Source organism: Protomyctophum bolini (genome assembly GCF_963924005.1).
Source record: "Protomyctophum bolini genome assembly, chromosome: 20".
NCBI lineage: Eukaryota > Metazoa > Chordata > Actinopteri > Myctophiformes > Myctophidae > Protomyctophum > Protomyctophum bolini.
The window spans coordinates 25,799,844-25,871,932 of NC_137881.1; the positions used below are offsets into that span (position 1 = coordinate 25,799,844).

General features: G+C 43.6%; 2 protein-coding genes across 2 annotated transcripts; one reads left to right on the forward strand and one right to left on the reverse strand.

The window, feature by feature from the left end:
* Window positions 1–24,175: 24,175 nt before the first annotated feature.
* Window positions 24,176–42,002, reverse strand: dok1b (docking protein 1b). Its single transcript, XM_080791864.1, has 5 exons — window positions 41,573–42,002; window positions 31,985–32,311; window positions 28,339–28,429; window positions 27,677–27,849; window positions 24,176–27,307 (listed from the first exon to the last, which is right to left on the reverse strand). The coding sequence occupies exons 1-5, from the start codon at window positions 41,627–41,629 to the stop codon at window positions 25,901–25,903; spliced, it is 2,055 nt and encodes a 684-aa protein (XP_080647990.1). The 5' UTR covers window positions 41,630–42,002; the 3' UTR covers window positions 24,176–25,900.
* A 1,685-nt stretch (window positions 42,003–43,687) lies between these two features.
* cnpy3 (canopy FGF signaling regulator 3) lies at window positions 43,688–52,194 on the forward strand. The gene is made up of 6 exons (XM_080792119.1): window positions 43,688–43,970; window positions 45,504–45,633; window positions 46,674–46,770; window positions 47,166–47,288; window positions 47,811–47,928; window positions 49,117–52,194. The coding sequence occupies exons 1-6, from the start codon at window positions 43,844–43,846 to the stop codon at window positions 49,386–49,388; spliced, it is 867 nt and encodes a 288-aa protein (XP_080648245.1). The 5' UTR covers window positions 43,688–43,843; the 3' UTR covers window positions 49,389–52,194.
* The last annotated feature ends 19,895 nt before the right edge of the window (window positions 52,195–72,089 follow it).

A 72,089-nucleotide genomic window follows, 5' to 3' on the forward strand; every position in this document is an offset into this window, starting at 1 on the left:
GTAATTGCCCGATCTCAAGTGTTGCTGACACGGTGGTCTGTCATCCATCAGATGGACTGCCTCCACCCACCCCGCCCTTAATGTCCTTCCTTTCATCTCCCTGGTCCCTGCGTCCCACTCCATTCCCATCATCACCCCTTCCTCGTCCCCTTGTCTGTCTGTCTGTCTGTCTGTGTCTCTCTTTGTCCTCTTCTCCCCTTCTCTCTCGCCCTGTCTCTATTCCCCAGACACAGATAGAGGCAGATACATTATCTGAAGGAATTATGATCGATCTGCTGTGTCCTCCCTTTCCTTCCCTGTCTCCTTCATTTGCTGTTTCTCTCGTTTTCTTTCTCTCTCTTGTCTCTCTCTTATACTCACTTATTATCTTTCGCTATTCTCTTTTGGGGTTTTCCTGCGCTCTCCTTCCTCAATTCCCTTATTTCTCTCTTTTTTCCCCAACACAGTCGATAATAGGATCGATTGAGCAGCTCTCTCTCTCTCTCTCTCTCTCTCTCTCTCTCTCTTTCTCTCTCTCTCTCTCTCTCTCTCTCTCTCTCTCTCTCTCTCTCTTTCTACTCTCTGTGATTTCCCTCAGGGAGGTGCTGATCCCAGTGAGAGATATCTGCTGTGAGTTGATACTAGGCCAACATGCAGTATAAGCTATCAGGATGAGACAACTGACGGTCACTATTGCAATCTGACACTAATAATGACTGTGAGCAGTTTATCACAAGTTTATTAGGGCTAGCTAACGCCACTCTGATGTTTCTCCACGCCTTTCTCCACGGTAGGAAGTTGTTCGATCTTAAATAATAATGTAGGAAAACAAGTCTAATATGATTATAGCCCGCCTGTTTGATAGTAAGTTACTATGTTTGCAGTCTGTCAACGAAGCCTCACGAATCCAAATCATGGTGGTAAATCTATATTTGTCACTCAAACGAATGGATTGGGGTCGTTTGGGTAATTGCCTGTGGAAAAAGTGATATTGATGAAGCCTTTCTTTCACTCGCTTTCCCCACTTCTCTTAGCCTTGCAGAGCCATGAGGCCCATAGGGCAGGAGCCTATCTCCTGTTTCTGTAGCGTGAGGCAGCTTGATGTACAAGTACACCCCCTGGATATGATGCTAGCATGTCGCAGGGACTTACCCCCCAATCCAACCCTTGATGCTGAGTGTCAAGCAGGGAGGCATTGGGTCCCATTTTTATAGTCTTTGGTATGACCCGGGCCGGGGATCGAACCCCGACCTCCCAGTCTCAGGGCGGACACTCTAACCACAAGGCCACTTCACACACCATGAAACTACACGAAAATACACTATTCCTGTCACTTGCATTGCGACGTGTCATGGCACGTCTCAGACGTGGCGTCTGCCCGGTTCCAGTGCCCACCAAAGAGCAGTGATGCATTTTAACAGGGCGGGAACCCCTTTTGGTGTTTTAAACATTATGTTATAATTTTGCTATTGAAAAATATCGTGAAAATATTTATTTCAGAAAACTGGAGGATTTAGAAGAATCTTTTTTAATGTTGAGGTCAGGCCTAAATGCGTTAATGATGATCAACATGATTCATGATATTTTTTCCTCTTCCATTTGAAGTAACTGAACTCTTTCTGTTCTCCACACTAAGCGTTCTCTTCTTATCTTGTCTCTCTCCCCCCCCCCCTCTTCCCCAGCCACCCACTCTCCTCTCCCTCCTCTCCCATTAGCTATCTACTGAAGGGTCATTAACTATTAACAGATACCGAGAGAAAAGAGAGCAGGGTCCACACAGAGAGCCTGGGTCTGCTCTGAAAAGGATAAATAGACATTAGAGGACACGGGGAGAAGAGCAATCTACACCTCTGTGATACAGCTAATGGATGAAGGGCGACTATGGAAACCACAAGCAGGGTGGATGTTGTGTCGCTGCTGCTTATGATGAATGGAAATGCAGAGGATAGCAGACCACCTCTTCTGTTTGTCTGCTGTGGACATTCTTATGACACACCGATAGCGATAAAATGGACAGCCAGACAGAGAGATAGAGACGTTGTTTACTTTGAAGCTCCGGGAGAGCAAATAAAAGGCTTGGAAGGTAATAAAGTGTGAGAGAGGACACACAGCCTGTCCTGTGTGTCCATCAGTCCAAATTGCTTCTCTGGGCGAGGATTGGAAATGGAACAGAAATAGCCTGTCTCCGGACGGAAGAAAGTGGCTGGTATCTGACTAAGTCCCAGATTGAAAAAGTTAGAAAAAGACTTAAGGTTAGGTGAGGTTAGGAAGTTTGTGGGTGAGCGGCCGACTTTCAGTCAGTGGCAGACTCAGAGTGACTAAAACATTTAACCCCATACCCCCGTATGGGTCCATTTGGTTCCATTTGTACACTCTCAGAGTTACAGTTCCATTTGGAACCCCCTGAAGGAACCCTGAGGACTACTGGGCCCATCTGCGCTACAATGGATCAAATTGATTCACTGATCTTTGCTTCCATCTAGTGGCCAAAGTCAAATCCAGCTCATTTCTTCAGCAAGCTAATGCCTCCTAGTCCTAGTATCTATATACTGTTTTCACTACCTATAACATTAACACTTTCAACCTGGTGTCCATATTTTGGGCATGTCATTACAGGTGAACGTCTTTATTTAAATGGTCACTCTCACACAGACGCTGCACTGTGACTATTTGCACCGTGCAACACCGTCGTATGACGACGGACAAAGTATGAGTCAGGCGTAAGTGGTTAAATATCCGTGTGTGTGTGTGTGTGTGTGTGTGTGTGTGTGTGTGTGTGTGTGTGTGTGTGTGTGTCCGTGTGTCTGTCCAGACAACCTGATGCTGGGCACAGAGGTGGACCTGCAGCAGGTGGACAACACTGTGGTCGCCATGGAGACGATGCTGAAGGCGTGGCTGCATGAGCAGGGCGGAGAGAGAGAGCACCTCCACCTGTTGCTGCCCAGCAGCAACCTGGATGGGACTTCTGCTCCTGGTACCGACTGCACCTCCGCCTCCACCCTTTCTCCATTCACTGCACCTCCGCCTCCACCCTTTCTCCAGTCACTGCACCTCCCCTCCACCCTTTCTCCAGTCACTGCACCTCCCCCTCCACCCTTTCTCCAGTCACTGCACCTCCGCCTCCACCCTTTCTCCAGTCACTGCACCTCCCCTCCACCCTTTCTCCAGTCACTGCACCTCCGCCTCCACCCTTTCTCCAGTCACTGCACCTCCCCCTCCACCCTTTCTCCAGTCACTGCACCTCCCCCTCCACCCTTTCTCCAGTCACTGCACCTCCCCCTCCACCCTTTCTCCAGTCACTGCACCTCCCCCTCCACCCTTTCTCCAGTCACTGCACCTCCCCCTCCACCCTTTCTCCAGTCACTGCACCTCCGCCTCCACCCTTTCTCCAGTCACTGCACCTCCCCCTCCACCCTTTCTCCAGTCACTGCACCTCCCCCTCCACCCTTTCTCCAGTCACTGCACCTCCCCCTCCACCCTTTCTCCAGTCACTGCACCTCCGCCTCCACCCTTTCTCCAGTCACTGCACCTCCCCCTCCACCCTTTCTCCAGTCACTGCACCTCCGCCTCCACCCTTTCTCCAGTCACTGCACCTCCCCTCCACCCTTTCTCCAGTCACTGCACCTCCCCCTCCACCCTTTCTCCAGTCACTGCACCTCCCCTCCACCCTTTCTCCAGTCACTGCACCTCCCCCTCCACCCTTTCTCCAGTCACTGCACCTCCGCCTCCACCCTTTCTCCAGTCTAGAGCTCCCCCATCTGTCTAATGTCTATCACTCTCTTTCCATGTCTCTCCATTGCTTTCTCACTCTCCTTCTGTCTCGCATCTGCCTCTGCCCTCTCTCTCTCTTTATCTCTAGCTCTGTCTCTCTGTCTATGTGTCTCTGTCTCTCTTTTTTTAGAGGCTTTTATCCTTTTCTGGGCTCAGAGAGACGTGCTTTGTGTGGTGCAGGACGGGGAATTGTGCCTTTCCTTTTGAAAAAAAAAAGTGTTATTTATATTTAGTCTTTTCATATGTGCTAACTGCAATTTTGAAGTGACATATTTTATGTACTGCAGAGTTTTAATAAAGGTGCTTTTGAAGGTCAAAGGTTTCTCTATCTCTCTCTCTATCTCTCTCTCCTGTGTCACGTCTGTCCCTCTGTCCTCTCATCGCTCTCTCTTTATCCTTCTGTCTCACATCTGTTTATTTATTCTGTCCTCTTGTTTCTCTCTCTCTCTCTCTCTCTCTCTCTCTCTCTCTCTCTCTCTCTCTCTCTCTCTCTCTCTGTACAGTGTGTGTGAAATGTGACATGCAGGAGTGTCTGCTAAGCCCCGTCCTCTTCCCCGCGACCCCGAACATGGCGGTGAACACTGAGAGCGTCTGTGACTTCCAGCCTGCCACTAAGTCCAATCCTGCACCACAGACACTCCGGGCAATCAAGTGAGGAAAAGTGCTGGTGTGTGTGTGTGTGTGTGTGTGTGTGTGTGTGTGGGTGTGTGTGGGGGGGGGGGTGTATTGTCCATCATTAAAACTGTGTCAGGCAGTGCAGGGCTCCATTCTACATTGAGTCGTGGAAACTTGTTCAATGGAACCTCCCATCACATCAAAGTCTGCTTTGTTCCACTGGAATCATCTTGCTGGAAACTTCTCTGTGATGGAAAGCACAGCCAGAGAGCTCATATATCATGGCTTTGTCATGAAGCCGTAATGTCGAAGTCTCACTGACTATAATGTCCAAGTTGCACATATAATCACATGGCAGTGCAGTGCATCTTTGGCTTTGTGTATTCAGACATTGACGAAGCACTGGTTGCTGTTGTAAATGTAACGACGTAGGCCTGTGTGAAGCCTGGTTTCTACTTCCTACATTGTCATACCAGGTCTGTCGTCTTGCCTGTCATGATGCCATATCACCCTCTAGGACTAGTACTAGTGCAGGCAACTCCTCCGTTGCACCACACATCAGCGGCAGAGGAGGAGGATCTATTTTTATAGGCTACAAACAACAATGTTCCAGGCGACAGGTTGCACATGATATTTGTTCATATCCGTGCACTGTCAGTCCAAGTGCAGAAGGCCAGGTCATTTTGACGTCTAGTTACACGTTGGCAGTGGTGGAAGAAGTACTCACATTTTGGTACTGAAGTAAAATGACCAATACCACACATACTCTGTTACAAATAAACGTCTGGTATTCAAAATGTACTTGAGTAAAAGTACAAAAGTATTGGCATTAAAATATACTCAAGTACTGGATGTAGTATTACTACACTAAAAGTACTAAGTTTCCAAATAATGGAATGAAAATAGCAGACCTACAAGCTCACAACGTGTCGCTTTGCGACGCATTGTGAGCTTGTAGATCGAAAGTGTATAGGGCTAAAATGGTTTTGTAATAATAATCAAAATCTACAAAGTAACTAGTAAAAAGTGCTTGTAGGCCTCTGAGATGTGCGGTGTATTATTGAAATTTGAAAACACTCTAGTTATACTGTACATACCACCGGTTCAGACCAGCCAGCAGAGGCCCAGGGACAGGACAAGTCATCTTTCATACTGTCTTGTCTATGTTTTCACGCACGCACGCACACGCACACATAGAAGCATTAACAGACACAGATGAATGTCTCCTCTCCCCAACTTGCATATGTTTTACATACCGATGACACACTCTTTCTCCTGGGTGTGCGTCTTTTGCATAACAACATGCCCAAGTGTGTGTGTGTGTGTGTGTGTGTGTGTGTGAGGATGATGTAATTCCATCTCTATCTCTTTCTCTCTCTCGCTTTCTCTTCCAGTCTCTTCATCCATCACAGCTCATTATAACTCACAACACTGGTTGTAGCTTGGTCCCAGCCTCCCAGGATCATAAAACAATGTTGTGAAACTTTTCTTTAACACCCTGAGCGGCATAAACGGAGGTCTCCGTCCTATCAAATAGTAACGCTCGACACTAATGGAGATTAATAATAAAAGGACGGAACTATATCAAAACCGAGCGCATCGCTCCACAGGCTGGGAGCGCCTGTTGGGTAACATTCGATGTAATTTCTGGTTGGGACGTCATCCAAAATGTTCCCCCCAATTTTAGTGAACGGGGCACGGTGCCACAGTTGGTAGTGCTGTCGCCTCACAGCTAGAAGGTCCTGGGTTCGATTCCCGCTCGGGACACTGTGGGTTCTGACGGCGTGTTTCCTCCTCCGCGTCATCGGTGCCCATACCCGAAGGCGGGGTTGGCGAAAGGGCCTTTCTGTGTGGAGTTTGCATGTTCTCCCCGTGTCCCCTATAGGGTAGGTACCCTCACAAAAAACATGCAGTAATCCTGGTCACTAAACTGCCTCCCCCTGGCCAGCCGGGGCGCCTGATGGAGGGGAAAGGAACTGGTTGGAATAACGTGTTCCTTCCACGCGCTACGTCCAACCAGGGAAACTCCCCCCTGTCAGGTGTAAAGGAGCAACTTGGACACTCAGGCATGAAGGAAGCATGAGTTCAAGTCCGTTGCTCTCCCCTTGTCCCCCATATATGGGGACTAGGTTGGTGGAGGGTGTGTAGAGCCCAGGATCACATTAGATGATTGACACAGGGGTGAAAAATGGGTTACAAAATTGTGGGATAAAAAAATATATAGAAGAAAATAAATCTTAAAACGTGAATAACTCTTGATCTAAATCAATCCGTCCAATTCTAATCAAAGATTATGTTTTTGATGGGCCATCGCGGTCCCGTCCGCTAGTCACTTTGTGACGTTAGAATGAATCATACCTCCCGTTGTTGTCGATTGCCTAGGGGGTGTTTTGGCTACATCTAGCTACTTCAGCTACATCCAAGATGGCGCCTGGTGCTCTTGAAATGTGCTCCGTTGCTGCAAATCGCTGGGTGCTCTGATTTAATGGTCCTAAATACCCCCGGGCGTTCTGGGTGTTAATAAGTATGCTTGTCTGTGTGCGTGTGTTGCAGGCTCGTGCGTGCCGATGCAGTGTGTGAGAGCGTATTGTACGGCCTTCCCCTGGTCATCAGACCCACCAACTGTTGGCGGCTGGACTGGGACGACATGGAGACGAACCACAACCTGTTCCACGCACTCTGCCACATGCTCAGGGTAACGCTGTCTAATGCACTGTTTCCCAAACAGTAGGTCGGGACCCATCTTTGGGTCCATCCATCCGTCAATCTTCAACCGCTTATCCGCAGTCGGGTCGCGGGGGCAACAGCTCCACCAGAGAGCTCCAGACTTCCCTCTCCAGAGCAACATTAGTAACTTCCTCCTGGGGGATCCCGAGGCGTTTCAAGGCCAGTGAGTCGATGTGATTCCTCCAACTGCGCCTTGGTCTGCCCCGGGGTCTCCTCCCAGTGGGACCAGTGCCTCGAGGACCTCCCTAGGGAGACGCCCGAGAGGCATCCTAACCAGATGCCCGAACCACCTAAGCATTGTATTTGCAACCTTATTCTTTCGGTCATGACCCAGACATGACCATAGATGAGAGTAGGAACGAAGATTTCTCTGTAGACAGAGAGCTTTGCCTTCTTTGGGTCCCATCTTTGGGTCGCGGACCAATTGTCACAGGTCGCGAGTAAATATCTCCATGTTACCGTTTCCTATTATAAAAGTCTGATAAGTAGTGAAAATAGCAGCTCATAACCGTTGCGAGCTTGTAGCTCTGCTGTTTTCACTATTGTGGGTCCCGGGCATAAGGTCTAATTTCTCTTTTGGGTCTTGAGCTAAAAGGTTTGGGAACCACTGGTCTAATGTGTGTGCGTGTGTGCTTTTCAAGAGCCGTGATGTGTACTTTGTGTGTGTACTTTGTGTGTGTACTTTGTGTACTTTGTGTGGGGGGGGGGTCTGTGCATGACGTGGGTGTGCATGTTTTGCAGAAAGAAAGATGGACACCTACATGTAACATAAGTTGTAACAACAACTTGTGTGTGTGTGTGTGTGTGTGTGTGTGTGTGTGTGTGTGCGTGTCTCAGAGTCGTGAAGTGTTCCTGCTGGTCCAAGTGGAGCCTGTCCACACTTCCACAGCTGCAGGGCCAGGTCAGTTTGAGTGTCAAACAAAATACGTACAGTCTGTCTCTGTGTGTGTGTGTGTGTGTGTGTGTGTGTGTGTGTGTGTGTGTATGCTCATTCATAGTGCAGTTAAAACTGCAGACACGCTCCCAATGGGCTCTATACACACAGAACGTGTGTGTGTGTGTGTGTGTGTGTGTGTGTGTGTGCGTGTGCGTGTGCGTGTGTGTGTGTGTGTGTGTGTTGTCGTACCGTAGGTGTGTATTCCTACTACATCCTCCAGTCGTCAGATTCTCTCACTCTCCTGCTGAAGCCTGTGGTGTCCAGAGAGCTGTGGCTGCCCTTCTCAGTGCCCGTCTCTAATGTGGACCCCCAACCTGAGGCGCTACAGCTCATACAGGTTGGTGTTAACCACATGAACCATGGCCTCCGTATTTTGGGCATGTCATAATGCATGAACATTTGGCGAAAATATAATTATTTACAAGCTCACAATGTGTCGTAACACAACTGATTGTAGATTGGCTATTTTTTGCCAGGTGAAGCTATATTACTATTTATTAGTATAATAAGCACGGATCAATATTTCTGGGTCAACGCTGAAAGAGTTTGTGGTCCATAGAAAGCCCTGGTCCATAGAAACGATATTTTTATCAAATCTGAATCCATATTGAGACACTTACTTAGAAAGTGTTGAATGTAAAGGTGCATTCTCTCCCCCCCACCCTCTCTCTCTCTCTCTCTCTCTCTCTGTCAGGGCTGTCTTGGACAACTGGATGAGGAGTTTCTGTTCAACCCTCTCTCTCTGAAATGTAACCTCTACCAGCACCTCAGGAACAGAGCTCTGCTCTCTCGCTCAGTATATCCATACAGGTAGGTGTACGTGTGCACGCACGCACGCACCCTGCATGAGTCTACAACTACATGATTGTGATTTTTCTGTTTCTAGGCTCCAGCAGTCAGCCCCGAGAGATCAGCCCCAGCCACCAGTAGATGGCACTAAAACCAAACAAACCAGACAGCCACGACAGGTACACCACACATACTGTACACCAGTGGTTCTCAAAGTGAATTCCAGGCACCCTCTGGGTTCCTATTCCGCTAATCACCGAAACGAAGCCTGTTTTGTGTTGGTGAAAGTCTATTCTCCAGTCTGTTCCCCATGTTCTCTCTAAAATGCACTATTTTTGTCATGAAATGAAAAGCATCGAAGGGGATTGGCGCAGGCGCAACCCTGAAATGCCATATAGTAGAAGAAGTTAATCTGTCCAGTGCATTACTTTATTAAAATGGCACAAAATGCATTTTATCGAGAAACTGGGGACCTGAGACGCTTCCCAGCCTGGAGAATAGACTTTTTCCTAGGTCTAGCAGGCTTTGTTTCGGTTTTGTTTATTTTCTGGAAAGTATAATCCCTTGACCCCTCGCACGGCAGTGAGATATTTAGCCTGTGAGCAGCGGAGGCATTAGTGAGAGACTCGCACTGGAACCATGCCACCCCACAGTATAGGTCTTCCACCGACATCGGGTGTCCATTTATCTCCAGAAAGAGTTACTTCCACCATAGCTATAAAATCCCAAATGCTCCTCCATGTTGAAGAACTCTGTGTTTACAAACACACAAGCACGCTATTGGGCGGTGCTCAGAGTGACCAATTGAAACCAGTATGCAAATCTCTGGACTGCACCTCTCCGCCCCCAAAACAGAGTTAAAGTAACCGAAAAAACAAGCCCACTTTGACTTTAAATGTATACATTTAATTTCCCCACATCAATAAGAAAACCTTCTTCAACATTCGAACTGTGTTAATATGAAAAAAACGAAAATCACACTCAAAAAGGCCATTTTCTGCCTTTTCATTCTAGGCAAGTTGAGGACCATTCTGCCAGCTCCAGCCACATTTGGTTCCATTTGTATACTGTCAGAGTTAAGGGGAGGCCTTGAAATGTAAAAGTGTGAGAACCATTCATTACTGTACACGCACACACACACACACTTTAGGCTGGTTCTCACTACCTTCCTCTTTATCTATGGTAGCCATTCTTCCACCTTCCATATGCTATATATTATATTACATTAACTGTTTTTAATGGTGTAGCCTTTCCAATTTATACTATTTACTATTTGTATACTTTGTATACCTGCACACCTCCTGAGCACCTGGTTGCTTCCTTGCCTCAGACCTCTGTGTAACTTGACATCACTTCAAGTTCAAGGCTTTCAGAGTTTGTATCTACAGTCAAACGGAATGGGACCTTTATATGATTAAACGTATGTCACATCACATTAAACTAAGGTGTAAACATAGTTTATTGAGGTTATGTTTAGGAATACCAGGCAGAGCAGTTACTATACACCGGCTGTACTCCCGAGGTGACTGTGTTTTGAGGCGAGCGTTCTAGTATTCATTCATTTTACATTTCTATTTCTTTATTGTTCTCCTTACCTACTTGTAGTACTTTCACATCCTTTCTCCTCCTACGTCAGTTCTTCAGGCAAGGGGTTTTATTTCCAGTATTATTTTATTTTCCACATTGTCTTGTTTGTTTGCTCTTTGCACAATGTTCCCTCTCAGTTTTCCTGTTTTTCCCTGTCATTTCCCCTCTTTATATGTTGTCCTGCATCCCTGCATTATTCCCTCCTTCTCTTGGGGCAGATATTTTGTGTTGGACTTGAGCTCTACAGCCTTATGCAACACTTCCTGCTGTCTGAACATATTTTACTAGTCACTCCATTAACAGTTTTATGAGGAAAATTCCAGAACGTGTGTGACATTTAACCTCCAAACAGATTAACCACTTGTCTCCCTATAGCATCGATCTTCTGGGCATGTCATACAGTAATAGACAAAAAATGGGCCAAACATAGCTGACTTACAAGCTCGAGCTTGTAGATCAGCTATGTTCGGCCAGAGCCATCTAATAGAAGAGTTGCGATATTGAGGGGGCAGAAAACAGCCCGGTCATGTCACGGTTTGTGTACTCGCGTGAGCCCATAGACTCCAATGCATTCCGTAAACTTCCGGTTATCCCCATGCTCAATAGAAGTCTATGTAGCCATATTGGACTGGCTCCATAAAGTGAACGGAGTTTGCGTAACTCGGCTAATGGATTTTGTGTATAGGGAGAAAAGCAGGGGACCTATAGCAATAGTCAACAAACTATAGGGATTAAATATAAACAGTGAACGGGAAAATATCAGTCACCTGATAAAAGTATAATAATCATCATTATCATCATCATCATCATCATCATCATGTGACTGAGCTAATCTATAATCAGTTTTATGATGTTGCAAAGCAAAGGTCATGTTTGAACAAGTCAAACACATGATTACATTCACAAATAAAGATGATGTGATAAGAGTTTTGATGATTGAAGGTAGAAGGCTGTTTCTCATGAACACCAGAGAGACCTCATAGGAACCTTTGCCAAAACAATCTCATTCTCCATTCTTTCTGGTCAATGTAATGTCTGCCTTTTCCTCAGTTGTCCACTAGGTGGGGTCATTGACCACACACACAGGGACATCCCCTCACACATATAATTAACCACATTAACCCTGGCATCCCTGTTTTGGACATAGGCAAAATATAAACAAATAAACACATTGCATGTTGTGAGCATGTAGATTGACTAAGTATAATAGTGGTTATTTATAGAGTAGATTTCATAGTTTAGTGAAGTGAAGCAGCAACTCCATTTGGTTCACTGACCCAGGACAGAGACAGACAGACACACACACACACACACACACACACACACACACACACACACACACAGTCACACACACACACACACACACACACACACACACACACACACACACACACACACACACACACACACACACACACACAGTGTCCATGGATACAATAGGCAGCCAAGAACATTTGAATTCCTCTGCTGTTACTCTCAACTATAATTAGATTAGACTTTCCTTTTCATACCAAACATTGGTCCATGTAGAGAAGTTGGAGCAACAGGTGACTTTCTGCCAGACATTCCTGCGTCACAGACACACCTCATTATAACTTCCGTGGGTTATTAACCATACGTCACTCCAAAGTGTAGAACTAGACCGTGAGGATAGCAAGTGGGCCACCAAATTAGGGATGTGCCGATGACACTTTTTGTCCGATATCGATATAATTAATTGCTGTTATGGCCGATGACCGATATTACCGATGTCGATATGATCTCATTCTGTATACTGTATATATATTTTTTTTTCCATTCTGAAAAATACATGTAACAGGGTGTCTGCACTGCAGGCTTAGGCAAGTCAGATTTAACTTTAATACCTTTTATATTTGATATTGTGAGCTTGTAGATCTGTTCAAGCTGTTACTTTGGGCTTGTTTATCTGTAAAGACAGACAGATTAATCGGACCAATTAATTCATCGGTTTGATTGCCGATTAATCTAAAAACAACTAGAATCGGCCGACACTCACCAAATCATTGCATGTTGCAAGTGCAACTACTTACAACTGCAACCACTTGCAAGTTGCAAGTTGCGTTGGTGTGGACTGGGCTTTAGAGGAACAACAACAACATAAATGCACTGATTACATTTATTGGCTTTCTTCCCCTTTCGTCAATAAACAATTCCAGATAAGAACACTGTTACCACTTCACCACCTGCTGTTGTTAATATCAAAGCTGGGACACAGACAATACATTTCCTGAGTCCCAGGACTTAGCCTAGTTTGCCATAAAACATTTTTTAGATTTGGTGATGTTCTAAGGATAATCCATCAAATAATGCAGTTGGACAGTTTTAGTGGCGTATATGGCGTATATACGGCCCATTGCATGATTATTGTCGATCAAGAGAATTATTGAGTCATATAATATTTGCAAACACACACTATGCAGCCCACACACCTACGTCGCACCGCAGAGCCGGCTGATAAACCCATAACAATATCTGTCAGGCCTTGTCCCTTATATTCCCATATCGTAGCCTTTGTTGTACACTGAAAATAACCGTTCTACAAGATCACAATACATCGTGATGCGACACGTTGTGACACTTTCTATGTCGGCTTTGACATTGAAAAAAAATCACACCTGTGTGAACCAAGTGGTGCAACTCCCCTCTCTAAAAGCTGAATAACTCCTAATACGGAGCTCTCCATGGTTTGGTCCATTAGCGCAATTTTCGGAGGTTTTTGCTGATAATCCAGTGGTCTAGATGGAAACATTGGTGCTTTCTAGAGCAAGGATGGCTATATTTTAGCTCGCTAGCATTGAGGCTATTTATGTAGCAACAACATCCACACACGGGTGCGGGTGCGTGCGCACACCAGTGGTGCACGCGCACATGCACGGCACTACACACACGGGTGCGGGTGGCAGGTGCGTGCGCACACCAGTGGTGCACGCGCACGCATGCGCACACCACTCGTGCTCATTGACACGCATGCGCACACCACTCGTGCTCATTGACACGCATGCGCACACCACTCGTGCTCATTGACACGCATGCGCACACCACTCGTGCTCATTGACACGCATGCGCACACCACTCGTGCTCATTGACACGCATGCGCACACCACTCGTGCTCATTGACACGCATGCGCACACCACTCGTGCTCATTGACCTACACAAACAGGTACATGGACATTGCGAGCTGGTTGTAGAAGTGGTTGCACCACTTAAAAAACGGAATGTCAAAATATCCACCACAGGGTCTGAGACCTTGAGACCTTTCACTGCTTCGTCTCAACCATTACTCAATGGCTCTGGTCTCTCTTTTTTGGAATGTTGCCACTACTGTTGGAGCAGCCATAAACTAAACAGGTTCATCTCGATGTTCTGGGCATCTTTGTAATTTTAGTGTTAGTAAAAAGCAGGTAAAAGAGTAACGTTTGACTTGAGGCAGACTAACATCAGTCACTCTACCGTTCACTGTAGTAGAAGAGGTGCGCCTGGTGAGGGTTTAAACCCTGCACCTATGTCGAGTCCGCCTACAGGCAATACGTAAGCTGCGACCATGAGACCCGTTTCTGAATTTGTCTATTCGTCTCTCTTTCTCTTTCTCACTGTCTGTCCTTATGTCTCTCTCTCTCTCTCTGTCTCTCTCTCAGGCACCGAGCCAAGGTCGCCAGCTAGGCGCCAAAAGCAGAGTCAGGGCCACCATTGCTCCCCTCCCCCAGCCCTCCTCCTCCTCCTCGTCCACGGGTCCTCCTCCCAACAAGGCCTCTCGTCCCACCCTGACCTTCCATGGCGGCAGCCATCGGGCCCCCATGTCGTCCTCCTACCCTCCCCTCTGGAACGAGGACGACGACGACGACAACGACGACTCCATGAGGCTGTGAGAGATCTGGCGTCCATCCGGTGGGAAAACACATAACATGCAGGGGTCCGTGCACCTGAAATCATTTCATAGTTAATATCGATATTTGTCATTATATTCTAGAGAGACGGAGAGAGATACACAGTGAAATACTGACAATGCTGAGTTAACACTCAGGATTTGGTTGTGTACAGTGCTATATTGTCATACACTGTTACATGATGGACAGTGTAACAGTTTGAAGGTACACAGTCGCACACACATGCCACACACACACGCGCACGCATGCGCGCCGCACACACACACACACACACACACACACCAGGTAATCGGCTCTGCTACATCATCCTGATCCGCTGTCACTTTCAAATGGCTTGCATAAGGAGCTACGGTACAGTTGACTTAACTTAAAGTGCACGCACACAAACGTGCACGCACACAAACATGCACACACACACGCATGCACATACACATTGACGCATGGTTAGAGCAGTAGGGCGTGTGTGAGTAATCAGTCCTTGTAAAGACTTCCACACGCACATGAGTACACACAGATACAGTATATACACACTTCTTTTGATTTCTTAACAGCCTCTATTAAAGACTGTTCTCACAACATAAAATTACATGGATCCCACTTTAACAAGCATGAGTGTGTGTGTGTGTGTGTGTGTGTGTGTGTGAGTGTGTGTGTGTGTGTGTGGGGGGGGGTGTGTGTGTGTATGTGTACGGTACGCGTACGCGTTAGTTCAAGTTATGCTGAGGCAGCAGCACCGCGGCTCAATAATAAAATGCAGGGTTAGGGTTAGTAGTAATAAAATGCAGAGGGAAAACGACGGAAGGAGCAAACCGAGAGGAATTAAAAGGAGAGTAACAGACTAACAATAGGATCTGAAAAGGGAGCGAGGGAAGGAAAGAGGAAAGGACGGAACAAAGGGGGGGATTAAAGAGGGTTTGGTTGGAGTGCGCAAGAGGGAGGAGAGGTTGGACTGACATGAAGGAGATTTCTGCAAGGAGCAGCCTCATCCGCTTCTTATGACGCACACACACACAGGGTTAAATTGATCTTTGCAATTAACACACACTTCCATATACACACGGTTAACCACTTAAGCCCTATAGACTTTTTCGTGGAAGCTTTTAGATTTGCTGTTTCCGCTATTTGCTATACGAGAATGTACAGTATATAGGGCTGAACAACGTTGAAGCATAGCACATAGTAGTTACACACACACACACACACACACACACACTTTGACTCATCCCCTTTAACCCCTCACCAGAGCGTGCTTGTGAAAGCCTCACTGTTGTGCTGCACGGAAGCTTGCATGAGGCGTAGAATGGAGAGCCAGACAGAGGCCTCTTCTCTCTCCCTCCCTCACCCCCGTAGCAAGGCTCCGTCTCTGGGGGCTGAAACACTGGATGAATGAGGGTCCATGAGAGAGCAGCCATGATGAGATTCGCTGCTGTGTGTGTGTGTGTGTGTGTGTGTGTGTGAATTGTAAGTGGACCATACCTAGCATTCATTGGCATGTTACATAGTCTACCGCAAGTTAGATAATTACACCCTCCTCATGTCAAAAGATTATTCATTTGTTTAGTTTTGGAAGGAAATCGGCTTCCTTAGTTGTTAAAACTGAAAGTTGATACATCCATCCTGCGTGTGCGCGTGTGTGTGTGTGTGTGTGTGTGTGTGTGCGCATGCACGCACGCACGTAAGATAGGGACCAAGGTCGGTATAAGTTCACACATTGGCGTCAGTGGTTGAAATTGAGCACAATATAGGTCTTGAATCGCACACACATTCATAGTTACTGACTCATGCTCATATGCTCACACACGCGCGCACACTCACATCATTGCTTATTAATTTATTTTCTGTTCAGAAACTCTGTCTTTCACACACAGAGACACACATGCAATTCTTGACCAGTGTCGTGTCGTTTGACATCAAATGACATCATAGCACTGTGATGTCACAGGACTTCTATAACAACAATGACGCTTTTGTCTTTGGCAAGAACTCAAACAGAAGCCCAAAAGCACTCACTACATTTTTACACATTCTCTCTCTCTCTCTCTCTCTCTCCCTGCCTCTCTTTACCTTCCTCGTTCTCCCGCTCAGTAGTCTCAGTTCCCATTTCAGTTGTTTAGAAGTACGTAGAAGTCAAGTGAACGCGTGTGCATGTCATTAATTTGTGCATATAGGACAACAGCAGCCTCTCTGTGCCTGTTGTAGGTCAAAGACCCAGGGCTAACGTTCCTCCGTTAGGCCTTGAAAGAGCGAAAGTTGTTAAGCCACGCGCCATTTGAAATGTCAGAACTGTAAAAGATGCATGTGATGTGACTAACGCTTGGGAAGTATTCATGTTTGCACAATGTGTTTGAGGACGTGTATTAAGAGAAGTATCAACCTTCCTGTTAAGTTCAGCTATAACACTACAATGTTACTTGTACACTTTTATTTTGCTTATGATACTGTATATTATTTATTGTTGAGCTATTTATTGTTAGAACTGCATTTTCCATTGAAGTAAACTATCAAATATCTACAGCATGTATTGTCAGTGTTATTATATTATATTATTACTACCTGTCCCTTATTACTAGCTTTCCCTTGTGAATTATATCTGCAGTTTTGAATAGAAACTCAGCCTCACTTCCTCTTTTTATCCAGAACACAAGGCATACATTTCTACTCTGAACATCAGGATTTCTCTCGCCTGGGCCTGGGGCATGGTGGAGTGCAGTTGCAGTTGGTGCAGTTGGTAGCGGAAAGGTTCCAGGTTCGATTCCTGCTGTGTGAGTACCGTCGAGGATTTCAGCTTAGGCACTGGGTGAACAATGGGTTAAAAAAAATATTTATCTTGCCTCATTCAGAGACCTGAAACTGTCCATGGTTTCACATTCGTATATAAACCTCTTTATATCTGTCAACAGACCACCAAATGGTCTAAATTTAGATGGTGTGTGCAGAGCCTGCTGGTCATGTGGATCTGTGGGAAGTTTCACTGTTCACAACTTCATCTCTCTTCGGTTTCAGTTCTCAATACAGGAAGTAACAGGTTCTCATGTAAACACATGAACCCTGGCATTCATACTCTGAGCTTCTCGTTAATGGCACATTTGCAGAAAATGGCAGATCGTCAAGTTCCTAGTTTCTAGACCAAAATGTCTATTGCACTGGAAATGGACCTGGACGTCCAGCTCATCAGTCTGGCACCGTGGCACGTAACAGGCAATGCTGTAGGCTTGTACTTTGTACAGGGGACAGTTTGGAATTGCAGTCACCTACAGCAGTGTAGTTCCCAAATGTTTTCGTATCAAGGACCCCCAAATCAACATTTTGAAAACATTATGCCAGTGACCCCGATAAGGGAGGATTTTTACGGCTCTATAGCAGTGATTCCGAAACATTAATTTCATGGACTCCCAGATTCACACGCATTATGCTACGGACCCCCGATTTAATGGCATTTCTATCCCATTTATATTGTAAAACCACTGTTAATTTAACTCTGAGAGTGTACAAATGGAACGGGTCCATTTGGTTCCATTTGTACACTCTGAGTTACAGACCCATAAGTGTCCATTTGGTTTCTATCTCTAATTGAGTTAGGTACCCTCTGGAACTCCCTCAAGTACCCCCAGGGAACCACTTTGGGAACCCATGACCTACAGTATAAGTGCTCTTTTAGAGCAGTTTTAAAGGAGACTCTGGGCTCTCCTTTGGTTGGCAGAGATTGAGTACCGCCCAGGATTTCAGTTTAGGCACTGAACGGTGAACAATGGGTTGCAAAAATCATGGGGTAAAAAAATGATTACACCTGAAACTGTCCATGGTTTCACCTTCTATATAAAGCCTCTTTATATCTGTCAACAGACAACGAAATGGTCTAAATTTAGATGGTGTGTGCAGAGCCTGCTGGTCATGTGGATCTGTGGGAAGTTTCACTGTTCACAACTTCATCTCTCTTCGGTTTCAGTTCTCAATACTCTTATACTATACTATATATATAAATTATATATACTGTACTATGCAAAAGAATGAAGGCCTATATTTGTTTTACGTCATTGCTCTTGAAGAGGCCTTAATGTATGAATACTGCCAGTAGGCCACAACACACATGTTATAATTTTTTGAAGCATTCATAAGAATCATATTAAATGTCAGTGGGGCTCTAATTCGGCTAAAACCTTGCCCAAATTTGGAGACATACAGTAGCCTACTTTATGCCATAGATAGGCCACAGATACTTCATTAAACAGTATTCTTTCCATGCAAGGAAGACCTTTTGTTTGGTTACTCTGCTGCTAGTTCCTTTGGCCCCTTATCCTTCCACTTCTTTTTAACGTTGTCCTGGACAGGACAACTGTAGAGAGGGACATCAGAATCTAGGGACAGAGAGGAGTACGGTCATGTGACAGACATGATTGATTGATTGATGATTGATTGATTCTTGAAGTGTCGTGCTTCCGAAAAAGCTCAGCCCATAATATGGACTTACAGGACAGTTTTTACAGTTTACATAAACATTGACAATAAATCGACATGACAGCTATACAGCTGGATAAAGCTGTAAAATGGATAGTACAATCTTGGATTTATTTTTGGCATGTCATTACAGTAATGAGTGACCTTCAGTAATGCTTTGCCAGTCCAAGTCCTATGTTCAATCCCAGAAACAACAAATGTACTGTATTCAGAACCCATCAGTTGTCACAAACCAGAATGTGCATGAACAAACATATATTCGGACGCATACTGTACAAAGCTAAATGTATTTATCAAGTTGTCACTCACACAATGCAGCTCAGCAAAGGCATTCACACACCCTGGCCTTGAACAAATACACGTCAAAAGCTGGGCGATCCAGCTACTCACTCACACACCCATGCGGGAGGAATTCTAAGCAGCCAGGCGGAACGTGCACTTACAAACATTCCACATATGTCTCACGTGCATAACACACACACAAACGCACACATCAGTTATCAGACAGTCGGTGAAGCTGTTGAGCAGATGTCTGAAAGGTCAAGAACTTCCTCCTTAAGAAAGAGGTGCTGCCTAGCACAGTGGCTCCCGAACATTTTAGCTCGAGACCCTAAAGAGAAATGTGGTGTCACACCTGGCGCTATAACAAGTCAACGTGAAAAGCATGGGATTTGTTCCTCAGCCTAGTAAGAAAGTGTGTGAAAGATGTCATGTAAAATGCACGTTGCGTTCATGATTTTCTTTTTTTCAAAACGGGAAGCCAATGTTAGCCAATTAGGATGGAATATAAAATATTGGACAGATCCATCTTGAGCACATGGTTTTTGGACCGAATCTGGAAGTGTAATATTAAAAAAAAAAGCTTTTACAAAAGTCTGCCTCCTGGTGGCACTATATAAGGCAGATGTGAAAAATGCAGGTCAAAGGTTTGTCCTTGGCTTGTTCTTGGTCCTTAAACATACTCTCTCCTCATGCCTTCGGCCTGGTGGAGACAATAAGTGAAAGAGAGTTGAGGAAGAGGTGAGTTTTCAGACTGCGGTAGAGGGGTCATTCCACAGCTTGGGACAGGATCCAGGAGTGAAGAGAGTCTGAGATGTATGCAGCGTTGGCCAGGGTGTCATATAGGGTCAGGAGTCAGGACAGAGGTCCCGTGTCAGCTGATCCAAGTGTGGGAATGGGTGTAGGGGTGGATCATGTCCTGGCGTGCAAAATTGTTTGCATAGAGACCCACGTCTCTATGCCATGTACGTGGCCATGTACTGTACTGTATCTCACACATTACCATTTGCAAGCCATGTTACGCTACTTATTTCCTACAATTTACACTTTAGGGATTCAGCAGATGCTCTTAATCCAGAGCGATTCACAGAACTACACAAGGTAATACATCCTCTATAGTGGCCATTTGACAAATTTCTATCACGACAAGAAATGTGGGCCATATTGTTTCACTAAAGCTGTTGTTCTCAAAGTGGGGTCCAGGGAATCTCAGGATCTGTAACTCCATTTGTAGGCTACACTTTCAGAGTTATTGGAGAAAAGGAAAAGTTTTGAGAACCACTGCACTGAAGTTATCAGTGTGGCTGAAGTTGGGTAGATCCAAACTAGCGTTCGGTGTTGTTCATCAGCAGTCATTTACCCAAACGACATTACTAACGACAGCTGGCCAGCTCAAATCAGCCACCACAGACGCATGGTAATGTGATTACTAGTGTGTGAATATGGTTAAGATGCATTTACACAGGGACAAAAGCTCTGTTTTCCCCCAACACACTGCCAGTGGCGTCAAGGGGTATATTGAGGTCAGGCAGGCAGAGAGGCAGTCAGTCATCTGATGCTTTTAGAATAGAGCTTTCAAGTGATAGAGCCACAGAGGGCATCTTTAACAGCAGGCAGATGTTTCAAGGTAACATGAGGCCACATTCTTCCATTAATATACAGTATGGCTAACTTTTAGGTGGAACCTAGCCTCGGAGACTGCAGACATTTTGTGTGGAACCAGGCTTGTGATTTTCTCCTGTGGTGGCCTAAAAAACTATAAAGCTGGTTGTTCCTGTTTTTAGAATTGCCGTGTGTGTGTGTGGGTGGTGGTAGATTAACTCTTTTGTTATAATTTCGTCCTCTGGTTATGTTAGGTTAGATATTTCCTTTATTAGGTAAGAAAGGGGTTGTTCTTGGATTTAAGCTTTTATGATCCCTGAGTTAATGCATAAATGCTTTCATCTTAAGTGTAAAACTAAACCATTGATTATTGGGATTATAAACCTGTGTGGCCTGGCTGTTCGGGGTCTGGGAAGTGGGGATGATGGAGTCCATGTTACACCAAGTGACCCCTATAGCCTGGGTCGTAACAGTCACACAATATGCGTGATGTGATTCACATGACCTTCGCCCGGACACAAGATAACAGTGTATTCTTACCTTTGACACATTTTCATTCAGCAAAAGAAAATAAGGAAGATTTTGTAATAACTCACTCATTGTAAGGTCCGTAAAGGACATTACAGATATTATGAGTGGCATGTTAGTTGTACATAGTATGTATGTTGAGTTTCACCCATAATCATTTGGTCTGTTGATGACAAGCACTTGATATACACCCTCATATCACACACTGTGTGGGTGGCAGGTGATTATGTTCGCATTCTTTGAATTTTTCCAAAGAACAAGTAAGCACAGGCCAATCAGAAAAGAAAACACTGGAGGCAATATACATGTATGAATATATCACTGTGCACACTACTGTATGTGTACAGTAGTTGAGATAGATAGAGAGAGAGCGAGGGAGAGCGAGATGTGCCCCATCCACAAATAAAAAATTCGCCCAGTAAGTTCCAGTGGTGGAAAGTAACTAAGTACATATACTCAAGTGCTGTACTTGAGTAGGATTTCTCCCCCCCCCCCCCCTTTACTTTACTGGAGTATTTCCATTTTTCTATACCTACCACATCAGAGGCAAATATTTAACTTTTTACTTCACTACAATTATATGACAACTTTAGTTACTAGTTACTTTGTAAATTTTGATTATTAGTTCAAAACATGCATTAACCACTCTTGGCTATTTGAAAACAGCCGATCTGCAAGCTCACAGCGTGTCCTAAAGCGACGTGTTGTGAGCTTGCAGATTTCTATTTCCAAAGCATTTTTTTTGAAAATTTGTAGGTAATTCAGTATATTTTAATGTGACTACTTTGGTAGTATACCAGACATTTATTTGTAACAGTGTATTTCTACAGTGGGTTCACTGGTAGGTTGATGCAAAAAACAGACACACACACATTCTCTCACACACACACACAAAACCATCCATCTACAGCGCATTTGAAATCACTCGATCATCCAATCTGGAAGTGACTTTTCTCCCCCAGGGAGGAATCCGAAGAATGAACATCTGTAATGTCATTAAATATTCCTTCCAGGAACGGTTATGAATTTATAGCCAGTGTTTATTGTAATCGGATTACTTACGGCAAATGCGAATGCAATTGTGTACTCCTCAGCCCTGTCGGAGGAACTCTTCCAGGAAAGAACGAGAAAGGGAAGAAGGAACGAGAATCCAGTGGAAAATAGAATGGCTGATATTGAAGCCTCGTTCTCCGTATGAATCATTTCTGCTTTTATGAGACTTTCGAAAGCCGTAGTAGGTTGCTTTATATAGCAACCCTCTGAAATGGTTATGAATCTACTACGTCATTCTGGAAGCATAATATATGGAATCCTATATATGAACTTTTTGCACGATTGCCACTTTTAACCCTATGCTTTTAAACATTTTTCACACTCAATCTCAATTCACTGAAAATAGCGACCAACATGGTGCTATTTTTTTTTAAAACTGTGTTTATGTTTATTGTCCAAAATTGCGATGTGGACTGTATATAATCATTCAGTAAAAGAGAAGTTTCCGTTTTCCCCAAAGCCTTAAAGCCAGAGTGAGTTTCAAACAGTGCTAAACGTAGCAGCAAAAAAAACACGGGTTGGAAATAACTGTGAAGGAGGAGGAGGTGGAAGAAGTCGACATATACAGCAGCCAAACTGTGCCGAGGATGACCGGCGGCGCTGCCGAACCAGAACCAGCCTCCTGATAGTCCTCAAGTCCTGCCACTATGCTGGACCAACCAACCAGAGAGGAGACACCTGATTCCTCCTACTGAACACTGTGAGTTGTTGACTGTTCTCTCCTCTTCTAGCATCCCCTCAGCAGGCTGTGCAGTACTGACGTGTGCCTTTGAACCGAACTGACACTGAAAGAAAGGTACGGGGAGGTCAGAGAGAGAGACAGAGAGAGGGAGAAGGAAAGACATCCTAGAGTGAACAGCATGTACCTGTTCTGTGAGCCAACCAGGCATCAGTTCACCCAGCCAGCATGGTGTCAGCCTCTTTTTCAACTACTCCCCTCTCTTTCTGGTCACATTCACCAATGTCTTCAATGACCTGTCCCCTCACCCCCACTTTTCATACTTCTTTACCTGGCTTACTACTTTTGTTGATGGCAGCATCTCTTTTCTTTTCTTTGTGTAGACAGAATTCTTGTGCATGTTAACGAAGCCCTTTTTCCTGTCGTCTACTATTTCTCTCTCATCTCTCTGCCTCTGTGTGTGTGTGTGTGTGTGTGCGTGTGTCTCAGTGCTATTCAAAGTGCACAGTGAGTCAAACACACGCCAGTCACTGCAGCAACCATACAACCGAATCAAAGACTTGGACAAAACAAAGAAACGGGAGAGAAAGAGAGAGATCCCTTTGTGGCGCCGTGATCAAGTGGTTGGAAGCGGACCGTAAACTACAGTGAAAACACAGTGTTCAGTTGCTGAAAGGCAGGACCGGAGGATAATGTCACAGCGCCTCAGTGTCAACATTCGCTCCAGAACAGGAAGTCTTTTAAATGCTAAACAGACTGGTGGAGAAAACAAGCAAGGCTGCACATCATACAAGTCTCCCCATAATAACCACATGAACCCTATACTGTAGCATCCCTATTCAGGGCATGTCATATTAGGCCAAGCATTCTGCAAAAGTAGACGATCTACAGCTATTTTAGTGTACGCGGAAGGATCCTGGTCAGTATATAATGTTCAACCCATTTTGGGGCGGGAACCCCCTTTGGTGTTTTAAGCATTATGTTATACTTTAGCTATTGAAAAATAGCAGATCTACAAGCTTGCAGCGCGCCACTCGGTGACACGCTACGAGCTTGTAGGTCTGCTATTTTTGAAAAATCGTGAAAATGTGGCACAAATCTTTGAATATATATGAAAAAAACTGGTTTTTCAGAAGAATGTTAGGATTTAGAAGCGTTTTTAACGCTTTTGATATTGGATCATGATTTTCAACTGGGGAAAAAAGAAATACTTCAGCTTTTGTTTTCTTCATTTGAGCCTTTTCTTTCCTTTTCTTTTTTTTATTATATAAAGCTTTTGATATGTTTACAGACAGCACAGCTGCTTTTGACACACATACCAGCATATTACAGGAGGAGATTGATTAGTTAGAAGTTAAAATATTTCTAGACACAGACCATAATACAACATTTTTACTTAATCTGTGTACTACAGTATGCGCAAGAACCTTCATCAGCGGAAACATGGTCACCTCAGAATGGCATGGCCCCATGTGACGGCATTGCACACATGCCATCTCACATGGGGCCTCCCACACTGCGGGTGAAGACAGGACGAGATGAGACTAGAGATTAGAAAACTCTTCAGCTTGATGTACACATAGTTGTGTGCCGGGTGTCGTGCACCGAAAATAGCCAACATACAAGCTGTTGGGCCTGCTATTCAAAGTATAAATTAAGCAATAGGAAACGGCTTTCTTCAAAATACAAAGTCACGGAGCAACTGCTGCAACCCAAAAAAATAATCCGTTTTCCAATTGAACTGGGATTGACGTAATGTCTCAAGTTAGTGTCCAGACGTTCCGTTACAAGAGATGTGTATCAGTCCAGCAAACACAGGAGGGTCCCTTCAGGCCCAAAGGCACGCTCATTATGAATGTCAACACAGTACATAACTTCAAAGATATCTATGGATGTCATCGCCATGTCCCACAGCACAGGCTGGCCGCTGGACTCACCCAGCAGTACAACTCATTGTTGAGGTTCCAGTTAAGTGCCCAGTCACTGAATAAGCATGGCAAGCATTTTAGACGATCCAAGCCAAGCCAAGGCCGTCCTTCTAGCTTGTTAAAGTGCAGCCAGTAAGACTAGTCACTTTTTGGCAAAGCAATTGGTTGTGTGTGTGCGTGTGAGAGTGTGTGTTTGAGTGGCCAGCCAACCACACTGTGGCTTGGTATGGCAATTACGGGTTTGACCATACAAACATTCAAACCCTCTCTCTCTCTCTCTCTTTCTCTCCCTCTCTCTCCTCTCTCTCTCACACACACACACACACACACACACACACACACACACACACACACACACACGCGCGCGTGCACACACGCACACACACACACACACACACACACACACATACACACACAGAGCCGGGTGGTCCTTCCCTCCATATGCTAGCTGTCCTAAAATGCTACACTGCAAGCCAATTATACTATTTTCCTCGCAATTTTCGGGCTAATCCACTCAGGATGGACTTTTCTTCAAGCAATTATTCCATTGTGTGCAGATGAAACGAGTCTGATCCAAAACCCCAGCGGAGAGAGAGTGTAGTCCTGCTGAAGGAGAGAAAACATCGATCACAGGGTTGTTTGTGGCTGAGTGAGTCCTTGAGTCCACCTGACACAGTTCTCCCTTTTGCCTCATGTGGGGGGACTCCCGGAGGTCCTTGAGGGGGTTCCAGGGGGTCCCCAGCTAAATGAGGAACCGATTCTACAAATTCCTTCTAAATCAGTAGTTCTCATACTTTAATGATTTTTCCGAAAATGTTAAAAAATAGCAGATCTACAAGCTTGCAGTGCGGCACAAAATGACGTGCTATGAGCTTGTAGATCATGAAAATGTTTCAGAACCACTGGCTTGATGCATCTGTCCTTCAATCGGCACAGCAGGAGTTATAAATTAACACTCTATACTGTGCAGAGCGACAGCAGCCCAGTGTGCGTCGACAAACAAGGAAGTTGTACATCCCCCGGAACAACTGAGATCTGGCTTACAGTATATGAAAATGAGCGGAGTCAAACGTTCCCCAAGTTGTCGTAGATGATATCTGGCGTTCTCAGCACAGGTTGGTTATTAGTCTGCTGGTTGACCCATTGTTTCGAAGGTGGGACCTTAATCTTGGACACTTTACTGTAGAGATCCCTGCCCGTGTTAGCATTGTTATTGTTCACGTTGCCCCCGGATCCCCCGGGCCTCACGGGCGGCGGTGGCAACAGATCCTTCCGCGGGAGGAGAGCGCCCTTGCCGGGCTTGGGCGCCGTGGTGGGCTTGGCCCACCTCGGCGCCGGCGGCGGGCCGCGGTTCGGGGTGGAGTGTGGGGGGGAGTGCGCCCGGGGTTCAGGGTGCGTGTGAGGCGGCGAGAGCTGCGTGTACGGCTGCGTGTACTGTTTCCCGGCGGAAGGGATGGAGTAGCTGTTCTCCTGGTTGTAGTTCCCTTCCTGTCCGGAGGCCAGCGCCAGCTCTTCCGCTCTCCTCCAGCCTTCGGGGCGGGCCTCGTCGTAGATGCTCATCACCGGCGGGGCGGCTCTCGGTTTGGCGCAGCCCTCCGGCTCGTCGTAAATGTGTTCCACGCCTGATGTGGGCGGCACCGGTGACGAGGCCCCCTCGGCTTGACCCCCCGATCGGCGTCGATTGCCGTTCCCCCCTCGGCTTCCTCCGGTCCCGTCGCCGTCCAGACCCAGGGAACCGGTCATCTGGGTCAGCTCAAAGTTCACCTGGTCGTACAGGTAAGAATACACCTGGTCCGCCGACTGCCTCCGCTGGTTGTTGTTGCCTCCTCCCAGGCCCTCGTCTCCCACGGGCCTGAGGCGGGGAGTCGGTATGGGACCGGACGGGTTGCTGTTGATACTGTCTACAGGGTCCGAATAGAGGCTGTCGGCACTCGGCGGAGGCAAGCGGACCGAGTCGGCCGGTTCCGAATACACACCACATTGTTCTTCCACCGGACATTTCCCCACCCCCACAGCGCCGTGCCTGGGAGACCTAGGGGGCGTGATGACCTCTCCTCCCAAAACTCCCATCATGGGCGGCGGATCCGGTAAGCTCCTCCCTTTGTGTAGTCCTCCCTGCCCCCTCCCCCCTCCACCACCTCCCCCTCCCCCGTCTCCTCCCTCCCTCCTCCCTATCACTCCGTCCGCGGAGCCGGGCTTGCTGCCTCCCGAGTCCCCGTCCGGCTCCCGGCCGATGACGACGTTGTTGCCCTCGAGGACGATCCCCGCCATGCTGCGCAGGTACTGCAGCGACGAGGGGCAGTCGGGGTCGAAGGTGACGGGGCAGCTGAGGTGGCGCTCCTCCGCCAGCGCCTTCTGGGACTTGATGGCCTGCTCCACCAGCTGGAAGACCTCGTTGCCCTGCTTGGTCTCGAAGGTGAAGTTGCCGGGGCCCGAGTCGCAGCGGCGGCCCGCCTCGAAGGAAAACATCACCTGGGGAAGAGACGGACGAGGAGGAGAGGAGAGATACAGAGAGGAGGGTTAGAGTTCCGACTAGAAAACGTTGCCCCTCGGGGCACGGGTCTCCACCAGGAGGGTATGTGAGTGTTTGTGATAGATAGTGTATATCGATTTGTGTGATGAATGGATAAAATGTGTAGAGAAGTAGAGAAGATGTTTTTTGCAAAAATCGGCCTCATGGTGGCGCTGTATCAGGCAGATGCGAAAAATGCAGGGCAAACGTTTTTCCTTGGCCTCTATAGGGAGTGTGTATACAAAGTTGTACACAGATCGCTGCAGTTATGGGAAAGCTAAATATGGGGTGGGTACTGCAGGTGCTGTGTGTGTCTTATGTGCACCCACCCTGTCCCGTCCGTATCTCCGGAGCAGCTTGTAGGGCCAGACCAGAACGTTCCTTTTGGTCTTGGCTTCTTTCAGGACCAGGGAGTCTCTGTCTGCCTTCAGCCAGTAACTACCTGACAGGCTGCAGCGCTCGGACGACTCTGTGCGCTGGACGCTCACCCAGAACTCATTCACTGCAGGAGAGAGGAGGAGTTAGCTAACACCTTCACAAGGAGAAGAAAAACAAATTGATCTGTTTAATTGAATAGAGAATCAGAAAACATAATGCTTTTGAATTCACCGGGAGAGGACAGGAGATTATCTCATGATATGATACAAGGCTAAAATATATAGTAGGTTAGAGTGACTTCTGTTGTTTAAAACAATTTTTTAAAATAAATTGCATCTGAATGGCTGGAAAATGGAAATGAAGAGTTTACATAGTGCATGCATAAACTCTCCTTAATGATTATATCTGGTTTTAGTATTCATTTATGATATATTTTCTCTATTTTTGCGGGGGTCGCGAGACATGGCCAAAGCATTTCCCCAGCCAAAAACATTGGGAACCCCTGGTCTAAAACAAATTAAAGTGAAGACTGATTCAGTGTGTGTGTGTGTGTGTGTGTGTGTGTGTGTGTGTGTGTGTGTGTGTGTGTGTGTGTGTGTGTGTGTACACTTACCCTCCTCTCTGGAGTAGTAGATGAGATTCTCAGACATCTGGAGGTCCTGAGGCCCTCCGTTACAATCTGGAGCTTTACTACCCCCACCTCCCTACGCACGCACGCACGCACGCACACACACACACACACACACACACACACACACACACACACGCCATATTAGACAGCGGATTGACAGGACGATTCGTATGCATTCAGATTTGTGTGTGTTATGTGTTGTAATTTCCACCGAAGGTCACAGTTAACTATGGAATCGAGCATTTCCCGTCAGTTAGTGTGTCGGGCACCATATCATGTGACATCATCAGGGATGGAGATGTGGAGACCCTGATGCTGTCGCAGTTAAGCCCATATATGGAGATCCCTGATGTCAGACTCATCACTATTGGGCAGCAACTCTACATCCGACCTTAAACCTCAAACCCTTAGATCTCCATATATGGATATGTCAGAACCGGTTCTGCCCCAAAGTTATTTGTGCAGCCGTGCCCGGCAGCCGGCGAAAACTAGATTTCTCAACAGGCCCGGAAATGAAGGCCCAGCCAGCCCTGCCTGGGCCCTCATCAAACCCTGTACACTCAAGAGAATGTCCCCGCTACCAGATCTCCATATATACTGTATGGAGCTGACCTGTTCTGACATTCCATATTTTGATCTGACCTCATCAAACCCTGTACACTCAAGACATGCTCCTTATATGGCCAGTACAGAATTGATTGATCTGACCCCCCCCCCCCCCCCCCCCCATGACAAAGCGCCAGCGCTCGCCCCGCAATCTGCCGTCAACGAGGCGACTGTGTAGAGCTCTAATATGTCCCCCAGGCGTCTTACTTTTAGGAATATGCACCGTCGTCTCGTTTTGAATATTGTAGGTCAGTGTGTGTGTGTGTGTGTGTGTGTGTGTGCCTGTGGGGACAGAGGGACGAGGAGGCGGGGGAAGTCAGGGAAAGACTGACCGGGGGGACCTTGTTTTCCCCCCCGTACACCACTTCTCTTCGCCAGAAACAGGCAATCTACAACGTTTATCTTCTTCGTATGTTCATCTTATTATTCTGACATGCCCAGAAAAGGAATGTCAGGGTTAAGTGGTTGATAGCGTGTATCCCACCACGGGGATCCCTGTGATGTTTTGACAGTCAGGGAATATAGACAAGAGGGTGTGAGAGGATCATTGTTAGACAGCAGACACATGTGTTGTGTCCTATAGAGAACAAAGTGGAGTGATGATAGCTCCCACCCTGATTTACACCAAGTACATTTATCCCCTCTGGCTTCTATCTATGTACATTCATATTCACATCTGTTCATCTGTGGCTCTGTTTCCTCCTTTGTGTACACTGTGTGCTTGCCTGTACCCAAGTGTGTGTGTGTGTGTGTGTGTGTGACGTGTGTGTGTGCGTGTGCGCGTGCGCGTGTGCGCGTGCTGTATCTGTGTGCATGCATGTACTGTGTGTAGGTAATAATAATAATATCTCAAACTTATATAACGCTTTTCTGAGTACCCAAAGACGCTTTACATGGGGTCAGAGGTAACAACAAAATAAAAACAACTTTATTAGAAGAAAAAAAAAGAAATGAAATGAAATGTAAGTATTAGTGTTAACCAAGGATAACCACATGTAAACAATTAGAAAGAAATATGCAATCCTAGTGTGTGTGTGTGTGTGTGTGTGTGTGTGTGTGTGTGTGTGTGTGTGTGTGTGTGTGTGTGTGTGTGTGTGTGCGCGTTTGCATTTGTGTGTATGTGCGTGTGTGTGTGTGTGTGTGTGTGCCACTGCGGATTCAGCTGATATCACTTTGGCAGTAGTATCAGCAGGCAGTAAAAACAGTACGCACACGCATGCACACGCACGCACCCACCCACGCATGCATGCATAGTATACACACTGCACAATGCATTAACCGCAATACTACTGTACATTGGCCAGAGTCCCCCAGGGGTCTATAATTGGTCCTTCCTTTTTCCCTCTACACCAAAAATGTGCCTTTTTTTTCAAAGGTTCTCTGTGGTTCTTTAAGCTGGTGCTGCATCTGCATGGTAATTAGAATCAGTAGTGTAGTGTCTGTATTGGGGGTAGTGGTGTCTGTTCTTTTTTATAGCTGTTAACATTCCTTAGAAATTAAATTCGAAAATTGGTCGGAATATTGAATAATAATTTTCAGTAATCTTTTTATGTGAATACATTTTAACTTTCTCCAATCTGTATAAATACAACAATAACCTATATACACAATAGGGGTGGGTTTTGGTCTCCCTGCTCTTCTATTGAGACATTTAGATCCTGTGTCTGGGTTGGACACGTTTGACACGATCCTGTTTCTGGTTTGACAAAGACATTTTGACCTGTAGGTCAAAGTTCTATTTCTCCCCAGAGCAAGCAAGCAAGCATGCTCTATTAGCTCAGTGGTAAACATTTCAGCACTTGTTTGCGCAGGAGACCTGGGAAGAACAGGAAAGTTGCATAATGCAGTTTCAAGTGATAGTATATGTGAGAGTGAGAGTATAATTCACTGGAAAATGACAAATCGTAAACTGTCAGACTGTACTATATGTGCCAGCAGTGTTTTGGCAAAGTCACTTGACTTGTGCTGCAGCTAATGTTTGCTTCATAATGGTCCCACACTGAAGAGACAGTGAGGTTTTGTTCAACCATTCAGTTCATGTTCAACAGTTCAACCACTGTTCATCAACATCATCATTTATTCATTTATTCGTCGACTGTTTTTAAAGGAACATTTGCCTTTATTCACAAAATGCCATGTGCTCTGCCTTGTGTAATCACACAAAAGGTTTTGATGCCATGGGTCTCAGTTTCATTTGTGAATTCAATGTATTTTGATGCATTTGAAATTAATTAGTATGAATTAATCGGACTGAATCAAATCGTAGTCAAATTGAACTGTTTCAGAAAGAATCATAGTCAGTCGCCACACACACACACACACACACACACACACACACACACACACACACACACACACGTACCGCTATCTCTTTTTCCATGCATGCAAGCTTATCTCATGCCATCTTCTCAGAGCTTACGAATCGTCCCACACACTTCCTGAGCCCTCCTGGTGGGTATAGGCTCAGCTGTAAAACTACCGTAATACACCACAGTGTCTGTACAGTTTATCATGGTGCATGTGTAACTCACTAATACTATCATTGTGGCGGCCATCGCCGAGTGTTGTCCGCCTGTCCGGTAATTAGGTCACTGGTTCACCTCTCAGCTCCCACCCCGCCCGCCCTTGCCTACGTGTCGAAATATCCCTGAGCAAAACACTTAACCGCTAACAGACTGAACACCTAATGCAGGCTGTTCAACTGGCAGTCCGGCCCCCGGCCCCATGGGTTTCTGACAATGTGGCCTCCCGGCCTGAACAATTTAGTTGAATAGGCCTGCCCAAAATAGCTCCGCACCAAGCGCTCATCATGACTGAGCAGCCATCAGCTGGATTTCCCCAGTTCCCTTCCAAAACCAATCCCTATGGACAATAAACATTTGATCCTTTTAACCACTTGAGCCCTACGTATATATACTTCTATATGTCATATGACGAATAGCGAAAACAACCTATGCTAGCCTATGCTGACATGTCCAAAATAGGGGTTAAAACAAGTTAAGTAAGCATATAAAATATCTACCTGAAAGGCAATATCACACATGATCTCCACCCACTGGGCAGTCACACTCTTCTCCGCTGCAAAGACATGCGTTTTGTCCACCGTCTCCACGCAAAAGGCGGCCATGTTGTCTTTGGGGCAGGTCTCGGTGACGGCGGGCAGGATGGAGATGCACTCCGACAGGCGAATGATCTTCTTGTCCAGCTTGCGGGTTTTTTCGTTGGTCCCGCCTCCTCCCCCTGCGCCGCCAGACCCACCCCCGGCGCCCGACGGCGAGTCGAAGAATTCGAGGCGGGCAATGCCGTTCTGACTGGCGGGGTAGAGGACGAACCAGTTCTTCTTCCATTTCTGCTTGGAGGAAGGGTTGGGGGGTTGACGGGGAGAAATAAGACAGGGTAAAGTTAGTAACGCAGTGGCACATCATAATACATACAGTACAAAACAAATATATTTAAATTACGAATGCCAAATAAAAAGTTAACATTCATTCTGTAAGAAATCTAACACAGTTTTACAAAACGTTTCCTGTACATTCATTCAGCATTATGGCCTTGGCTAAAGCCGTGGCCTAGATTTTGCCACTACTGCTGCTACAGCTAGAGGCAATACCCCAAATAAGTGCTTCTGGGCCAATGTTTAGTGTTAGCATGTTTCAGTATTCACATATAAAACCACAAAGGGGAACAAAACAAACAATTGGCCAACCATATGAGACCAAAATGCATCAGTTGGCCTAAACAACCACTGCTGCAAAAACGATTATGAGGGGGAAAAGAGCCCAAACAGAGCCGCGCAGACTAAAGCCCCTGAACAAATCGAAAAAATGACAAATTTAATAATTATTCATTTTGGTCACGTCCCCTTCCCCATCACCACATGATTTCTTTGTGTGTCTTTCCAACGTGTGCTGTGGGTGGCTTGAGAGGATGGAGCACCATTGTTACAGCGAGATTGCTTTGCTGCACTTTAACTTGGCAGTTTGTATAGTGCCGCAGAAGTAAGGAAGTCCCAGCTAACAATAGCCTCTTCCTCCTCTGGGATATGACCAACATGTCAAATAATGCCACCAAGCAATAGGGGATACAGCTGTGTGGACCTTGTGCGTGTGTGTGTCCACTCAGAGATGTTCAGCGCTAACAATGGCCATAGTTACACCTGTGTTGTCACTATGTGTATATGAATAATCCGATTGATATTTGTGACAATTCACATCACGGAAACACAGCAATAAGGAAGATGAGTAATTATGCAATAATCCCAACAATGTAGCCTAACATACTGAGACAGACAGTTAGAGGGGTTGAAAGTGTTATACTGTATATTTTGTGTTGTTAAATAGGCCTATATATTCCAACAGCAATCATTGCTATGAAGTGTTTGTTTAGTGACAGTGTTTATTGCCGCACAATTAATCGGAAATGTATCGCAATCTAGATCCAGACACCTATGCAGTCACATTTCTAAATGTGAGCAAGAATCACTGCACTAGTTGGCTGTCCTGTTCATTTTAGTTACTTTTTTCTACAAGGGAGAGAGAGACTTTTAAGAGATGTTTTAGTCAAGCACTTTGATGTTGCCTGTTTAAAAGCCACAGTAGTTGGCTCCAGGTGCCACATTTTGAATGAAGTAATGTTCTAACTACAGCCTAAAGACAATAATATGTTCATGGAAAAAGTGAGAATCGTGTGAGAATCGTGATCTCAATTCTCGCGGAGGAACGCCGAGATTCACATTTGAGCAAGAACCGTGCAGCGCTAAACAGCGTTCTGTTCCCTGTCTCTGAAATTATCTTTGACACCAAATGTATCCAATCAGGAGAGAGAACTCACACAGGATAAACAAGAGAAACCAGAAGTGATGAAACAGAAAATGATTTGGAATCCGAGCGCTGAAGCTGATGAATTACCTTTGTGTGGTTCTCTCAACAGATTGGATGACATCAGTATCCCTGAGAATGTATTTTCCATTTTACTAAAGAGGTGGAAAGTCACTTACAGCACCTTTCGGCTTCTGCTACAGCATGTTAGTTCACAGGAAAATCCTCAGCGAGTCGAAATGGACCCCTGTGGACCTGCAGCCTCATATCTATGACTGAATCAGTCATGCTGATATACAGTTACAGTATGAAAGCAATCCCTCTCGTGTGATATTGCTACATATGCAGTATATATTCATTTATGGGTGATGTTACCATCAAATAGCCTGATAATTTGATTATATAGGTCACAGTAAAGGACCTCTTCAACTTTAACCCAACAATAACCTCTCTTGCGCCATCGTGTACTCAACAACACGAATGCTAACGGGAGGGCAAGAGTTGAAAAGGAAGTTATTATTGCCAAACTGGTACCAGACGGCACTGTCTTAAATCTCTTTTCATTGTGACACTGAACAAACATGCTGCCATATCCTTCGCACAATACAAGATCCTGGAACTGATGAGGCCTTATATGCAGTGTGTGTGTGTGTGTGTGTGTGCGTGTGTGTGCGCGTCCGTCTGTCCGTCCGTGCAGCATTTGTGTGTGTGTGTTTAGCTAAAAATAAGCTCTAAGTTATAAGACAATAACGTCATAGAGCATGACAGCTGTGCAAACATATCGCTTGCATTAAAGCCATGCAAATTGAAAAGAGGAAGAGGCAGAACAAAAGAGCGAAAGAGGTGTTATTTGCATGCACTGATGCTGCTCTAATAGCCATGGGGGCATACGTATGTTACTGTCCCTGTATGTAATGTATACTGTAACCTACACAATCTCTGAGACCTGTCGCCATGTCAGTCTCTGCACTACAGACCATCACACGGGCACTTTCACTTCATGTATGCTAGGGAGGAAGGGTGTCGTCCTAGTCTGAAGTGCCCACACACACATGCCAAGTTTGAGGATGGTCGGACGATGTCCGAGTTATGCTTTTGTGTGACACACAGATAAACACACACACACACACACACACACGCACGTGCACACACACACACAAACACACACACATTCTGTAAATTATAGACTATGAATGACTATGATGATGAATACACTCCACTGCCGTCAAAGTGGCATTATCACTTTATGTATAAGACTGTGATATGACTATGAATAATCGTTCCACACCTTTACCTTGATATCTGCTGATAAGTGATATCTGTTACTGAGGTAGTGTGCCTTATTCCTATTTTATTATAGGCCTTAGGCGTATTTGATATTGTTGTTTTGTTATTTTACTTGCCAGGCATTTTCCCTTTCTCATGATAATTATCTACTGTAACGGCAAGCTTTACGGATAATTATTTCACAGACTATTTTACACTTGATGTGGCATCAAACTTGAAGTTAAATCCATTTGGCATCCTGTTGGAACTTGGCAGTCTGTATTGTTTAGGTCAGGCAACTGAGAAACATTCTGACAAGATGAAGAATATGTTGATAATGTATCTATGAGATTGAGAAACACTGCAAAATCATGAGTGTTATGTTCAGTCTGAGGGGGTAAATCAATAGCAGATCTACAAGCATATTAATTTCCAAAATAATACTGCAGTTAAAACCCATGACTTAGCTCAGAAGATAGTTGCAGCCCTATGTAATATGAACGCTGCACAAAGTCACTCTCGAACACACGCACAGGCACACACATGCAAGCACACACACAATTATACAACACTACCTCACAGACACACAAATGCAAAGTAACTGCCAAAAAGGACAGGAAATGTGTGGGACCGTCATTACCCAGGATCCTCTTTGTTTCCCGCTAATGACTCCAGAGTGTGTACAGTATTTGTCTGCACACATGTGCATGTGTTTATGCTTGTGTAGGTTCAGCCAGGTTTGTGTAACATTTTTATTGCTCCATATACCGTTGGTTGGGCAAGACATATCTAAAGCTAGCCCAAATAAGGTAAAAGACCGTTATCAAGCAGCAATACAATGAGTGGAAATTATGCAAAGTAGACACGGCACAGAGCACCACCGAGAGAGCGAGAAAGACTTCCTTAAACTACCCTTCTTCTGCTCTTGCCCCCGTGTGTGTGTGTGTGTGTGTGTGTGTGTGTGTGTGTGTGTGTGTGTGTGTGTGTGTGCATGTATATTATGTTCATTTCCCCATTTGTGCAGCTGTGACATTAGAAAACAATAAATAACTTTCAGTATAATGACATTGGCCTTTACGTTTCTTTTGTCTGTGACCTTTTTCATCCCAAGTGGGAACTTCGGTTTCTGGCTTCACCCAGCTGAGTACTGTACAGTTAAGTGTCTTGCTCAGGGACACTCCTGACACATTACTGAGGTCTGGAATGGAACCTTGGACCTCCAGGACCTCTGGCTTCCCAGGCGGGCTCTCAACCATTCAGCCATGACTGCCCCCAAAGTTCATGTTCAACTTATTAGAACTGCATGCTCAATCATGCTGTCAAATATTTTTATAATATTTACTTTTCTTTTTTTATAACCAATTAAATCGATTAACTTTCTGATGAGCTGTGCGCTTGTAGACCTGCTATTTACTGAGCATGACACCGGCATGCAACTATACAGTATGTAATATAGATCAGGCTTTAAGAGAAAACTTCTCAGTCATTCCTTTGGGATGAAACTAAAAAAAGGGTCTGAAGCATGCACACGTTTATCCACACACTGGTTGTTCAAACTCTCCGTCTGTCATGTTCCCATGTAAACCACACCAGCCTATACCACGTCTCCTGCCGCTCTGTGTGTGTGTGTGTGTGTGTGTGTGTGTGTGTGTGTGTGTCTGTGTGTGCGCGCGCGCGATACAGGGACAGACCGCTGCTTTGACCACAGATGTGCTGCTGTAACCTCAGAGCTTCCCCTACTTATGCTACTCCTCCAAACCGACATGTCATCATCCTGAGGACATGCAGTGGTAGTTTGTACTGCACTGCAGTGCAGAGGTCAACACAGCGAGCGCATGCAGTGCACTGTTTACATGCATTCATGTTATGTTCATTCTATTCTCTCTAAGCCCACCACACTCCAAATGAAGTGACACTCAAGTCAGACTGAATGCATGCGTCGTCGCATTCCAAAAAATAAATACTGGATCTACAACGTGGCATATTGCGACGCAGTGTTGTGCGCTTGCAGATCGGCGTTTCCATGTGCGATTATTATAGTGTTGAAACTTTTATCCAGATCAAGGACCCTCATCATGGACCTCATCATTGGACCCTCACAGCACAACAGGAAAGAGTCCTGGATGGAGTCTACACAAGAATGCTACGAATGGCACTATAGGTGTCACATGGACGAACCACATGTGGACCTCTTTGGGTACCTACAGTACCACGGGTCACTGACGAAATCAGAGAGAGAAGGATGAGGCTGGCAGGGCACTGCGTCAGGCACCCAGAACTTGAGGCAAGTAAATTGACTCTGTGGGAGCCAGCCAACCCAGGGCAAAGCCAGGAGGGGAAAGAAAGAAGTGCACCACCTACGTACAGTACAGTAGACGCACTGTGCCTTCTATCTAACATAAGGACCTGATGTTAGATGGGAGAGTGGAGGGCAGCGTTCCAGGAGTTGGTATTGGCTAGACCTCACTCTCGCAGTAACTAACTAGATCAAGGACCTGGGTTTCTCCTTTGGAGATGGCCTCAGTGGAATTAATTAGTGGATTAATGTTAACATCGAACTTGAATGCACAAATTTCATCTGCACACAAGCACACGGAAGGACAATCATGAGGCAATTCAGTTACACAAGTCCGGTAGAATGGCATGGGTGCCTGGATGGTTCACAAGAACGTCCAGTTCCAATCAGTTCAAGCAAGAATTAAACTTGTAAGTTGTAACTGCTCTTATATCCACAAGCCACATACTTTGCTGTATGACTGAGACTGAGACCGAGACGTATTTTCAGCTGGAAAACGAGTTGAAGGTCCTTCAGTTAGCTTTTAGTGTCAAAGAAGAGATGTCGAGACCTGATTGAGCTGTGCACCAAAGTTCCACCAAGGCCTGCCTAAACTGTAAATAAGTTTCCTCCCCAAAGCATTTTATTAGATGAAACCACATTTCATTAGTCTGTTTGTATGATTTAGGTAGCCTCAGGGAAGTAAAAAGTGTGTGTGCCTGCAACTGCGTGCATGCATGCGTCTCTGTGAAAGAGAGAGAGAGAGAAAGCTAAAGGAAGATGGAACTACTGAAAACTCCTCAGCAAGTTTAACTAATTTATAAGGACTGATATGAGATAATAACAGTAAGGTTAAAGAGCACATTCTTATTCAATCTGAGTTATATCAGTCCATCACCACAGTATACTGGTCTGAACCACAACACATTTCTAGCACAGCAAGCACACAACACCTCTGGGAAACTGTTCATTCATTTTATATGGATTTGATTTTATGTAATGCATGAATACATTTATTATGTCAATGCCTAGTGTCATTTTTTCTGCTATACATTAAAGCTTAGCAAATGAGAGAAGAAAGAGAGTCTCTGTGATTATAGAAAAAATCCTCCAGGGAAATCCAGAATCAGAGTCTACAGGTGGAGATTAGGATGCATACTGAGGAAAATTGAGTGGTGAGGTTTACAAAGTAGCAGGCAAAGCTTTGTTAAAGACTATGATTTGCTGAGTAAATGATGAACAACACCCTGAGATATCAGTCAACATTTGATCTGAAATCTTATTTCTTTTTTTGGTTGGGAATTGGTAGGAACCCCTTGACAGTGACACAACATTAATATGGACACTTTGGGTGAGGTTCTACACTAATTGCGATTCTGTTAATATTACAGATTCTATTCAATATTACAATTATTTTGTGATTTATGCACATTTTTTAATACTGCACAGGTTTTCTTTATCACTTAAATGTAGATAATAGAAATACTGTACTGTACTCCCAGCTTTTTAAGTATGCTTTCAATTTGATGTCCTCAAAGTGCAAAGTAATCAGCTTTGACAAGAACTATAAAACCATGAAATTATCACATTATAGCTATACGGTACACTACAGTCTCCAATTTAAAAACATAGCTGCCAGTTCTGCTTAATGTCGATTACTCAGTGAGCTCCAGGTAACTTAACTCCAGGTAAGCTGAGCCTTTCTCTCTGGTCAAATAACCAGCATCCTACTAGCATCCCTCCCTACTCAGGCCAGGGCACGTCATTTGGTCAGGTGTGACTGTGAATAGCTGTTGTGAATTTGAATGCATTCATTTGTATATTCGCGTAATATTTGTTCTGTCTTTCAGATGCAAAAAAACCTCTGCACTGCTGTAAATACCTGGCCACTAGAATGCAATAATCTTAAATTATTGTCAATATAAACCACACCCAGAAAATTATATGTTAGCCCCATAAGGCTTAAGGGATAGTAGCCAAATAATTTACTTAGAATAAACAGTAGGATTTTTTGGTTGCGCCACCTGACATTATTTGGGCGAAGGCGTTAAAAATACTAGTAATAAAAATGATAATTTCATTTAAAATGAGCACATTGTTCCAGACGAAAACATGCATTAGATCAATTTTGAAGAATTTAACAAATACGTTTTGAAATACGTGTCATTGACCCCATAGCCCAGGCCATTTGTTCACTTGCTGTCATAAAGTCAGACTTTCACAAACAGAAACTGTGGTTGGACGTGGCGGCTAGCCGGCTACACAGTTAAGTCACATTTTCCGACACGTGGGAACAGGCGTGTGTGTGTGTGTGTGTGTGTGTGTGTGTGTGTGTGAGAGTGTGTCTTGTGTGTGTGTTTTGCCCAGTGTCCACTGACAGCCATAAAAGTTAGTATAATTGGTCCTGCTGCATTCTTAACCAGAATTTTGACACTTTGACATTCAGATTACCCTTTCTTTTCTGAACACAGTCTAATCCAGCATTAGCCAGCCAGATTTATAGGTCATGACTGTAAATATTTACCTGGATTTTTCTAATATATATATATATACTTTTCAAATAGTGACAATTGAGGACAAGCTCACAATATGGCTATTTTAGCTTTCAGGTTATTCATAATGTATGCTTGGGCACCGGGGAGGCTACTTTTGCTGTTTTTTTTATTTGAAATCTTAAAAATATAAGTTTTGGACACACTGTATGTTATGTATGACCACTCTAAGTTCGACTAAAATACACTTAAATGTATTATAGTGTAGAATCATTCTACTCCACTGCTCTCAAGTCCAGTTTATTGTATTCCAAATAAAAGCATGGAGACATGTTTCTGTACTGACACGACACTTGGGCTGGTTGTTTCAGAGCAGGAAATGAAGCCTGGATGTTTTGTTGCCCATGTCATATGACCAGAAAGAGACAGACAGAGCGAGAGAGAGAGAGGGAGAGAAAGAGGTGGAAAGACAGAGCGAGCGAGAGCGGGAGAGAGAGACAAAGAGCCCTTTACAAATCAGATGAGTTGACTTCTTATCCTGTGCTCTGTGACAAGGTTGCACTGAGGCCAAGAATTAACACTGACACACACACACACACACACACACACACACACACACACACACACTGTCACACACACTTTGTGCCAGGCATGCCACAACAAAGTCTAACCCTAACCTAAACCATTAGATTATACTATACCATCCACCTGAACACACACACACACACACACACACACACACACACACACACACACACACACTCACAGAGAGAAAGTAACACACACACACACACACACACACACACACACACACACACACACACACACACACACACTGACACACAAACACTTGCCCTTGCTTCGCTGGGTCAGGTAGAGTGTCAGCCTTATTTTGGTCTCTACTCCTATCTCTATTACAGTATTATGTAATATGTCATACAAATGTTTACAGATGAGTAACAGATGAGAAAAGGGGAAAAGGAAACTCAGTGCCAGTGTACGACCCCTCAATGGGGATTTGAGTAGTAGTAGCTTTCTGACAGATGATTTTTGAAAGATCAACTGAAAGAGTCAGTTGATGTCATATAGTCTGGCAGCCCAGTTTGGTATGCATTATTATGCCATGGATGGATCGACCCCCACTACACACAACTCAGAGAGTTACAGACCTGTAAATGCCCATTAGGACTGAACCCCTGCTGGGGGTCCCCGGACGGCAGACCCCACTCTGAGAAGCAGCTGGTCGTAAACTTGTGAAAGCAAATCCTGTACACTACAGGTTGAAATAGAGTGGACTCTATATAGGGTAGCAGACCGTATGCTCGCCTCAAATCACTCCTCAACAACCAGTGATGCAGGCAGGATATAGCCTATACTCTTGGGCAAGGCATGTGTGTGTGTGTGTGTGTGTGTGTGTGTGTGTGTGTGTGTGTGTGTGTGTGTGTGTGTGTGTGTGTGTGTGTGTGTGTGCGCGCGCGCGCGCGTGCGTGCACAGTGACACAACAGCCAACATCGGAGTGAGACCAGACCAGTGAAACAGTCTGATTCAAGTCTTTCATCTAGGTCTGGTGTAGGTCTGTCTTTGAAGCAACTGGACACAATGAGTTGCCTGTAATTGCATCAATATGTGAGCTATTTGTCGTGACGCAGAGCGGTCCCTGGCTACAGAGTTGCTTTTCGGAAAAGCAGAACCGTAATTTAGTCCATCGGGATTCGGGCCACACGAACGTTACAGAAATATCTTCCACATTTGGACCTACCTTTCCAAACTTCTGGTGCTGCACATAAAGTTGTCCCTCCTTGACGTGGGTATCCATCCCCCTCCTCACACAAAAACAAAAACAAAACCTCCACTCCTCCCGGCCCCTCTCTGGACTCTGCCGAGATCTCGATCGAGCTTTTCAACTTCAACTTCACCTTTAGATGGAAAAATAAAACGTGGTTTTATTTTTCATATAATGTCACACCACCACCTCCAGGCTCCACCAACTTCCCCGTTGTTGTTTTTCCTTTAACTTCGCCGCTCTCCAAAAGTTAAAGACGTGTGTAGAATAAATAAAGTGGTTGGTTTCACGAGAAGACTTCATAAATGAGGTATTATCTTATCTAACGTCCGTTGGTTTGTGGGTGTATGTGACTGTGCTGCCTGCCATCGCCGCTCCCTCTTCTCTTCCTCCTGCGTCTCCTCCACCACCACGCGCACTGCTGCGCAGACTGGCCCTCCTCCTCACTTCACTTCTGCCCGCGCGCAGTGGCCGCGCACCACTGTTTTTTCTTCCTTTTTTGTTTTTTTTAATGCTTTTTTCCCCTTTTCTGTCATTTGAGGACATTGGCATCAAAAAGCACGTACACACACACGCGTACGCACGCACGCGCGCACACACACACACACACACACACACACACACACACACACACACACACATGCACACACACACACACACTGACACACACTGACACACACACACACACACACACACACACACCCACCCACACACCATGTGCTTTTCCTGGGTTCCATCATAACCCGCAGTTGTGTTGGCTGACTGGGTGAGTATCCGGCTGCATGTGTTGTGATGCCACTGCATGTGTTTATGAAAATGAAGACAGATCTTTGTCATATTTTATTCATTTTTTAAATAGTTTAATATGTAGGCCTATTCGTTCAGTTTTTGTCACTTATAATATAAGTGAATAACTATAGTCATATTATGGCTATAGTTATTCTATTATTACCAGTAGCTCGCGTGCACTGGCCCCCGTGTCTTGAGTGTACAGGGTTTGATTAGGTCAGATCAACATATGGAATGTCGGAACAGGTCAACTCCATACATGGAGATCTATCTGAAGGGTGGCAGCGGTGGCAGTGTCTTGAGTGCAGGCAGGGTTTGATGAGGGCACAGGTAGGGCTGCACAAATAACTGTGGGGCAAGCACGTCTAGAGTTTAAATTGACAGGTATCAGTCAAAAGAGAGACATCAAAGAGGAAAGATGGATGGGGAAGGATCAACATTATGTAATGTCAGAACAGGTTCTGACATACATCCATATAGGACTAATTGCGACAACAGGTCGCATTTACTATGATATGATGGGTCCTGGGCCTGGTGACAGCAGGAGTGGACCTGGTGAGACGTAGGAGGGGCCGGGACAGGAGACAACCCACAGAGCCTAGTCCTTCAATGTGCCAGAAGCGTATACCTTCCAGGTTAAATTGGTCCACTCCTGAGGCTGACCAAGAACTCCTACAGAAGGGGGAAAGTGGTCACAGCGCAGAGTAAAACAAAACACCTACAGGTGCATGGTCTCTGAGACCGACTATTTTTTTTAACAATGTGGGCTAAAATAAAGCCCATTTTAAATTCAACGCTTCATACGCATAGCTATAAGCCAGCCACACATCACATTGTACTTGTAGTTGTAGATCTGCTGTATACGCAATTTGTAAATAATAATACATAATTCCTAATAATTGTAATACACTGACTGCATCATACAGTCATGTCATGGTTATCAATATGTTTATGCTGCAGATACAGTAGGCCTATATGTGTTGTCACTGAGTCAGGCAGGCCGTATCATAACAATAATAATAGTCCGAATAATAATGACTAAATACAAATTTATGACATGAACAAAAGAGGGATGCCAAGTTTAGTGATTAAGCTACAATATTTTAACAAAAACAAACTCATACTCCTATTCAGTTCCATCATCCATGATTTGATCTTTCTCGCCATCTACTGGATGCTGCTCATCATTGCAGCGGGTAACTGCAACTCCCCCCTCCCGCAGCTCGCTCGCTCGCGACAAGGGGCTGCCACTTCTCCCTCGCTGATTGGTCCACACTAGACGACACGCCCACAACAACACGGAAGTGAGCGGTCAACAACTGTAATACAGTGAGTGTAGTCAGTGAGAGACAGTGGATGGAGGGCAGAGCAGACTAGGCAGGAGACATGCAGGCGTAAATCAAACGAATAAACGGCATATTTAAGGCATTATTTTGTATTTTCCATGCACGCGACATAATGATCGCAGCGGTGGTGTTGTTCACGGTGTGGCTGCAGGTCGCCCCAGCGGCTGCCGCCGGGAAGAAGGACGTCGGAGCGGTGGCCGCTGACGACGAGTGGGTCCACCTGCCAAACAGATGCGAAGGTAAATAATAATTATTATAATCTAATACACAAAATGACTACTTTCTACGTGACCATACAAGCTGCCATGAGCAGATCTACAAGCTCACAACGCGCGGCGAGCTTGTCTGCTCATGATGTCACAGGGTTACATTCGATCTCTTAATCGATGCACATTGAGTTGAAATCAACATCCGTTTGTGTTTCGTCGTACAAACGTTGTTTATTTTTTATTTTTAATATGCAATGGTGCCAAAAGCGATAACACAAAAAACTTGTTTACATTGTAGGCTGTGCATTCAATTCATATAGACATTATAGACACAAATATATCAGACATCATCAACATATGTATACAGTTCGGATTGGGGGGGTCAATTCTGGTGTTAAACTTAGACAGTTAATAAGACTGTTAAGACCATGCAGTTACAATTTGAAATCAGCATTCAGTTACAGTTGATGTTGTGGTTTGATTTCTAACTTTGTCTCGTCTGTGTGTGATGATAATGATGATAATCTAGGTCAAATGTACCGCATAGGGCAGCATCTCTGAGGCGGCCTGCTTATAACTGTATCCCTATAATAGACAACCTAATCTTACTTGGAGGAAAAACCCTGGGCCTCCACAGGCAATTTCATATGTATGTTGCTGTATAATGTGGCTGGGGTTTTCAATGGTTTTGGAGTGGACCTCTTAGTTGAGAGAGAGCTGAACAGGGACCCCCACGATATTGTGTAAAATTGTGTTAGATTAAACATTTTCATAGATTTTATGGATAGCTTCATAGACTTGTTTGACAGCGCTGTCAATATGTAGCGTTGTGGATTCATGTTAATGTGGTATTTTCAGACGGTCGGTTCACCACTTGATACTTAGTAAACTTGACCTTATCTGTACTTGGTCTGCTCTTTCCCTCTGGTGAGACTGAGTGGATTCTACACCAAACCTCTTTGCTGAAAATAGCCAATTTGCTGGTTTTGGCTAACGTTCTCCTCAGAATAGGGATGCTGGGGTTCAAGTGTAAAATAAAATAAAAAATCCAAACTCACAAAGATTTGGCGCACAAATGACTCGATCGGTGATCTGCAATTTACCCGATCTGGAGAAACCGATCTTTTATACCATTTAAGTGGTATAAAAGTAAATCAGATATAGCATAATATCGTTTTGCATCTTTGTGACAGGCCTAAACATTCTCCCCTTCCTCCCCACACACAGGAACAGTTTTGACGTGGGTTTTGTTTTGGCATATATTAAGCAAAGTGTTGCAATTGCAGACCTATTAGATTATTATTATTGTCAAAATTAATGTTCAATCATGTTCTAATCATGTATACTTTACTTAAGACCGTTTTCCAAATATTTTCCTTTTTAACATGACAAACTAGCCAATTTTACTTTGAGGTGCCAACTCTTCCTTATTGGCCATTCTTCCAATATTAGCAGATTGATAACAATATTAGTGTTGTTCTCACATTGTGTGTGTTGTTCTCACATTGTGTGTGTGTGTGTGTGTGTGTGTGTGTGTGTGTGTGTGTGTGCGTGGGTGTCCAGTGTGCAAGTTTGTGTCCATAGAGATGAAGTCGGCGTTTGATGAGACGGGGAAGACGAAGGAGGTCCTGGGGACAAACTACAATTTCATAGATGACAACAAGGGAACGCCGCCAATCAAATATGTCAAGTCGTAAGTGTTTGTGATGATGATTGGGGTGGTTGATGGGTTGATACTGGCGGATAGATTCCGAATCGCTGGCCAATCGGAGAGGAGAATCAATTTGCACAATTTAAGTGTTTTAAACGGGGATGGAGTGCAATAACAATAGTCTGCTTCCTATAGGCAACCGCACTAACAAGTACCCAGGACCTTTTTGTGTTATACTTATAGCCTTGATAATGTCTTGCTGTGCCATGTTCTGACTAATACAAGTATTCAATCAAATCACATGCTACAGTGTTGTTGAAGTCTGGAACATATGAATACAACTTACATTTCAGTTTGGCTTTTAGGCTTTGAAGTGGCACAGGGCAGATATGACGAATAACCTAAAACAATTACTGACACGTTTAATACAAAAAAAATATATAAATAAACTTCAATGGGTGCTTACAAATGTGCCTGTTGCTAAGAATAAACCAGGCAGATAGATGGCTTGTGACTAGTACATTCAACTTGAAAAGAGATGGATGAATGGCTTGATACTAGATTGATCGATACCTACATACTGTAGGTGTCTTTTGTGTCTCAAATACAGAACATGTTCCACAAGTCTTCCTCTGGGGATGATGGTATTTCTGCTAGAATAGAGAAGTTGTACTCTGTGTGTGTGTGTGTGAGTGATACGCTTGTGCATGCGAGAGATAAAGTGTGTGCATGTGAGAGCAGATGTTTTAGTATTTGTAGAAGATGTACTGTATTGTTGATGTTTCGTTGTCACCATAACTGTGAGTTTGTTTATGAGAAATTCTTGATTGTGTGTGTGTGATCAGCATGGAACAACCTCTGTGCAAATGTTCCACAATGACCCCTTATAGCGCCACCAGGAGGCAGAGTTCATTGATGTGGAAAACTTGTCTTCGCACTATTTCCATGCAATGTCCTCTGTTTCCTACTTTCTCACCATTCATCCCCTACCATGTGTGTGTGAAGGCTTTTACTTCTGCTTTCAGCTGTGAATGTTTAACTGAAGAACTCTCTCTCTCTCTCTCTCTCTCTCTCTCATACAGAGACCTGAGGTTTATTGAGGTTGTGGAGAACGTGTGTCAGAGGCTGACCGAGTACAGCCTCCACAAGGAGCGGTCAGGCAGCAACCGCTTTGCCAAGGCAAGTGTGTTTAGTGCGAGGTCGCTTTTCGCCCTCAGGCGTCTTACTGGTATAGACTCAGGGTTTAAGTGGTACTGAATTGCAGCTCAACAAAAGCAATTTCATCCTGGTGTGTGACGGAGGACAATTTCACGATGAATTTAAATCTCTGCGATCCGATTGTTGAGAGCATTTCTTTATCACAACAAACGATAATACCTACCAGTAAGACGCCTGAGATATGGGGGCTTTCCCCATGTATGAGTGACGTGACAAAAAACGCAAGGTTTCATAGTTACTGTAACTGCGACCTTCGGTCGCAATTATCGTCTCATTCCTAGTTGATACTACTTAACTAGGTGCACACAACCCTAAATAAAAGTCAATTTATAATAGAAGTGTGTGTCTCTCTGTAGGGCATGTCGGAGACCTTCTCCACCCTCCATGGTCTGGTGAATAAAGGAGTGAAGGTAGTCATGGACATTCCCTATGAGCTGTGGAACGAGACGTCTGCTGAGGTGGCCGACCTGAAAAAGCAGGTAAATTATGTAATGGTAACTTTAACCCATTTAGACCTGAGGACGATTCTACACATGCCTTCTAAATACCAGACAGTTTTCAGAAAAATCCATGTTTTCTATGTCAGTGGTTCTCAAACATTTTCATGTCAAGGACCCCCAAAAATATATGTAATTGGCCGCCGACCCCCGTCTGAAAATATGTTGTTCCAGGGACCCTCCGGAAGCAAAGATTTGAGTTAAAGATGGAGTGCCACAATTTTTGTTTGACCCTCGACAGTCAAACGTGCCAATGAAAAAAACAATAATTTAGTGAGATCACATTATCAACCCCTCTCCTAACCCCTCCCCCTTTATCATACAACTACAGCTGTGGGTGCGGCTTAAGTTCAGGTGGATCACCATTCACCAGGCAAACCAGGCATACTTAATGAACTGGTGGGGGTGCCCACATAAAAACGACATTTTAACAAAGTGTGTGTGTGTGTGTGTGTGTGTGTGTGTGTGTGTGTGTGTGTGTGTGTGTGTGTGTGTGTGCGACAGTGTGACACGATGGTGGAGCAGTATGAGGAAGTGATTGAGGACTGGTACAAGGGCAATCAAAAAGAAGACCTTACCTCCTATCTATGTGAGAAACACGTTCTCAAAGGAAAGGACTCAGGTACACACAACACACACACTCTCTCATATCCTGCTTCTGTGATTTGTTCAGGATATTTTAATCCACTGTATGACCAAAAAAAACCTTTTCTAGTTTGTGTTTCCAATTGGTGCCCATTGTTTCATTGAATCTTATTATGGCTACAGCCACAATGACGTGGACTAGACAAGCGTGTGCTTCCAATTCTGTGGCAACGGTTTGCAGGAGGCCACTTCCTGTTTCAGAATGACATTCATGGGGATTGTCTTTGGTGTGAAACGGGAAGTGGTCTTCCCCATGCACAAATGATATGCCGAGACGAGAACACATGAGTGACAGTCCTGGCGGTAATGACTTGAACCTAGGGTGACAACTGACCAGAGTTCATTTTAGGGACCGAAGTAAAGCTTGTGTGAGACGGGACAGAGTTAGCAACTTATTAAGTTGCTATTAAATGCCTTGATGTCATATTCGACCATAGTCCTAATATTACCTATCATTTTGTTATTAAACCCCTCTTTTGTTTTAAAATGCAAATGTTGTTCATGGGTGGTATAGGGCGACTTAGTACTGTAGCTAGCCCTAGACCTAGAGGAACATTTCTGATATGGCTTATAAACCATATCAATCTTGGTGGAAAAGAGATGATGAGAGAGCTTTACAACAGAACGCCAACTATTTGGGGACTAGCTATTTTGGGGCATTTGAGCCTGTCAGTCACAATGTGGGACAGGCTCTCAATTTGTGGGATTCCTGAAAAGTCTTGAAAATGAGGTACTTTCCCATGCAAAGGGGGACTTCTGGTCACCCTACTTGAACCAGTGGTTCTCAACCTTTCCAGGCCTCGACCGACCCAATATTGTGAAAGAAAGCTGATCTACAAGCTCGCAGCGCGAGAAGTTAGAACGCAAGGCGTTGTGATCTTGTAGATCAGCTATTTTCAATTTGTTCTGCCTTTTTTTTATATTATTTGACAATTTTGGTCAATGTTTGACCAGTTCTTAATAGTATATAGCATATTCGCCCTCAGCATCTAGGCATGCTAGTGTTCACGTTTTTAAGATTTCCAAGAACACTAATTCGTCACTGACCTTTGGGGCATAATGTGTATATAATCTCTTGCCAGATTAGATCACTTATGATCTTAATTCACTTCCCAGTCTGCGTAAATGGTACATTTGGCCTAAACACTTTATTTCCTCCATCCAGCCTGTCTGAGTGAGGACTGGAAGCCAGAGAAGAAAGGAGACACGGCCGCACTGTCGGAAGACAAGAAGAAAAAGAAGAAGGGAGCGAAGAAGGGCGAGGGCAGCACGGACGGAGAGAAGACGAGCAAGAAGAAGAAGGAAAAGAAGGCAAAGAAGAAGAAAAAGAGCAAACACCCTGTGCACAAGACGGAGGGAGGAGGAGGAGGGGGTTTGTCCTCGGACGAAGACATCCAGGGGAAGGCATCTCTTCCTGGGAAGAAGACGGAGCTGTGATCCCCCTGGACAGACCATACAACAAAACGAACTCTTCGGGTTTTTTAATCTGTACTCTTGGACCAGAACAGCTCGTTTCCGATGTATGAATGAACACGACCCCCTTTCCTACATGGCACTGAGATTGTCCTCGTTTACCAGTGTTATCCAATCAGAGTGCGAAGAAGAAGCTGCCGGTAAATATTTACCCCCCCCCCCTCCCCCTCCCCCCCTAGGAAGGTGGTTGTAGAGCTCCGGTCCCAGAGACCCAGGCTTCCTGTTCATGTCAGAGATCTAGGCTTTAGCTGGTATGTCTACTGGCTTTCACGTGGTCTCTTCTGGCTACACTTTGAGCCCGACCTCCGCCTAATGATAATGCTGCCGCGATTACACATTGAAGTAGACAATTGATTGTCTCACAAAATAATTGCGATTAATGATTTAATTGTGTTTGGGGAATTGAACAATGGAACTTATTTTTTTTTTAGGCTTCATGATCACAAATTGCAGATATGACAAATAAACAATCATACACAAAATAATAATAATGCCGACACGTGTAAGAATATTATACTATAAAACAATAGCGGAAATAGCTGATCTACAAGCTTACAACCCGTCACTTTGTGATGTGTTGTGAGCTTGTAGATCAGCCATTTCAAATTTTGGAAAATGTTTGAAATGTTTCCACTGACAATTATGCAAAAATAATTTAGATTATCTCAAGTCATTGCGAGTAGGTGATTATGCAATTGTGACAGGCCAGCGATTGGGATCGTACATTTTAATTCACCATTATCTGTACTGCTAGCGATCCGTGTTCCTTTCTACTTATGTGTTACTTTTCTATACTTAGATGGAAAGATGTGCCGACAACACACCACAACACATTGGTTTTTTTTATCGATTTTTCTTCACTTCTGCATGATACCCTACATAGTATAAACACTGTTGCCTCGGAAAACAAGGAAGTGTTTATCAAATAGAATCAATTTTCGGTTACTGCATTGTCTACTTCTCGCTTCAAATGGTTTCCTGAGAGCAATGTTTAGCTGTAAATTGCATTGTGCTTTTGTTCACACCACTGCCATGTCGTGTATGGTGCTCTGAGTCTTTGATCAGACGGTGGTCTGTCATAGAGCTCATCGGTCATTCAGAAATACCACACCGCTGAATTCAGTGATCAACCCGTCAGAATCAAGCATTCAACCAAGTCGTGTAATAAACAAAAGTAGTGAACACGCACGCAAGGAAATTCAATAATTAAATTCTCTTATCTTCCTTGTTTTAATGGTAATTAAACACGGACGCAGACATATTTGTGCACCACTGATTTGTTTGAAATGATGCGACTCGTCTCTCTACACATGATTTTTAGATGTCACAGACGTATCAGTAGAATCGTCAAGAATGAGATCTCTTGATTGTCTACGCAAAACTAGCTTTCACCCAGTGAACAGTGAAGTCCAGAGAAAAGCATCACTAGTATGGGTCCTCGAGACTGGAGCTGGAAATGACTGTTGCCACTAGCATACATGCATCTGGAAATATATGTCCCCCCCTTTTTTTTCTGGCCCCGTTATTTTTGTTGTATAATTATCATAAAAAGGGATGACAGCACCGGTTCATTTATCCCTTATCATAATGTGAAGTGTTGTTCAGTCTGTGCTTTGTTACAATCCTATTTTTAATACGGTTTATTTTGCATTCCTGTCTGAGGTCCAGTGTTTTTTATTACCAACCTGCATTTAAATAATTTCATCATCAACTTGATTATATGCAGTAGTTTTAAACTGAGAAACCAATAATATTGTATTAATTTATAAAATTGGAGTTGAGCAACTTTACAACATGTGTGTATACCGTGGCCTGTCTTTTGAAATATAAAACATTTTCATGTAGGGCTGTGCAGTATATTCATATATTGACAAATTTATATAGTGATATGGAACTAGATTGAGACTGCATGTAGTAATATGACATGACATGGGTGTCTTTTCCTGGTTTTAATGACTTTTTATACTGCAAAAATAGCACATGTAGACATGTTTTATTTTCGTCACAATACAATATTCTCGTCACTATCGATTATTGAGGAAATTCAGTGGTTTTCAACCAGTGGTCCGGGGACCACCAGTGGTCCTTGAGGTGTTTCCAGGTGGTCCCCAGCTAAATTATGGCAATTTGGTAAGCAAATGTACACTTATAAATCTTTAACTGTTGACAGTGTGAAATGATTAGATTTTACCCTCAAGAGTTAAATTATTGTTAACATCTGCATTAGAGTTACAAGAAGGCCACACAATTAGAGAATGTAGAATAATTGCTATTTTGATCAATGTTTGCCTGTTATGGTACCACATCAATACAGTATGGAATTGTGGACAAAATCTCACCATTTTAAGTCTTGGTTCTGAGAGGATAAATCTCATCAAATGGTGGTCAAATCCCTATTTCCCCATATTGTCATTTTGCTGGTTGTGTATGTGCTGCTATTTAAGTGTGTGGTTTTGAGTGCTGTCTGAGTGATTGACCAGCTGCTGCCGTTACTGTATGTCTGCCTTTTACAAATTCCAACATATTTTTTAACTTGAAGAGGATAATGCTGTTCTACAGAACTGCTCTTTGGAATCTTAAGGGACATGAAATAAAGTTATTAAATGTATTACTTATTGAAACATGAATTAGGTTTTCGTAACTTTCTTATTTGTTGCATAATTTGTCTTGATATGTTTCGTTTTGCTCCTTTTTGTTCTAGAGGTGTCTCTTGTCTATGTGGTTTCTTGTACCATTTTTATTTTCATTAAACATTGAGTTTGTGACATTATTTTGGTATGTGTGTGTTTATTTTTTATTAAAGTGTAAATGGGTTTTTCTTTCTTTTGTACTTTTTATACATTATTAAATCCTCAAATGATGAAAAACTGCGTGCTATAGTATGCCGTACGATATGGGCTATAGCCCATGGTCCAAAATGATGAAAAACGAGGATATTATTATTATATTTATCTCAGACTCAAGACAGAATATTTTGTTGACGGATAGGATTTTGTCCACAATTCCATACTGTGTGGATGTTGGTATAAGAGAAACAGGAGTTGTTCAGAATAATTCATTCTCCAATTCTGTAGACTGTAAATGAAGTAATGCAGGTGTTTAACAATAACTCTACTCTTAAGAGCGTACAATGAAACCAAATGGACCGTAAGGGTTTCATTTGGCTTCATTTTACACTCTCAAGCGTAAAAGATCTTATTTGTAGTAGTTAACAGTAGCACAATTAGAAATGTGCCCCCTATGGCCTGAAGAATAATGGCAGAATAGATATGATATGATAACACTTATTCAACACTGCAGAACATTTAAACAAACATGTGAGAAATAAAAATCACACCTGTGTGAAGTGAGGGTCACTCTTATCATTCATCATCTCATTCGGGCCAATCACAATTTGCGTCCTCACCTTCGTCATCAATAGTTGTGTTTACACAAACCCTCAGAGTGAGAGGCTAGCAACCCTCAAAAATAGATTTCTTCTGAAAATATCTACAAGCTGAGCTTGTAGCTTGGCCATTTTCACTATTTTTTAAACTGCCTGCTCTATTTTGAGGGGCACTGTCTTACACAAACATTAAATTCCCATTGACAATGAATGGACAATTTTACATCAGTGTCTGAGCAAATAGACATAGTGTCTATTATACATCATGACGATGTAGAGAGCACCCCTCACTTCTTTTTTTATACTATTTTAATAGGGTTATTAGTGGTTAATTTTTTTCTTCCTGGAAATAATGTCTGTGTTTCCGAGGCTAGTGTGGCTGCAGAGTAAAGCCACCATGTGCTAAAGGTGTAATCACAGAGCTATCTGGTCGTAGGACAGTGTCTACAAGAAAACATAAGTGGGTTTCAGATGAGCCGATCTTAATTTGTTAACTGGACAGTGTGACAATGAATTGAACATTTAGTGTAAACATACAACTACTGGACAGTGGACAGCAGTGAGACAGCATTTGACAGCCCTCCTGGGAGTAGCACCCAGATCGCGGCAGATCCCAACATATAGCTGGCATGTACTACCTACCAGGGCTTTGTTTGCTATGTCATCGCTACTTAGTACTTACCATCACTACTTGCATGTGACTAAATAAATTAAAATAGGGATGTGTTGCAGTGGTTGATAACGAACCGTCCAAAGCCTCAACTCTAAATATGACACTAGTTGGCAACATATGCTGAACACAGCATCCACAATCATGTACACTACACAAAGGCACCTACACATGCATGTCTCAAATAATGAATACACACAATCAGTACACCCTATAACAATCAATTCTTAGGATATTATTAGGCTAGCATGGATGGACACATAGCACACAACTTAGTACCTATTATAAAATCCCAGGTTGATCTAACAAATCAGTCCTGTGTGATCACCAACTCACCACAACTTGCCCTATTCTGCTATATTTGGTGATCTTAATTTAATTTTGGCCTACAGACAGAATAGCCCTGAAAAAAAAATCACTCTTAAACAACACAAGTGGTAGACTTAATCTACATGTTAATTTCACTCGTCCATATAATATTATGTTAAAATGTTATACCGGTACTTTCAAAAGTTTCAAAGTGTTTTAGCGGTCGGCTGCTCGGTTGCTAGGCAACACAGCACCTGTGTTGACGACAGTTTGGACCAATAAGCGGGACGCCTGTGCCAGCCCATGTGCCAGCCACGCACACGCTGGGCGCCTGTCAACCTATCACGAGCTTGGGTGCGGGAGGGGGAGGAGCAAATAGTCAGGTCCGAACGCACAGTGTACCAGAATTTCAGAAGACGTCGTGCCACCACCCTGACCAGCAGCACCTGTCCGCAACTAACTAGTTTTATAGAGATAGACTGTTGACTAGTCTGTCCCGGACTCCCGGCGCTGTTTTTCCTTTATTTTTTGACGGCATGGGTTCTCAGATTGGCAACTGATCGATGGCAACGTGACTGTCAACTTTAACTGGACGGGTAAAGAGCAAGGAATAGTCGCAACGGCTTTTTTCGATGGTTTCGCCAGCAGATGGGCCTCCAAGCTTGGCGACGTTTAGCCCCTCTCGGAACCCTCCGAAAGCTTTTATGATCGGACCTAGCTTTGCTCAAAATGTCAGAAACTTTACTACATTTGGGTTCTGCTTGTGGGGCTAGGCGACGTTCACCACTAGGCCCGCTGGCCCAGGGACTCTTTTGGATACCACATTTCGGTTTTGAAGTTGTTTTTATGTATGTACTATAATGTACTAGTCTGTCTCGGCGCTGTTTTTCCTTTTTTGACGATGGGCATGAGCTCTCAGGTTGGCAACTGACCGACGACACGCACCGACCGTCAACTTTAACTGGACGGTGAAACAGCAAGGAGCAGCCGCAACGGCTTTTTTCGACGGTTTCGCCAGCAGATGGGCCTCCAAGCTTGGCGACGTTCACCACTAGCCCCGGGGGACTCTTTTGGATACCTTTACATGCATGCAGGTAGATGATTTATTTTAAGAATTAGGCAGAATCATTATGTTTCGTTTGTACTTGGTTTCTCTGTGTGTGGTGGTGTCCGTGTTTGTGTGTCTAGGGTTAGTGCTGGTTAGCCCCACAAGCAGAACCCAATGGTAGTAAAGTTTCTGACATTTTTAAGACTTTAAGTTAAAGTCCAAATTTCATAAAAGCTTTATGGAGGGTTCCGAGAGGGGCTAAGTGCTGGTCAGAGCCATCTTATAGTATGTCCGATGTCTAGATATCTGGTGCTGGTTAAATTGTAAGCAATTTTGGCCTGGCTCTGGCTCTGTACGAGGCCACAAAGCACCATCGATTTTTCAGTTAATTTGCAGTCTGGGAAACTGTTTTGATCGTGTCATTTTCAGCTGTTGTTAACAAGCTAGTAGCAACTGTCATGTTGAATGCATATGTCATCTGATGCTAATAATTTATGTACATCATGTCCCCGCGACCTATTTAAAACTAACGTCCGAATTGATATATTTTTTCAAACACAGAGATTAGGCTATGTTAATGTCAGTTGTGATATGCTAACGTAATGTAGCCTAATGCTAACGTAAAAGTACACAATGATTTTAAAAACGTTTATTGGGAGTATTTTTGAACCATGGGACTTGGCGCTTACGACCAATGAGAGTGACTCATTCCGCAATGACGTCACGGTCGGCCAATCACAACAGTCCTTTTCCGGGACTTTCCAGGGCCTTGGGAGGACTTTCCAACCGTCTGTTCTGCCGCAGATAATACCCAGGGGGCAAAGTCCCATTTTTTGGAAAATCAGACTTGGAGCGTTGTAAAAGGTTGTTCACCAGAAATGATATCTAGGACCATCACTGATCACAACCTAGGTGGACAACCTGGTCAACTAGCTACTGGAAAGCTACAGGGTGGGTTCAAACAAATCCCACCCCAATCTCTGAAAAGGCAAATCCGAATAGGGCAAAAGAGACAAAAAATATATATAACTTGATAATGCTCAGTCTTATCTTCACTATATTAGCTGAGGTATGAACCAGGAGTCTACACTACATCACCAAAGAGTCAGAATGCAATTTGCCCTAAGAAATACTGAAATATTCTCCTTTAAACATGTTTTAGTTTAGGCGGAAATTATTTTTTTGTGGTTAGGACTAATTTACTTTCTCTCATTTGCAAGAAAAACATAAATTTATGTTAAGTTTTCTGGTCAATCTTCCTGGAGATGACAGACATTCTGCACAGGTTTATATACTACCAGCGAGAGGGTAACTGGGTAGGACATCTCTGTGAATCAGCACGGATGCTACCATACCTCACTGCAGCAGGGCACTACAAATATGGACAGCAGTCTTTGCCTCTGTATTTGGCAGAGATGAAGGGACTGCCAGAAACGGCTCCAGAGGTACATGAAGCACTGATGGCAGGTGCATTTGTTGGGAGAAGAGCAAATGGCAACCACAATGGGGTCTCTCCTGACATGATTCTGGAGCAGACTTATAATGCAGATGCCAAAGAGGCAAGTGGTCTGGATGGCATTACCCTAAATCCTGCTGCTCGGATGAAGTGGGTCTACACAAAACCACTCACTGCAGCTGTCTCTGCAGAGCTGAAGTCTATGCTGCACCTCCATTCCTCCAGCCCACACCATGAATCTGGTTTGAGACGTGTCACCAGGGATGCAGAGATGGTAGTCAAGGTCAAGGCAGCAGTAGAGACCAATCCATTCACAACAGCCTCAACATCACTGATCAACATATCAACTGGACAGTGTGCAGATTCCACAGTCAAGGACAACCTGACCAGCGTGAAAGTAATTGGTCTGAAGGCACTGTCTGATTCACTGTCCAGTGAACAGAAGAAGACACATATTGTGAAGCTTAACACCTTCCATACACAGAACATGAAGCCAAAGAAGTCCAGGGGGAAATCTTCTGCACCTGGCAAGAGCAATGAAGTTACTGCCCTTCTTCGCATGACACAGATCATTGCCAGTGGTGGAGAACTGGACATTGTTGACTTCATAGGCAACCATGAATGCAGTGACCTTCCCCCATCCCTCTTCCAGGAAGATGGCGGTATGAGAACGGGTACCAAAGCAAGCCTAGTGAAGATCCTGAAAGAGGAGACAAAAGTTACAAGCATCCCTGATCTACCTAAAAATGACGAAAAGACAGCAATAGTCGTTGATGCTATGTGTGTGATTCGACAATGGTCTTTTCACAAAGGTGAAAGATTTGGAACCATTGCTGAGCGATACAAACACCTGCTGCTGAATGATGTGCCTGCTGGCTCTGAGATCATACACTTTTGTTGTGACAGGTACAGTGAATCCAGTCTTAAGTCAGCTGAACAGGAAAAGAGATACGGCCCATCAAAATCAGCCAGAGTATATGAAGTCAGTGAGCAGTACACAGCTCCTGATCCAAAGGAGTTTTTTGCAGTGTCAGCTAACAAAGCAAACTTTCTCAACTTCCTCTGTGAGAAATGGTGTGAGAATGAGCAACTGGAGCCTGCTCTTGGCCCAACCCATCTCTATCTGGGTGGTGAATTCACAGAAGAGACAAAGAGTGTGGTGCTCACAGCAGGTTCAGTTATGGATGTTCCTGCTCTGGAATCCACACAGCAGGAGGCAGACACTAGGATAAGGGCCGATTCATACTCCTGTTTCGGCGCTGTAGTGCCGAAATGATTTCGGCTCGTCAGAAAATTTCAGTAGCACCGAAGAGCCGACTTTAGGACGGTACCCGCCCCCCCGAACCTCAAATGACGTCAAATTGTAGGCTCTACAGCGCCGAACCGACTTTTATTCGGCTCTAAAATAGGAGTATGAATCGACCCTAATACTCCACACCCTCTACAGTGTCAAGAATGAAGGAGTTGACAGAGTTGTCATACATGCAAATGACACCGACATCATTAACTTGTGCCTGTATTATGGTGCATGTCATGGCTGGCTCTTGCCATGACAAAGATGAGGAGCAGGAGACAGTCGAAAGTTGAACAAAGTATATATTTATTGTAAAATAGGCCTAGACATTAACTTAAATAACTGAACTGGAGAACATAATCAAGCAACAAATCCTATAAGGTGTGGAGTCAGTAATCAGTGGTGTGGTGGTGATGGATGTGTGGAACATGGTGTGGTGTGTGTGTGGATGGAAAGAATAAGGTGGACATAATATCAGTAGAACATGGAGTCAAGCAGGGAGTGGAGGCACAGACAGCAGGTCTGCCTCCTCTGGATCTCTCTGAGTGAATGGCAGGGACATTGCTTTTATAGCTCACTGGAGGCACCGGGCCCAGGTGCTCTCCAATGAGCAATCAAGATGTGCCCCACCCAGGCTCACCTATAGGGAGACAATTAGGCAGGTGCACCACTACACATACTGTACTGTGTGTCTCATGTGTGTGGGGCATCACAGTGCAACATACCTCAGCGACCTCCCAGAGCTGTGGGTAAGAACAGCCCAGAATGCATACCTGCCTATACATGAAATGGTAGTGGCGTTGGGACATTCACAGTGTTGTGCCATGCCCTTCGTCCACAGTCTGAGTGGTAGAGATATCACTAGTTATCCATATTTCACTGGAAAGAAGGCATGGTTCAAGAGCAGCATGAAGCTGGATATACCTGCACTTGAAGAGTTTGGTGAGAACCCTGACGATGCCATAACAGATGACCTCCTCAATCAGGCAAGGGACCTCACCATAGCTGTGTACACATCCACAGCTGATCACTTTGAGGGTGCTGATCTAGGCAAACTAAGAGCACACAAGTTCCTGAACAACAAATCAACACTCTTAAAGCTACTACCTCCAACAGAGAATGCATTTCTCCTGCACCTGAAAAGGGCTGCTCTGGCAACACTCATTGACAAGAGTGCACACATCGCCAAACCACAAATTCCCTCATTTACAGAATTTGGTTGGTTTCTGGATAAGGGAAATGTAGTTCCACTTCCATCTACACAGCCAGCCTGGCCTGTGTCAATGGACAAAATGATATCATGTGGATGTGTCAAAGGCTGCCAGAAGAACTGTTCATGTGCAAAGAAGGCTGTCCCATGCTACATAGGGTGTCGTTGCCAGGGACTGGCAACCAAATGCAGCAGGACTGTCACATTTGAGAGCAGTGATAGCAGCAGTGACTCATAAGACTAAGACTAAATGCCTAAAATGTCCTAAATACCAATGTGTTGTAAATAATGTTAAATAAACATTTCCCCCCAATACTATTGTATGTCTAAAATTCTGATTTGCAATAAAATTGTAATAGTTATCTCCACACATCCACTGGTTATTGTTTAATAGCACCCTAGGCAATGCAGTAACAGCTTAGTTGAGTACTGTAAATCTGTTTTTCTTGTAAATGAGTCCTAACCACAAAAAATAATTTTCTGCCTAAACTAAAACATGTTTAAAGGGGAATATTTCAGTATTTCTTATGGCAAATTGCATTCTGACTCTTTGGTGATGTAGGGTAGGCTCCTGGTTCATACCACAGCTAATTTGATGAAGATAAGAGTGAGCATTATCAAGTTATAGGCTTTTTTTTTGTCTCTTTTGCCCTATTCGGATTTGCCTTTTCAGAGATTGGGGTGGGATTTGTTTGAACCCACCCTGTAGCTTTCCAGTAGCTAGTTGACCAGGTTGTCCACCTAGGTTGTGATCAGTGATGGTCCTAGATATCATTTTTGGTGCACAACCTTTTACAACGCTCCAAGTCTGTAAAACCACTTTGCCCCCTGGGTATAAGTAAGCCTGGAACCGAGGCTACTGTTCTGCTAGTCTCGCATTGCCAGACTGTTGGTTGTTTGTCATGGTCTGCTGATTCACAAACACAATACGTTGTGACCTTGTAGATCGGTTATTTTCAAATATCCAATGCATGCATATAGTTTTAAAGTCATGATGTGGCCTTCTTCTTTCGTCAGTTTCTGGCTAGTTTTCATAGACCTGGTTGCTTATTTCTCCCGCAAAATCTGGCAACGCCGCTTGTACAGTGAACGTTAACGATTCAGGGACTACTCGTTTTACCAGTGGAGAGCGCTAAAGTTCTGTAACTAATGAAAAATGAAACGTTTAAGTTAATTATTTTTGTGTATTATTTGTCCTGTTAGAAAGACACTAATAACGGTAATGGTTGGTTGTCTGTTGGCATGGTTAAATACGTTGTGGTTGGTTAAAAATCTTATTGAAGGTTGGTTGTACATAGTTAAGGTGTTGTTGAGGCTTGATTGATGGGTCATATTTCCCTTATTATGCATAATTTAACATTTCGGTTTTTGAAGTTGTTTTATGTATGTCATACATAATTGTCATACATAATTAATGTTTTATGTTATTGTACTAGTGTTATATGCTGTTACTGTCATGTGTCGATTGTATTTGTATTAGGCTTCATTAGGGTTGTTACTGGTGTTAGATCAGGTTTTCCAAAAAAAATTCCAGGCTAAGGGATTAAAGACTCCTTAGCTTCCCACCGCTTTTTGTAATGTCACTGCCATACGATAAATTCAGACGAACATTTTTGTCCTTCCTTCAGCTCGTCCGCTGGTAAATATGAGAACGTTTCCTGTCATTACTACATATGCTTCCTTTCCCCTGTACGGTAGGTGAAATGGGTAAGGTATACGTAACAATTTCCACTTAACTGTATTGTTTCAGTAGCATATTTGATTGTGTTTTGCCACTTGCTGTTTGTAATGTGTGATGTTATCATCTCATTTTGTGTGTCATTTTACAGATAGAAGCTGACATCCAGAAAAAGGGAAGATGAAAGCGACGAGGAAGTGAAATGCTGAAGTTTGTGGACGTGAAGGTGGACATGAAGCTGGAGAGAAGATGAGGTCTCAGTTCGATCTGAAGGCATTGAGAACATTTAATTCCATCAGAGGCGGTAAGAGGAAAGCTGATGGAATTACATTTTCCCAAGGCCAACGATAAATTCAGACGAACATTTTTGTCCTTCCTTCAGCTCGTCCGCTGGTAAATATGAGAACGTTTCCTGTCATTACTACATATGCTTCCTTTCCCCTGTACGGTAGGTGAAATGGGTAAGGTATACGTAACAATTTCCACTTAACTGTATTGTTTCAGTAGCATATTTGATTGTGTTTTGCCACTTGCTGTTTGTAATGTGTGATGTTATAATCATCTCATTTTGTGTGTCATTTTACAGATAGAAGCTGACATCCAGAAAAAGGGAAGATGAAAGCGACGAGGAAGTGAAATGCTGAAGTTTGTGGACGTGAAGGTGGACATGAAGCTGGAGAGAAGATGAGGTCTCAGTTCGATCTGAAGGCATTGAGAACATTTAATTCCATCAGAGGCGGTAAGAGGAAAGCTGATGGAATTACATTTTCCCAAGGCCAACGATAAATTCAGACGAACATTTTTGTCCTTCCTTCAGCTCGTCCGCTGGTAAATATGAGAACGTTTCCTGTCATTACTACATATGCTTCCTTTCCCCTGTACGGTAGGTGAAATGGGTAAGGTATACGTAACAATTTCCACTTAACTGTATTGTTTCAGTAGCATATTTGATTGTGTTTTGCCACTTGCTGTTTGTAATGTGTGATGTTATCATCTCATTTTGTGTGTCATTTTACAGATAGAAGCTGACATCCAGAAAAAGGGAAGATGAAAGCGAAGAGGAAGTGAAATGCTGAAGTTTGTGGACGTGAAGGTGGACATGAAGCTGGAGAGAAGATGAGGTCTCAGTTCGATCTGAAGGCATTGAGAACATTTAATTCCATCAGAGGCGGTAAGAGGAAAGCTGATGGAATTACATTTTCCCAAGGCCAACGATAAATTCAGACGAACATTTTTGTCCTTCCTTCAGCTCGTCCGCTGGTAAATATGAGAACGTTTCCTGTCATTACTACATATGCTTCCTTTCCCCTGTACGGTAGGTGAAATGGGTAAGGTATACGTAACAATTTCCACTTAACTGTATTGTTTCAGTAGCATATTTGATTGTGTTTTGCCACTTGCTGTTTGTAATGTGTGATGTTATAATCATCTCATTTTGTGTGTCATTTTACAGATAGAAGCTGACATCCAGAAAAAGGGAAGATGAAAGCGACGAGGAAGTGAAATGCTGAAGTTTGTGGACGTGAAGGTGGACATGAAGCTGGAGAGAAGATGAGGTCTCAGTTCGATCTGAAGGCATTGAGAACATTTAATTCCATCAGAGGCGGTAAGAGGAAAGCTGATGGAATTACATTTTCCCAAGGCCAACGATAAATTCAGACGAACATTTTTGTCCTTCCTTCAGCTCGTCCGCTGGTAAATATGAGAACGTTTCCTGTCATTACTACATATGCTTCCTTTCCCCTGTACGGTAGGTGAAATGGGTAAGGTATACGTAACAATTTCCACTTAACTGTATTGTTTCAGTAGCATATTTGATTGTGTTTTGCCACTTGCTGTTTGTAATGTGTGATGTTATAATCATCTCATTTTGTGTGTCATTTTACAGATAGAAGCTGACATCCAGAAAAAGGGAAGATGAAAGCGACGAGGAAGTGAAATGCTGAAGTTTGTGGACGTGAAGGTGGACATGAAGCTGGAGAGAAGATGAGGTCTCAGTTCGATCTGAAGGCATTGAGAACATTTAATTCCATCAGAGGCGGTAAGAGGAAAGCTGATGGAATTACATTTTCCCAAGGCCAACGATAAATTCAGACGAACATTTTTGTCCTTCCTTCAGCTCGTCCGCTGGTAAATATGAGAACGTTTCCTGTCATTACTACATATGCTTCCTTTCCCCTGTACGGTAGGTGAAATGGGTAAGGTATACGTAACAATTTCCACTTAACTGTATTGTTTCAGTAGCATATTTGATTGTGTTTTGCCACTTGCTGTTTGTAATGTGTGATGTTATCATCTCATTTTGTGTGTCATTTTACAGATAGAAGCTGACATCCAGAAAAAGGGAAGATGAAAGCGAAGAGGAAGTGAAATGCTGAAGTTTGTGGACGTGAAGGTGGACATGAAGCTGGAGAGAAGATGAGGTCTCAGTTCGATCTGAAGGCATTGAGAACATTTAATTCCATCAGAGGCGGTAAGTGGAAAGCTGATGGAATTACATTTTCCCAAGGCCAACGATAAATTCAGACGAACATTTTTGTCCTTCCTTCAGCTCGTCCGCTGGTAAATATGAGAACGTTTCCTGTCATTACTACATATGCTTCCTTTCCCCTGTACGGTAGGTGAAATGGGTAAGGTATACGTAACAATTTCCACTTAACTGTATTGTTTCAGTAGCATATTTGATTGTGTTTTGCCACTTGCTGTTTGTAATGTGTGATGTTATCATCTCATTTTGTGTGTCATTTTACAGATAGAAGCTGACATCCAGAAAAAGGGAAGATGAAAGCGACGAGGAAGTGAAATGCTGAAGTTTGTGGACGTGAAGGTGGACATGAAGCTGGAGAGAAGATGAGGTCTCAGTTCGATCTGAAGGCATTGAGAACATTTAATTCCATCAGAGGCGGTAAGAGGAAAGCTGATGGAATTACATTTTCCCAAGGCCAACGATAAATTCAGACGAACATTTTTGTCCTTCCTTCAGCTCGTCCGCTGGTAAATATGAGAACGTTTCCTGTCATTACTACATATGCTTCCTTTCCCCTGTACGGTAGGTGAAATGGGTAAGGTATACGTAACAATTTCCACTTAACTGTATTGTTTCAGTAGCATATTTGATTGTGTTTTGCCACTTGCTGTTTGTAATGTGTGATGTTATAATCATCTCATTTTGTGTGTCATTTTACAGATAGAAGCTGACATCCAGAAAAAGGGAAGATGAAAGCGACGAGGAAGTGAAATGCTGAAGTTTGTGGACGTGAAGGTGGACATGAAGCTGGAGAGAAGATGAGGTCTCAGTTCGATCTGAAGGCATTGAGAACATTTAATTCCATCAGAGGCGGTAAGAGGAAAGCTGATGGAATTACATTTTCCCAAGGCCAACGATAAATTCAGACGAACATTTTTGTCCTTCCTTCAGCTCGTCCGCTGGTAAATATGAGAACGTTTCCTGTCATTACTACATATGCTTCCTTTCCCCTGTACGGTAGGTGAAATGGGTAAGGTATACGTAACAATTTCCACTTAACTGTATTGTTTCAGTAGCATATTTGATTGTGTTTTGCCACTTGCTGTTTGTAATGCGTGATGTTATCATCTCATTTTGTGTGTCATTTTACAGATAGAAGCTGACATCCAGAAAAAGGGAAGATGAAAGCGAAGAGGAAGTGAAATGCTGAAGTTTGTGGACGTGAAGGTGGACATGAAGCTGGAGAGAAGATGAGGTCTCAGTTCGATCTTAAGGCATTGAGAACATTTAATTCCATCAGAGGCGGTAAGTGGAAAGCTGATGGAATTACATTTTCCCAAGGCCAACGATAAATTCAGACGAACATTTTTGTCCTTCCTTCAGCTCGTCCGCTGGTAAATATGAGAACGTTTCCTGTCATTACTACATATGCTTCCTTTCCCCTGTACGGTAGGTGAAATGGGTAAGGTATACGTAACAATTTCCACTTAACTGTATTGTTTCAGTAGCATATTTGATTGTGTTTTGCCACTTGCTGTTTGTAATGTGTGATGTTATCATCTCATTTTGTGTGTCATTTTACAGATAGAAGCTGACATCCAGAAAAAGGGAAGATGAAAGCGAAGAGGAAGTGAAATGCTGAAGTTTGTGGACGTGAAGGTGGACATGAAGCTGGAGAGAAGATGAGGTCTCAGTTCGATCTGAAGGCATTGAGAACATTTAATTCCATCAGAGGCGGTAAGTGGAAAGCTGATGGAATTACATTTTCCCAAGGCCAACGATAAATTCAGACGAACATTTTTGTCCTTCCTTCAGCTCGTCCGCTGGTAAATATGAGAACGTTTCCTGTCATTACTACATATGCTTCCTTTCCCCTGTACGGTAGGTGAAATGGGTAAGGTATACGTAACTATTTACACTTAACTGTATTGTTTCAGTAGCATATTTGATTGTGTTTTGACACTTGCTGTTTGTAATGTGTGATGTTATCATCTCATTTTGTGTGTCATTTTACAGATAGAAGCTGACATCAAGAAAAAGGGAAGATGAAAGCGACGAGGAAGTGAAATGCTGAAGTTTGTGGACGTGAAGGTGGACATGAAGCTGGAGAGAAGATGAGGTCTCAGTTCGATCTGAAGGCATTGAGAACATTTAATTCCATCAGAGGCGGTAAGAGGAAAGCTGATGGAATTACATTTTCCCAAGGCCAACGATAAATTCAGACGAACATTTTTGTCCTTCCTTCAGCTCGTCCGCTGGTAAATATGAGAACGTTTCCTGTCATTACTACATATGCTTCCTTTCCCCTGTACGGTAGGTGAAATGGGTAAGGTATACGTAACAATTTCCACTTAACTGTATTGTTTCAGTAGCATATTTGATTGTGTTTTGCCACTTGCTGTTTGTAATGTGTGATGTTATAATCATCTCATTTTGTGTGTCATTTTACAGATAGAAGCTGACATCCAGAAAAAGGGAAGATGAAAGCGACGAGGAAGTGAAATGCTGAAGTTTGTGGACGTGAAGGTGGACATGAAGCTGGAGAGAAGATGAGGTCTCAGTTCGATCTGAAGGCATTGAGAACATTTAATTCCATCAGAGGCGGTAAGTGGAAAGCTGATGGAATTACATTTTCCCAAGGCCAACGATAAATTCAGACGAACATTTTTGTCCTTCCTTCAGCTCGTCCGCTGGTAAATATGAGAACGTTTCCTGTCATTACTACATATGCTTCCTTTCCCCTGTACGGTAGGTGAAATGGGTAAGGTATACGTAACAATTTCCACTTAACTGTATTGTTTCAGTAGCATATTTGATTGTGTTTTGCCACTTGCTGTTTGTAATGCGTGATGTTATCATCTCATTTTGTGTGTCATTTTACAGATAGAAGCTGACATCCAGAAAAAGGGAAGATGAAAGCGAAGAGGAAGTGAAATGCTGAAGTTTGTGGACGTGAAGGTGGACATGAAGCTGGAGAGAAGATGAGGTCTCAGTTCGATCTTAAGGCATTGAGAACATTTAATTCCATCAGAGGCGGTAAGTGGAAAGCTGATGGAATTACATTTTCCCAAGGCCAACGATAAATTCAGACGAACATTTTTGTCCTTCCTTCAGCTCGTCCGCTGGTAAATATGAGAACGTTTCCTGTCATTACTACATATGCTTCCTTTCCCCTGTACGGTAGGTGAAATGGGTAAGGTATACGTAACAATTTCCACTTAACTGTATTGTTTCAGTAGCATATTTGATTGTGTTTTGCCACTTGCTGTTTGTAATGTGTGATGTTATAATCATCTCATTTTGTGTGTCATTTTACAGATAGAAGCTGACATCCAGAAAAAGGGAAGATGAAAGCGACGAGGAAGTGAAATGCTGAAGTTTGTGGACGTGAAGGTGGACATGAAGCTGGAGAGAAGATGAGGTCTCAGTTCGATCTGAAGGCATTGAGAACATTTAATTCCATCAGAGGCGGTAAGAGGAAAGCTGATGGAATTACATTTTCCCAAGGCCAACGATAAATTCAGACGAACATTTTTGTCCTTCCTTCAGCTCGTCCGCTGGTAAATATGAGAACGTTTCCTGTCATTACTACATATGCTTCCTTTCCCCTGTACGGTAGGTGAAATGGGTAAGGTATACGTAACAATTTCCACTTAACTGTATTGTTTCAGTAGCATATTTGATTGTGTTTTGCCACTTGCTGTTTGTAATGTGTGATGTTATCATCTCATTTTGTGTGTCATTTTACAGATAGAAGCTGACATCCAGAAAAAGGGAAGATGAAAGCGAAGAGGAAGTGAAATGCTGAAGTTTGTGGACGTGAAGGTGGACATGAAGCTGGAGAGAAGATGAGGTCTCAGTTCGATCTGAAGGCATTGAGAACATTTAATTCCATCAGAGGCGGTAAGTGGAAAGCTGATGGAATTACATTTTCCCAAGGCCAACGATAAATTCAGACGAACATTTTTGTCCTTCCTTCAGCTCGTCCGCTGGTAAATATGAGAACGTTTCCTGTCATTACTACATATGCTTCCTTTCCCCTGTACGGTAGGTGAAATGGGTAAGGTATACGTAACAATTTCCACTTAACTGTATTGTTTCAGTAGCATATTTGATTGTGTTTTGCCACTTGCTGTTTGTAATGTGTGATGTTATCATCTCATTTTGTGTGTCATTTTACAGATAGAAGCTGACATCCAGAAAAAGGGAAGATGAAAGCGAAGAGGAAGTGAAATGCTGAAGTTTGTGGACGTGAAGGTGGACATGAAGCTGGAGAGAAGATGAGGTCTCAGTTCGATCTGAAGGCATTGAGAACATTTAATTCCATCAGAGGCGGTAAGTGGAAAGCTGATGGAATTACATTTTCCCAAGGCCAACGATAAATTCAGACGAACATTTTTGTCCTTCCTTCAGCTCGTCCGCTGGTAAATATGAGAACGTTTCCTGTCATTACTACATATGCTTCCTTTCCCCTGTACGGTAGGTGAAATGGGTAAGGTATACGTAACAATTTCCACTTAACTGTATTGTTTCAGTAGCATATTTGATTGTGTTTTGCCACTTGCTGTTTGTAATGTGTGATGTTATCATCTCATTTTGTGTGTCATTTTACAGATAGAAGCTGACATCCAGAAAAAGGGAAGATGAAAGCGACGAGGAAGTGAAATGCTGAAGTTTGTGGACGTGAAGGTGGACATGAAGCTGGAGAGAAGATGAGGTCTCAGTTCGATCTGAAGGCATTGAGAACATTTAATTCCATCAGAGGCGGTAAGAGGAAAGCTGATGGAATTACATTTTCCCAAGGCCAACGATAAATTCAGACGAACATTTTTGTCCTTCCTTCAGCTCGTCCGCTGGTAAATATGAGAACGTTTCCTGTCATTACTACATATGCTTCCTTTCCCCTGTACGGTAGGTGAAATGGGTAAGGTATACGTAACAATTTCCACTTAACTGTATTGTTTCAGTAGCATATTTGATTGTGTTTTGCCACTTGCTGTTTGTAATGTGTGATGTTATAATCATCTCATTTTGTGTGTCATTTTACAGATAGAAGCTGACATCCAGAAAAAGGGAAGATGAAAGCGACGAGGAAGTGAAATGCTGAAGTTTGTGGACGTGAAGGTGGACATGAAGCTGGAGAGAAGATGAGGTCTCAGTTCGATCTGAAGGCATTGAGAACATTTAATTCCATCAGAGGCGGTAAGAGGAAAGCTGATGGAATTACATTTTCCCAAGGCCAACGATAAATTCAGACGAACATTTTTGTCCTTCCTTCAGCTCGTCCGCTGGTAAATATGAGAACGTTTCCTGTCATTACTACATATGCTTCCTTTCCCCTGTACGGTAGGTGAAATGGGTAAGGTATACGTAACAATTTCCACTTAACTGTATTGTTTCAGTAGCATATTTGATTGTGTTTTGCCACTTGCTGTTTGTAATGCGTGATGTTATCATCTCATTTTGTGTGTCATTTTACAGATAGAAGCTGACATCCAGAAAAAGGGAAGATGAAAGCGAAGAGGAAGTGAAATGCTGAAGTTTGTGGACGTGAAGGTGGACATGAAGCTGGAGAGAAGATGAGGTCTCAGTTCGATCTTAAGGCATTGAGAACATTTAATTCCATCAGAGGCGGTAAGTGGAAAGCTGATGGAATTACATTTTCCCAAGGCCAACGATAAATTCAGACGAACATTTTTGTCCTTCCTTCAGCTCGTCCGCTGGTAAATATGAGAACGTTTCCTGTCATTACTACATATGCTTCCTTTCCCCTGTACGGTAGGTGAAATGGGTAAGGTATACGTAACAATTTCCACTTAACTGTATTGTTTCAGTAGCATATTTGATTGTGTTTTGCCACTTGCTGTTTGTAATGTGTGATGTTATCATCTCATTTTGTGTGTCATTTTACAGATAGAAGCTGACATCCAGAAAAAGGGAAGATGAAAGCGAAGAGGAAGTGAAATGCTGAAGTTTGTGGACGTGAAGGTGGACATGAAGCTGGAGAGAAGATGAGGTCTCAGTTCGATCTGAAGGCATTGAGAACATTTAATTCCATCAGAGGCGGTAAGTGGAAAGCTGATGGAATTACATTTTCCCAAGGCCAACGATAAATTCAGACGAACATTTTTGTCCTTCCTTCAGCTCGTCCGCTGGTAAATATGAGAACGTTTCCTGTCATTACTACATATGCTTCCTTTCCCCTGTACGGTAGGTGAAATGGGTAAGGTATACGTAACTATTTCCACTTAACTGTATTGTTTCAGTAGCATATTTGATTGTGTTTTGACACTTGCTGTTTGTAATGTGTGATGTTATCATCTCATTTTGTGTGTCATTTTACAGATAGAAGCTGACATCAAGAAAAAGGGAAGATGAAAGCGACGAGGAAGTGAAATGCTGAAGTTTGTGGACGTGAAGGTGGACATGAAGCTGGAGAGAAGATGAGGTCTCAGTTCGATCTGAAGGCATTGAGAACATTTAATTCCATCAGAGGCGGTAAGAGGAAAGCTGATGGAATTACATTTTCCCAAGGCCAACGATAAATTCAGACGAACATTTTTGTCCTTCCTTCAGCTCGTCCGCTGGTAAATATGAGAACGTTTCCTGTCATTACTACATATGCTTCCTTTCCCCTGTACGGTAGGTGAAATGGGTAAGGTATACGTAACAATTTCCACTTAACTGTATTGTTTCAGTAGCATATTTGATTGTGTTTTGCCACTTGCTGTTTGTAATGTGTGATGTTATAATCATCTCATTTTGTGTGTCATTTTACAGATAGAAGCTGACATCCAGAAAAAGGGAAGATGAAAGCGACGAGGAAGTGAAATGCTGAAGTTTGTGGACGTGAAGGTGGACATGAAGCTGGAGAGAAGATGAGGTCTCAGTTCGATCTGAAGGCATTGAGAACATTTAATTCCATCAGAGGCGGTAAGTGGAAAGCTGATGGAATTACATTTTCCCAAGGCCAACGATAAATTCAGACGAACATTTTTGTCCTTCCTTCAGCTCGTCCGCTGGTAAATATGAGAACGTTTCCTGTCATTACTACATATGCTTCCTTTCCCCTGTACGGTAGGTGAAATGGGTAAGGTATACGTAACAATTTCCACTTAACTGTATTGTTTCAGTAGCATATTTGATTGTGTTTTGCCACTTGCTGTTTGTAATGCGTGATGTTATCATCTCATTTTGTGTGTCATTTTACAGATAGAAGCTGACATCCAGAAAAAGGGAAGATGAAAGCGAAGAGGAAGTGAAATGCTGAAGTTTGTGGACGTGAAGGTGGACATGAAGCTGGAGAGAAGATGAGGTCTCAGTTCGATCTTAAGGCATTGAGAACATTTAATTCCATCAGAGGCGGTAAGTGGAAAGCTGATGGAATTACATTTTCCCAAGGCCAACGATAAATTCAGACGAACATTTTTGTCCTTCCTTCAGCTCGTCCGCTGGTAAATATGAGAACGTTTCCTGTCATTACTACATATGCTTCCTTTCCCCTGTACGGTAGGTGAAATGGGTAAGGTATACGTAACAATTTCCACTTAACTGTATTGTTTCAGTAGCATATTTGATTGTGTTTTGCCACTTGCTGTTTGTAATGTGTGATGTTATAATCATCTCATTTTGTGTGTCATTTTACAGATAGAAGCTGACATCCAGAAAAAGGGAAGATGAAAGCGACGAGGAAGTGAAATGCTGAAGTTTGTGGACGTGAAGGTGGACATGAAGCTGGAGAGAAGATGAGGTCTCAGTTCGATCTGAAGGCATTGAGAACATTTAATTCCATCAGAGGCGGTAAGAGGAAAGCTGATGGAATTACATTTTCCCAAGGCCAACGATAAATTCAGACGAACATTTTTGTCCTTCCTTCAGCTCGTCCGCTGGTAAATATGAGAACGTTTCCTGTCATTACTACATATGCTTCCTTTCCCCTGTACGGTAGGTGAAATGGGTAAGGTATACGTAACAATTTCCACTTAACTGTATTGTTTCAGTAGCATATTTGATTGTGTTTTGCCACTTGCTGTTTGTAATGTGTGATGTTATCATCTCATTTTGTGTGTCATTTTACAGATAGAAGCTGACATCCAGAAAAAGGGAAGATGAAAGCGAAGAGGAAGTGAAATGCTGAAGTTTGTGGACGTGAAGGTGGACATGAAGCTGGAGAGAAGATGAGGTCTCAGTTCGATCTGAAGGCATTGAGAACATTTAATTCCATCAGAGGCGGTAAGTGGAAAGCTGATGGAATTACATTTTCCCAAGGCCAACGATAAATTCAGACGAACATTTTTGTCCTTCCTTCAGCTCGTCCGCTGGTAAATATGAGAACGTTTCCTGTCATTACTACATATGCTTCCTTTCCCCTGTACGGTAGGTGAAATGGGTAAGGTATACGTAACAATTTCCACTTAACTGTATTGTTTCAGTAGCATATTTGATTGTGTTTTGCCACTTGCTGTTTGTAATGTGTGATGTTATCATCTCATTTTGTGTGTCATTTTACAGATAGAAGCTGACATCCAGAAAAAAGGAAGATGAAAGCGAAGAGGAAGTGAAATGCTGAAGTTTGTGGACGTGAAGGTGGACATGAAGCTGGAGAGAAGATGAGGTCTCAGTTCGATCTGAAGGCATTGAGAACATTTAATTCCATCAGAGGCGGTAAGTGGAAAGCTGATGGAATTACATTTTCCCAAGGCCAACGATAAATTCAGACGAACATTTTTGTCCTTCCTTCAGCTCGTCCGCTGGTAAATATGAGAACGTTTCCTGTCATTACTACATATGCTTCCTTTCCCCTGTACGGTAGGTGAAATGGGTAAGGTATACGTAACAATTTCCACTTAACTGTATTGTTTCAGTAGCATATTTGATTGTGTTTTGACACTTGCTGTTTGTAATGTGTGATGTTATCATCTCATTTTGTGTGTCATTTTACAGATAGAAGCTGACATCCAGAAAAAGGGAAGATGAAAGCGAAGAGGAAGTGAAATGCTGAAGTTTGTGGACGTGAAGGTGGACATGAAGCTGGAGAGAAGATGAGGTCTCAGTTCGATCTGAAGGCATTGAGAACATTTAATTCCATCAGAGGCGGTAAGTGGAAAGCTGATGGAATTACATTTTCCCAAGGCCAACGATAAATTCA

Bases quoted from the DNA above. Each gene is read 5' to 3' on its own strand.
- dok1b (XM_080791864.1), bottom strand. From the start codon at position 41,629: ATGGATACCCACGTCAAGGAGGGACAACTTTATGTGCAGCACCAGAAG. The intron at 27,850-28,338 runs GTAAGTGTACAC...TCTCTCCTGCAG, and splicing joins CTACTACTCCAGAGAGGAGG to TGAATGAGTTCTGGGTGAGC. The intron at 27,308-27,676 runs GTGGGTGCACAT...TCTCTTCCCCAG, and splicing joins GGAGATACGGACGGGACAGG to GTGATGTTTTCCTTCGAGGC.
- cnpy3 (XM_080792119.1), top strand. From the start codon at position 43,844: ATGATCGCAGCGGTGGTGTTGTTCACGGTGTGGCTGCAGGTCGCCCCA. The intron at 46,771-47,165 runs GCAAGTGTGTTT...GTCTCTCTGTAG, and splicing joins GCAGCAACCGCTTTGCCAAG to GGCATGTCGGAGACCTTCTC. The intron at 47,289-47,810 runs GTAAATTATGTA...TGTGTGCGACAG, and splicing joins TGGCCGACCTGAAAAAGCAG to TGTGACACGATGGTGGAGCA.